The sequence below is a fragment of the Mauremys reevesii genome, linkage group 22 (assembly GCF_016161935.1).
Source record: "Mauremys reevesii isolate NIE-2019 linkage group 22, ASM1616193v1, whole genome shotgun sequence".
Lineage (NCBI taxonomy): Eukaryota > Metazoa > Chordata > Testudines > Geoemydidae > Mauremys > Mauremys reevesii.
In genome coordinates this window covers 584916-657004 of record NC_052644.1, presented here as the reverse complement: position 1 = coordinate 657004, position 72089 = coordinate 584916, and the positions used below count along the sequence as shown (strand labels likewise).

The 72089-nt window shown below is 49.2% G+C and overlaps 1 long non-coding RNA gene across 1 annotated transcript; it reads left to right on the top strand.

The window, feature by feature from the left end:
- The first annotated feature begins 22358 nt into the window (after positions 1 to 22358).
- LOC120388937 lies at positions 22359 to 71884 on the top strand. The gene is made up of 5 exons (XR_005590682.1): positions 22359 to 22412; positions 43626 to 43742; positions 50405 to 50613; positions 70309 to 70431; positions 71147 to 71884. It is a non-coding gene; the product is annotated as an uncharacterized LOC120388937 (long non-coding RNA).
- Positions 71885 to 72089: the final 205 nt, after the last annotated feature.

The following is a 72089-nucleotide window of genomic DNA, read 5'->3' as shown; positions in this document are numbered from 1 at the left end:
GGGAACTGCATGTGGCAAATAACCAATGGGAGGCAGCCTCCTCCTGAGGACCTCCAGCGAAGGAGTTTCCACAGCCTCCCTGCCCAGTCTGTTCCACTGTCCTATTGGTCCCACAGTTAGGAAGTTTTTCCTGAGTTTTTATCTAAATCGGCTGTGCTGTGGTTTGAACCCAGGCCCCTTCTCCTGCCCTCCGTGGCAAGAGCGAGAGAAACATTTCTCCATCTTTTTGTGGCACCTTTCAAGTATCTGAAGACCACTATCATGTCCCTGCTTAATCTCCTCTTTTCCAAACTAAACATGCCCAGTTCCTTCAGCTTTTGCTCACATGGCTTGTGTTCCATTCCTTTGATCATCTGTGTCACTTGCCTCTGGATCCTTTCCAGTTTCTCTACATCCTTTCTATACATTGGTGACCAAAACTGGACCCAGTACTCCAGCTGAGGCCTAACCAGCGCCAAGTAGAGTGGTACTAACACCTCCCGTGACTTGCATGCTTTGCCTCTGTTAATGCAACCTGAAATTGCATTAATAACTCCGCCAAGGTCACACAAGGACTCTGTGGCTGCATCAAGAGTTGAACTTGGATCCCGTGAGTCCCTGTCCACTGCTGTAACCACTAGACCATTCTCCCTACCCCAGACTGACTGCCCAAATCCTCTACATGACTTTGCACCTCTCAGCTCAAAGACTCCGTCAGCCAGTGATGACCGACTCTTCAGTCACATCCCCACCAGTCTCACTACCTGCAGCAATGTTTGTACATACTGTAGTAGTTTAGTTTTCGTGAGGGTTTTATCCCAGGGGAAAAAAAAATCTTTGAAAAGTCCCCTCTGCAAGTGTCTCAAATCAAAGACAAGTCCAGTAGATACAGCTGAATAATTAATGCAGAAAATGAATAACAAAGCAAGGCTAATGTTACATCCATTTTTTATGTTGCTCTTGTAGCAATGCACAGGTTGGGTTTAAATCACTCGGCAGGCTGGGTCATGGCCTGGAGCCAGTCATGGAAGAGAAAACTGCCACCTGGGGAGAAGGGTGGTGGAGCAGTGGGGCAGGGGTGAGGGCTGTGCATGCACACATTGTGGGGGAGAGAGCGCCCGAGTTCCCCACTGCCTTGTATGCTGTGCAGTCACAGCAGGGCAAAGGGAATGCGAATACAAAGCTCTGCAGAACGGCAGGGCATTGCTCTGGTGCAAGAGGCTGCATGAGGTGCAGACCACTGGGGAATCCAGCCTTTGCTCTCATGGGAGCAGGCAGCAGCAGACAAACACACAGAGAGGCTTCAATGGGTGGGGAACGGACAGGGGATCATAAAAGCTGGTGTGTAAAGCTCCTATTGACCTCAGTGGGGTCAGGATTTCACCGGAGTTCTAATCCAGCTGTGATGTTGGGCAAGCCCTTCCCCTTTCAGTGCTTCTCTTCTGCTCTCACCATCCCTGTCTTGTCTGTTTAAGTCGCATGCTCCTTGGAGCAGGGATTTTCTCCCCGAGTGTCTGTGCAGCCACCAGCCACTTGGGAACCCACTCTTGGTTTGAGGCAATGAACGTAAATGAGACTCAGCCACCTTTCTAATCTGTCATCTTCACCTGTCCCCGAGAAGCAAATGCAACCAGCAGCAGCTCTTTGTCGGCAATGGATAGCTTTCCATGTGCCACTCCTTCTTTTGTTATGGAGCTTTTCTCTACTGGGGACATTACCGAGCATGTTCCTCATCTGGCATCCTCCGAAGCAAGTTTGCTTGAAGTCAGGCTGTGGGCACTAATTTGCTGCCGGCTCTGTATTTCTTTAGGTGATGGAGAGGCACCAAAGTGACACTTCAGCAGGCGGATGTGCTGGCTGGTATTAGTTGTTCGTTTCCCTTCCCTATAATCCATCTGCTCAGTGTGAGGAGCCCCCCGGCTGCCTGACCTTTGCTCGAAGGGCTGTAATGAAGAGCTCCTGGGGCGGCCAGCCAGCAGGGAGCTGTGAGGACTGAGGAGTGAACCCAGAGCCAGAAGCTTAGAGGCTGTGCAATACTCCCACAGCAGCGGTGCCCGGCAGCCTTACCCTCGACCATGGCATTGAAACACGGCGAGAGGCATTCCCCGCTCTGGGGAGCTCACAATCCAAATGGACATGGTGGGAATGGAGGCACAGAGAAGGGAGGTGACCTTGACTGAGGTCATACAGCAGCTCAGGAGTAGAGCAGGCAACAGAGCCCAGGTCGCCCATGTCCCAGCCCTGTGCCCTGCCCATTGCATCTGCCTCGGCTCCTGAGAATCTGTCCTTCAAACTCCACACCAAACACACGCATTCGGCTGCTGCTGTTTCTCCTTCACCTCAGTGCTATGCCCTGGGGTTCTATTTGTGCTTGTGTCATTGCGAATTGTTAATCTAATAAAAACCACTCCTTGCCAACAGCAAAGCCTTTTCCTTCTCCCCTCTGGAATGGTGTTGCGTGCATCCCATAATTCTCTGCGCAGCTCCATCTTGATAAATTTATCAAAACGGTTTTGGGTGCTGGGATCCCCAAGGGACATGGTTGTAGCAACTGAGAGTTTGACAGGCAGCTGCATTTTTAGCTATTTCATGCCACGTCCTCTGGATGTGGCAGCATCGCTAGGTTCACACATTTGGAGAAGGCGTTAATAGCAGAAATTATTTTTCTGGTGATTTTCTTCCCTCCTCTTCCTTCCTCTCCTCCTCCCCGTCCGTCCATAATAACATTTCACAAAGAGCAGAAGGGAATTTTGCAGTCTGGTAAATCGCAGAGCATTAAGTTGAAGCAAGAGCACTCTGGAGTGTGAAATGCGTTTCTAGAGATGCACAGACCCACCCGCCTCCGTAGTGTGTCACAACGCACATCCTTGACACTTTGCTCTTCACTTACTTCCCGTTCGCACCTCAGCTCCAATCTGCTAATGACGTTTGGGTCAGACCTAGACCCCAGCCCACCTGCTGCCCCCAGTTGGCCGGGTTCTCATACAGTCAGGGCTCTTTACATCACTCTGGCAATGCAAAGGTGCCTCACAGTGGCATGAATTAAAATCTTGGCAGAGACAGGCAGTTGTGTATGTCTCCATTTCAAACCGGGGGTGTAATTCCCCCTTGAAGACACACGTTCCTGCTGCCTCTCATTGAGCTAGTGCGGTGAAAAGGGGACGGAGCCATGCCCGCGTGAGCGGCCAGCTGGCTGGTGTACATACCTTGCGTATCCATTGGGCAGATACTTGGGGCAGCTAACTGCTGCCACTGCTCTGTTTTTAGCACATGAGCTCGAGGACAGCTAGCACTAGCAGACTTCCTGTGTTCTCTTCCTAGCCATTGACTTGGGCCAATGGCTTCCCTTCTCTGTGGCCTTTTCCTTTCCAACAGCAGATTGCAACTAGAGGGCAAACATTCCTCTGACAGAAGAACTGCCTGCATTAGATTGCAAGCACTGAGTGTAGCGATGGTCTTTCACTCTCCCCTGCTCGTACAGCACGATGGGGCCTTGACCTCTGTTGGGGTCTCTTAGGTGCTACTGGAATTAAATCATAATCAGGTGCCATTTAACTCCGGTCATCCATCCCCAAGCAAACTAGACGAGAGGGTCTCCTGTATTGATCTCATAGGGCCAGATCCTCGGCTGGTGTCATCACAGCTGTGCTGCTGACCCCTGGCATATTGTATTTGCAGCCGTAGAAGTACCTGTGTGTGCAGCTAACTCATCCATGAGAACCAGCCTAAAAACCAAAGATGACTGCAGGGTCTTGGAAATTCAATGACATTTCACCTGCAAAATTATTGTCAAGCCCCGAAGGTTCTCTGATGGGTTTGCCTTGCTTTTCCTTGGAGCAGAGATGGGAGAGCTGCAGGGAGACTGGAGAGATTTACTGGACTTTCCTTAACTGCAAAAATTATCACCTCCCCGATTATGTAGAAAATCTCCTCCCCGCTAAGAGCTGGATCCCAGTGGCCTCGGAGGTGACTAGCGTCTGCTCGCTCCCGCTAGCGTGAAGTACATGGCATGTTCATTCACTTATTTGCTCCAGTGGTCTCAGTGCAAACATCTTCCCTAACATGCTCTGCTGCTGCTGGAAATCCCATTTCTTTAAGCACGTTCAATACTTGTCCTAGTTGCTCCTTGTGCAAATAAACAAGAGGACTGACGCTCCCAGAGGGCAGAGGTGGGGGAAAGGCCTGGAATCCAGACATTCTGAGTCCAGGTCTGACATTGACTCCATCGGTGGCTGTGAGGCAATACGCTGCCCTTTCGTGCCTCAGTTTCCACATTTGTAAATTGGGGCAGGGAAGAAAAGCGTATCTGACTGTGTATGGTGGGGAGGATGATGTGAGAATTAATTAGTGTCTACAAATTGTCTTGAGGCTGCAGAGCATTGCTGTGGTGTGAGGTGGTATTACTTTATCTGCACTATTGTTGTATACAAAATCTCTCTTCCAGCCTAGAAGTTATTTATTCTTTGTGTTACTGGAACACTGATCCTGCCCCAGGACTCTGTCGTGCTAAGCACTATAGACACACAGAACAAAAAGGTGGGTTGTGTCCTCTTCCCCTCAGCTTTCTGTTGTGTGAGGGCACGTTTCTGCTGACTGTTCGCTAGTGGGTAGTGCATTGGCCTGGGTTTGCAGTGACTTGGCTTATGCCCTGTCCTGCTGTGTGCACCTGATCAGGGGCAGCTCTAGATATTTCGCCGCCCCAAGCACAGCGTCATGCCGCGGGGGGCGCTCTGCCACTCACCGGTCCCGCGGCTCCGGTGGATCTCCTGCAGGCGTGCCTGCGGAGGGTCTGCTGGTCCCGCGGCTTCGGGTCCACCCACAGTCTGAGGGGATGGTCGTTAGGTTCAAGTGGGTGACTTGGAGCTGCTGCAGCCTTGGTCAAACATCGCTCTCTCTCCTCTGGGCCCCTGTTAGATTATGTAAGAGTGAACACAGCCTAGTCAGTTTAATCAGATAAAAACACAAGGTAGGTTCGTTTTGGAGCCAGCTGCGCCCAGCACATTTGGATGCAAACTCTCTGGTTTATATTCTCCCACTTCCAGTGTTGTAAAGTCTGACAGTGGCCCGGCATAATAATCACAATAGAAAAAAATGAGCGAGTTAGAGAGATCTCTGCGTCTGGGCTCAAAGTTGCTAAGAACAGACATACATTTTTCATCTCTTCAACATGCAAAATTAACTTTGCAAATCTGCAGAAACAAACCCCAGTGTCTCTGGGCTCTAGTGGAGGGGATAAAACGTTACTGAGCTTGCATAACAGAAAACAAAAAATAAAAATATCCAAGGTTTGCAGCAATAGGGGTGTGCGGGTGTTTATGCAGGTGATTAAATTAATTATCTTTATGATCTTAACTGGTGGATAGATCTTAGTGGGGCGTAAGTGGTATATGGGCCCTTGTTCGGGGGTGACTCTCACCTCGAAGGACAAATGTAACAGCTAACTAATTGCATTTGGTGCAGATGTCTTTTCTGATGGGAGATTTCATAGTGCAGTTGTATACAAGATGAAGTTGCCCTCTACAAATTATAAAACAAGACAGTCGGGAGGTGGAAATTGAGCTGGGAGAGGATATAAATAACATGACAAAAAACAAGCAAAGCAAAAGTCCTTCCTATCTTTATAGAATCTCAGGGTTGGAAATCATCTAGTCCAACCCCCTGCTCAAAGCAAGACCACTCCCCAACTAAACCCCAAATGCCCCCCTCAAGGATTGAACTCATGACCCTGTGTTTAAAAGGCCACTGCTCAAACCACTGAGCTGTCTCTCCCCGCAGCCCTGGTAGGGATGAGAGGAGCCGAGTTGTTATTACAATAGTGCTCAAGCCCTCACACCGCTGTGGACCCTTCCCCTGCATGCTGCACCACCTGTTCTGGAATGATGCTGGCATCTTATCCCGACAGCGCTTCTCTCGTTACTTCTTTAATTTAAAATAAAAGAGTCGGCACCAAATAGAAGGTGAGAGAAGCTGCTATCAAATCCCCATTCATGAGGTTCTGCAAGCATGCTCTGTGCTGGAGAGAAAGGAGCAGCACTGCTGCAGGACTGGAACTGGGAGCTTTCTTCTTATCCCAGAACAGATATGAGAGAGGCTGTGCCACACCCTGTCCCTCACCGGGGAGGGGGGGGGGGGGGGAGTCTTTAGCCTGACCATGGAGTCCCATGCTCCTCTGATAACTCAGAAACTCCACAGAATCTTAAACCACTCAATGGGGCCCTGATCCTGGCTGGGCTCTGGGGGGTGCCAGGCCCGACGGGGCCCCGATCCTGGCCGGGGTCTGGGCGGCGCCCGGCGCGATGGGGCCCTGATCTCGGTCGGGATCTGGGCAGCGCTCGGCGTGACGGGGCCCTGATCTCGGTCGGGGTCTGGGGGGCACCCGGCCCGACGGGGCCCCGATCCTAGCTGGGGTCTGGGCAGCGCCTGGCCTGACGGGGCCCTGATCTCGGTCGGGATCTGGGCAGCGCTCGGCGTGACGGGGCCCTGATCTCGGTTGGGGTCTGGGCAGCCCCCGGCCTGACGGGGCCCTGATCCTGGCCGGGGTCTGGGCGGCGCCCGGCGCGACGGGGCCCTGATCTCGGTTGGGGTCTGGGCAGCGCCTGGCCTGACAGGGCCCTGATCCTGGCCGGGGTCTGGGCAGCCCCCGGCCTGACGGGGCCCTGATCCTGGCCGGGGTCTGGGCAGCCCCCGGCCTGACGGGGCCCTGATCCTGGCCGGGGTCTGGGCAGCGCTTACAGTAACAAGGCCACAAGTAAGACCATTGTCCCACTGCACAGACCACTTACCCCTCCACCCATGTACACCCCATCACCCTCAGCACCCAGTGAGCTTTGCTGCTGAGCGTGTACAGTAAGAGCAAGGAGCCCATTAGCAATGCCCTGCAATCAACATGCTCCGGCTGCACTTACGCTGCTCCCCGTTTAGCACTTTAAAGCCTTCTGAAATTCATCCAATTTATGGGAGATGACCCAGGAAAACTAATATCCAGCCTCAGCGTCTAACAGTTTGCATGACAGAGTCAAACTTCTTCCTGGTAAAGCAATGAGGCAAACACTGAGTGGCTGATTAAATCTCCCAGCCTTTTCCATTAAAGGGAAAAGATTGAGTTCCCATAGTCTTTTCTAAATCCTGCTTCCTGACAGCCACCCCCTCCTGCCTGGATGCTAATGTGATGGGGATGGATATGAGGCAGCAATTTACTATCCGCCAGGATTAACGAGGGGGTGGTGTCGGTTCTTGCATGTCTCCTGGATGACTTTGGGGGCACGTTTTGAAAGGAGGTGCCAGGATTTTGCCTTCCACTCTATAGGTAGCAGCACAGCCACAAGCCTCTATGATGTTCTGGTATTTTACCTCCTAAATTCAAGTGTCGTTGCACTGTTGTTGTTAATTTGCTTTATAGTAGCAACCGGAGGCCTCAGCTAAGATCAGGGCCTCGTTGTGCTGGGTGTTGTGTGGACATGTCATAGGACAGCCCTGCCCTAAAGTGCTAACAATTTAAATAAACGAAGGATTATGAGCCCCATTTTCTCCTGGGGAGCCAAAGCCCAGTGAGCTGCAGTGACGGGTCAGGCAGGGATCTGTGCCAGGAAATGTGGCAGGTCCCCTGTCCAAAGCACTAACCACATCCTCTGTCCCGAACACAAGGGAAGACTTGTAAGTAAAGCCAGAGCTCCCTCTGCCCCAAGAGCGCATCACACAACCGCGAGCGGACTCATGCGAAAACGAGCCGTGCAGACGTTGCAGCCTGGGCAGCGAAGCCCCCGCCCCCACCGGCATCATAGCTTGAGCTCTGCTCCAGCCGCAGTGTCTCCATGGCTATTTTTCAGTGGGGTAGCACAAGGCTGTCTGCTGCCCCAGGCCCCGAGACTCGCGGCCACTCACTGTATAGATGTTCCCCCAAACTCCAAGGTCACTGCAAGCAAACCGGCTCCACCGCATTGCTGCTGCTGGCAGCGCTGCCTTGCAGCTTGTGAATTGCTTTGTTCAATGGAAGGAGACAGGGCATCATTAACCACCGTCCCCGTCACACAGCGTGAAAGAGGAAATATACGTCTCGACTTTGGCAGGCCGTAAGTTAGGTAGCATAGGTCTGTGAAACAGGGAGACGTGATATACAGCGCCTCTGCCAAAAATCATCAGTTACCCGTACCCAATGCATTTCCCTTTGTTAGGTGACCGAACAAGCAAAGACCGTGGGCTGATTCATGACTAGTTTACGCTTAAAGAGAGGTGCGTTTGTCCTGCTCCAGCAATGGAGCTTTATCAGATTAGGGTTTTGAGCTCTCTGCTGGCAAATCTGCAAACTCAGATTTACACCAGTTATGATTAAAATGTCCCCAGGCAAACAAAGAATGTCAGAAGTTTGGAAGGTCTATAAACCTTCCTGTTTCAAGGCATAAATCAGCCACTAACAGAGCTGGTAAGGGAGAAACTTCTCCTATAAGGCAATGCCCACTTAGCCTGTGGATCCCACTGCCACAAGATACTGAAGCCAAGTGTTTCGCAGTGTTCAAAAACAACAACTGGCCATTGATTTGGGCAATAAGAATATCCAGAATTACAGTAGCTAGAGTTAGGAACAAAGGATTGGGAGGGACCACTGGGGTCATCGAGACCCTGGTCTTGCAGGCCCCCCATCGTATAACTCTGTTCGTAAACGTATCGAGCTCCATCTTAAAGTGAGGTAGGTTGTTTGACCCCGTTGCTCCTAGTGCAAGGCTGAGCCAGAACATTGCTCCTCTGTGGGACAGAAACCTTCTAATTTCCAGTCTAAATTTGTTCCTGGCCAGTTGCTCCCCATTTGTACCTGTGCCAGCATTGCCCTAGTGCTCCTCCCTCTCTGGGCGTACCCAGTGGATGTATTTATCGAGACTGATCAGACCCCCTCTCAGCCTTCCCTTTGCTAGGCTAACCAAGCCAAGCTCTTTGAGTCTCCTCACATAAAATAGCCTCTCCGTGCCCCTGGTCATCACAACAGCCCTTCTCTGCGCCTGTTCCAGTCTCAATCTTTCCTGAACAGACAAACCCATGGTCTGGGATGGGATCAGGCCTTCTTGTGTCTTAGTTCAAACCAACCTCCAACTGACAAGGGTTGGGAAGAAATTTCCACCATGGGCAGATCAGCCCATAAACTGACCTTTGCAAGTTTCAGGCACATTCTTCTGAAGCAGCTGGTGCTGGTCGGTGTTACAGACGGGATACTAGGCTAGGGGCCCTTGGTCTGATCCAGTCTGGCAGTTCCTGGGATCCTACTCACCACATTTTGAAAACAGAAACTGGCTTTCTTACATCTATATAGAGCTGGTCAAACTGCTTTGACCTAAATTTTTTTCATCAAAAAAATGTTTTTTGTTTTCATTTCTAACCTATTGTGGTGTTATGGTAAAACCAAATGTAACCCTTCTGCCAGGCCGAATTGATAGCAGCAAGGGCTGGGTTCAATACATAGGGGTCCCTTCCCTACAACGTAATGCAAAACCAGCTCGAGCCCCCACCCAGTGACCTGGGAAAATCTTACACACACCCCTGGGCGCCTCGAAGAGGCAATATTTCCCCTCTCGCAAGCACAGAGTCTCGGTGTAGCAGAAAAGGTTTAATTAGATGAGATAAACAACAAGCATTAAACTGGGAAAACACCTCAACTAGAGTTCATAGACCAAACCGTGAGCAAAGACCCACCCCAGGAAATTGTGCTGTGTCCTTTTCCCTGGGATCTTGAGTCCAGCAACCCCCAAATCACCCCAAGATTCCAAAGTCCAAAACCCCAAATGTCCCTAGAGTCCAGCAACCCAAAGATCACCCACAGTCCCAAAAATCCTACAATCCAAAAGTCTCTGTCCCGGGTCAGTGCAGCCCCAGAGTTCGAGAGGCTATGCAGGGGTCCCCCTCCCCCAGCCTGGGTAGAAAGGGGCACCTTACGTGGTCCGGGGCCAACTGCCCTGCCTCTCCATGGGGTTCAGCTTCTGCCTTCTCCACGAACTGCTCCGCTCTACCAGCCACTCCACTCTGCTCCTCCAGCCGTCCTCACAAACTGCTCCGCTCCGCCAGCTGCTCTGCTCCACCAGCCGTCCCGTGAGCCGCTCCAGCCGTCCCCACAAACTGCTCCGCTCCGCTCGCTCCGTGGGCCACTCCACCCTTCCCAGAGCTGCTCTGCTCCACCAGTTGTCCCATGATCCGCTCCAGCCGTCCTCACAAACTGCTCGGCTCCACTCACTCCATGGCTCCACAAACTGCTCCACTCTGCTCTGCCAGCTGCTCTGCTCCACAGTACAGCTTCAAGCTCCCCCACTAGTTAGCACAGTACTCAGTGCCCTCATCTCAGCAATTCCAGCTCTTTAGTGATTTCAGCTCACAGTAGGGGAGCCCCAGTGCTAGTGCACCATTAGCCCAAAGTGAGTTCAGCTCAGTAACCTGTATCTAGATTCTTAAGGGAATCAAAAATCAACTCTGATATTCCACAATGGAGAGAGGAGTGGGTGGAACGGGTGCTTCTGGCTCACACAAGGCACCTACACCACCAGGTACAGATACCTGTCCCCAGCCCGCCTGCCTGCCTGCCTGCCTGCCCCTCTCTCTCTCTCAATTCACTGGGTTTTGGAACCCATGTCCCTTGTCTAGCAAGTGCTATTTAGTTGATAGTGAAACCCTTTATCATAAAACAGTTTCGTAGTTCCTCATTTACTTAATCAGGGTGACAACACTTTGTTCCTCCTGCCCCAATAACAAAGAAATTGGGATCCCACAGCTGTGAAAATAACCATCCCAGGCTGCCATGAACTATGCTAGGTGGGGTGGCTGTGCCAATGCAAATACCTGAAATTCCTTTCCACACTCCCCATAATTCACCACCAGATGTCAGGGTAGAGCTCATCCTGACTCTGCTTACACAAAGGTCAGCCAAGAACAGGGCCCCGTTGTACTAGGCAACGTTACCTATGTAGAATACGGACTTGTCTGTTTGGGGACACTCAGGAAAGTTAATCCAAATAACTAAAGGTGTGAATTTAAAGTTTAAACTAAACCAAATTAAGGCCACTTAATTCAGAATAAGAGTGATTACACACAGGGATTTAATGCAGTTTACCTAGGTTTGGAAGGATTAGATTTTTATCGGTAAATGTCGATAAACGTTGATTTCATCCACAATCTTGTCTTAAATCTACGACTGTACAATTTATGAGGCATTGACTTTCTTTTGTTATCTGTCTGTGCAGTGCACAGCACAACAGGGCCCCGACCTGGTTGTAGATTCTTGCTGTTACTGGAGAATAATAATGACAAAGTTCTTGCATCACAAATGTTATTTTACTCTTTCATGCAAACGTCTCCTCTCACAGGGAAGGCTGGAGCATGGAAAGGTCAGAACTGGACCCATTACGCTAGATTGTGAGTTTCTGCTTTCATATCTGTGAAAGAAATATCTTTCCCTTTCCCACTGAGATCCCTCAGGCACCCAAACATCTTAACCCAATTTCCACCACTGCTGCATGAAGATCTGAATAATATTAACAACTTCCCTTCCCTGCAAGCCTGTTTACCATGAAGGAACTTGTCTTGCACTATCCAGATCTAAGTAACTTTTATTAAAATTCTGCCACATGCAAGATTTATTTAATCAAATGTTGGTAGAGTTTCAGTTTTGAAAACCAACCCACAGGGAAGAGAACTGCTCCAGATATTTTTATTTCTCTGCATATCTCAAAATATTGTGAACCGGGGAGTCGTATGCTTCCCTAGGACAACATCAACTGAAGATATTGTGAGCAAACACATATGGTACTGAACCTCAGAATTACCTTCTCATCTCTGACTCCTACAGGTCAGTCAAATGACTTTCCCATGAATGCGTCTGTCCTCTCCTTAATTCTTATATCTCCTGCTACCAGAATGTTGAATGAAATTCACCCCTGTGCAAAGAGCCAGCCTAAAGCATCCCATTAAAGCCCTGAAAAGAGGATCTTTGAGCTGGGCTGAATTTCACCTGCGGGGAGCAATAATTTCAGCTGATAAAATGCTGTACTCACTCACTGGCTGTGATTGCCTGAGTCTGCCCCTGCCCTCCTATCATCATCTTTTAATGCATTTAATGGTTCTTTTCTTTTTTTAATTGAAGTTATTTAGCAATGCTATTTTCATTGTGCTGAACCACAGTTGACAAACCACTTGGCATTTCATTTACGTAAGCCTTTGTCAGGATAATATGCTACACTTGCCTAGCATCAGTCATGCCTAATGGCTCTCCAGGAATTGCCACGGAGATGCAGCCTCCTGTGGGCTAAAGCAGTTGTCTAAGAGCCGGGCAGTAACACTGCCAACAGGTTAGGGCAGAAAGGGGGACGTTTTTCAAGGTGCTGAGTCAAGGGGAGTTGGGCCTCTTAACTCCCATTTGCACCTTAGAAAACCATGCCCCAAGTGTCGAGGATGCCTGCGAGGGAATGCACTGGCTCAGCTGGGATTTTGACTAGAAACATGGGGATCATACTGCTAGGAGTGGGGAAAATGGTGGGTGATATTTACCAACAAAAAGCAGCCAGCTCAGTGCCCTGAGCACTAATTACTGAACCTCCAACTTCACCTCTCAGGAGCTCCGAGTGGTTTCTCAACCAGTCACCAACCTAGACTAACCCTGCTCAGCTCGCGTTGCCAGATGGGGAACACAGCACAAGGCTGCACAGCTGCAGCAGCCCACGCACGACTGCCAAGCACTGTCACGGCAGAGCAGGGAGGCGGGTGTCGCCTCTGCGGCATGTGCCCGGCATTCTGAGGTTGGCTTATTTCACCCTCTTATTACTAATGAATGAGCTTGCCATGGTGCCACTTGTCCTGTTCTTTTATCTGTGTGCGCATGGGGGGTTCCCCGGCTGCTACAGGCTGAACGTGGGCCTATAATTCAGGGCTGCCAGAGAACCTGAGAATGCAGCTCTGTTTGGCTTTCAAATTAAAAAATAAAATGTCAAGTTTCATAATAGCTGTCGTACCTAGTGCTTGTTACCCCATTACTCATCACAGGCACCGAGCCTCATGTCGTGATTGGCTCTGCTTTAGGGGAGGGTGCCTGGGATGGGGTCCTGCAAGAGCTGAATCCGGCCAGGTGGGCCTCATCAGCCAATTAGGCTGGAGGAAGCTGATGAGAGGGAAGTGCACCTGTGAGGAGCAGGCAGGGCTTCTCCACAGCCAAGGGGCTGCAGGGAAGTGGGCTGCAGCCCCTCCCTGGGAGAAGGGAGCTGTGTTTGGGCTGTGGCTTTGGTTGCTCTCTGAGAGGAGGGACCTGTGAGACTGGCAACCCTGGAGCCAGAAGGTAAGGGAAGGACTCAGGGAAACATAGTAGGGTTCAGGAGAGCTGGGAGCCACAGTGGAGCACAGACTCGGGTTCCCTTGCCAGTTGCCAGCCACTGAGGGAGTGGTACCATGGGGCAGGCAAAGGGGATACTGCTAGTGAGCAGGAACGTTGTTACATCCCCGTAAGGGGAACCCACGTAGTGACCTGGCTGCTGCCCAGGCCAGCCCCAATTGGGGCAGAGAGGGAGCGCCCCCCAACTGTGGCCCTGCCACCGGCCCTCGACTGCAGCCTGCTACAGTTCCGCTCCCCCGCCCCCCAAACAAAGTTAGCATGGTTAAGAGATGCCCTGTTCTGTCAGCCTAGCCGTGCCTACACTGCGGGCCGTGTCTGCACAGGGGCCGGGGGCACGATGCAGCTGTGCTGCTGTAACGTCTAAGTGTAGACCAGGCCTGAGATCTGACGTGTTTATAGTTCGCGTGCAAAAGGGATGTCGACTCGAGGTAGTAAATAACTGGACTTGGCATGCTGATTTCAAAACCTCTCACTTGTGCTGAAATTAATACAGACTTTATTGCTGTCTCAAGGTCCTGTGACCTTGCAGTACATAATGTTTTATGGAAATATGCTTATGCTGTGAATATGATGTAACTGGAATATGCTTCATGCAAAAGGTCTCTTGTAAGGTGGTACTACAAGCTTACAATCTACTGATGTGTTCATCCCATTTGTATGAATGTATCATTCTTGTATCTGAAACTAGGAATATGAAAAAAGAACAGGAGTACTTGTGGCACCTTAGAGACTATCTTGTTGTTTTTGTGGATACAGACTAACAGGGCTGCTACTCTGAAACCTCAGAATATGAAGTTAACTCTGAGTCCTGTTGTAACTATGCAAAATGGGGACCATTAATGGTGGCTTGGAAGCTTGATGGTTCCCATTGACTAGGACAATTGGTTGTAAAAGGTTTGTAAATTTGCAAACCTTCTGGGTGCCTGCAGGCCAGCCCTGGAAGAATGGAGGCTGGGGGGCTCACAGGACATGTGACCATGTCACATGATACTGGAATCCATCTTAAATCTGGTACTTTTTCATTTAGAAGGAGGGGTGGGGACCCAGCGACACAAAAGATTCCCGCCTTGTGCCAAAGCTATAAAAGAGGGTGGAACAGAACAGAGAGGACTTCCAGTCATGAGAAAACCCCTAGTTTCCACCTAAAATGTTTGCTGGAACTAACAAGGGCTGTACCGGGGAAAGGATTGGGCCCAGACTAGAAAGGCGTCTAGGCTGTGAAAGAAGCTGATTGGAACATCTCTGAGGGTGAGATTTTACCTGTAAACAGTTTCTTAACTTTTTAGGCTGAGACTTGCGTGTTTTGCTTTATTTTGCTGGTAACTTACTTTGTTCTGTCTGTTATTACTTGAAACCACTTAACTCCTACTGTTTATTCTTAATAAAATCACTTTTGTTTATTATTGAACCCAGAGTAAGGCTACGTCTATACTACCCGCCCGGGTCGGCGGGTAGCGTTCGACTTCTCGGAGTTTGATATATCGCATCTCATCTAGACGCGATATATCGAACTCCGAACGCGCTCCCGTCGACTCCGGAACTCCACCACCGCGAACGGCGGTGGCGGAGTCGACAGGGGAGCCGCAGACTTCGATCCCGCGGCGTCTGGACGGGTGAGTAGTTCAAACTAAGGTAGTTCGAGTTCAGCTGCGCTATTCGCGTAGCTGAACTTGCGTACCTTAGTTCGACCCCCCCCCCCCAGTGTAGACCAGGCCTAAGTGATTAGTACCGGGGGGGGGGGGAGGGAGCAAACAGCTGTGCATCTCTCTCGATCAGTGGTATAGAGGCTGGGCAATTTATGAGTTTACCCTGTCTAAGCTTTATACAGAGTAAAACAGATTTATTTGGGGTTTGGATCCCATTGGGAGCTGAGTGTCTGGGTGCTGGAGATAGGTGACCTGCTGAGCAGTTTTTGGTTAAAGTCTGCAGCTTGTGGGGGGCGTGATTCACACCTGGGTCTGTATTGCAGCAGGCTGGCGTGTCTGGCTCAACCAGGCAGGGGTCTGGAGTCCCAAGCTGGCAGGGAAAACAGGCTCAGAGGTAATTCCAGCATGTCAGGTGATAGCCCTAAGGGGGGGGGTCTCTGTGACTGAACCCATCACAGGTCCATCCCCCCACCTGTCCAAATTCATAGCCACTGAACCCTTCTGTATGTCAGCAGCTTGTGCAATCAACCTGCAGTTACAGCTGTTTCAAATTAAAACAGGCTGCAGCGCTCCAGCTCCTGCATGGAGATGTCAGGAGAAAATTCACTCTCCCAGAAACGGACTCTGTCGCCTGACAACACGGTCAAGGTTGCCCTTTCATACATCGAGGCTTTTTGTGCTTTCGACAATGTTTCCACCTTGGGAACAGCTGCCTATTTTCTAAATGCACGTAGGAGTCTCTCCTCCCCCCATCCCCACCATTACTACGTTCTACACAAACCCCTCAGTGACCCTTTCTCTGCCTGTAACAAGAAGTGAATGATCAATTCCACACAGAGAGAGTTGTGATCCCACCGTGTCCTTGAGAGGATATTCTCCCTGCCAGGACGTGAATGCAGGAAGCTGGCTACACTCCCAATGAACCTTTTTAGCTCATCTGCGTTAGAGACTTCAGCATTTTAAGCTGAGAGGTACTATTTGTTGAGGGCTATGGGATTTGCTAGCTATTATTCCAATTACATTCAGTCAAGAGCGTGACTTCCTCAGCAGTGCAGGCAGCGGGGAGGGTGCAGGGAAGTGTGTGATGGGGTAGGGCAGAGCAAAAGGGAGCAGCACTGGTAGCATGCAAATAAACTTTGTTAGACACTGCTCAGATACATCCACAGATGGTGCAAATCATGGTAGCGTTATTGTCAGCCCTGTTCCTACCAATGATGGTGCCCTACGCAGCGTAAGCACCTGACCCCTTCCACCCCCCCGCGGAGGGTCTGGGCTGTGCTCAAGGCCTGCGGTGGCAGGAGCTGTGGGAGGGCACTTGGCGGGGGCACAGGCTCAGAGCAGCCTAGGGGATTAGCAGGGGGCCTGGCGCCGGCAGCAGAAAGCAGAACAATCTGGCCCCAGCCCGCTCTGCTCCCCTCCGCCCCAGCTATGTTGCTCATGGGAGGGGGCTTGGGGGGGAAGGGGGTCCGTGCCCTCCCTTGCACTCACCAGTGGCAGGAAGTGGAACAACCCAGCCACAGCCTGCTCTGCTCCCCCCACCCCAGCCTTCTGGCTTTGGGGGGGAAGGGGTCCGCCCCTCCTCCCTGCACTCAGTGGCAGTGGGAAGTGGAGTGACACAGCGGGGAGCCAGTGAGCAAAGAAATCCCCATGGCATAATGAAAGGTGCTAGAAACACACTCGGCCTGAGACGCCATCATTTACATGCCTGCCAAGTGCTAACTGATCTGATTGACGGTGTTTTGCGTCACCTTGGGCTGGTGCTAATGACTGGGCAAGGAGCAGAAGAGGGAATCCAGCCCACTGGCTTTGATCACGAAGTTTTGCTGGACGCTGCCTGAACACTTTATTTGAGACACGTGGGCTTGTCTTCAGCAATGAGGGGATCCTATTACTGCTGGCCTCCAGCAGGTACATGTGCTCTCACGGTCTGCAGAAGGCATGTGAATTACACCTTGCCATTCAGGTTTTCCACTGCATCCAATCAGATGCTCGCTGCTTTTAATGCTGATGGATGGAGACAAGGTGGCAGGAATTTATCCTTGGAAGCACTGGTGGTGGGGACAGGCCAGGGGGCAGCTGAGCTGTAAATCAACAGCTCAGATAATGTCTTTGGGTTAAAACTGAACCAGTTTCAACCTGGGTTCAAACCTGTGTGGCAAGAAGGCAGGGGAACGGGCAGGAGCAGGTGGAGGGTGGCTGCTCTGGACAATAGAACGCAGGTCTTAGTATCATAGTCCATATGGTCTGAGTCTCATTTACAGTGTCTGACCATGCAAAGGGACTCAGAGTAAAAGAGAACCAGGCCCAGGAATATTAAAGTCAGAAGGATCCATTGTGGTCAACCTGTCCGATCTCCTGAATAGTGCAGGCCACAGAATTTCTCCCCGAGATTGCTGCATCCTGCCCAGCGACTTGGGCTTGAACGAGCAGTATCGTTCACAAAGAGATGCCCAACCTGGATTTAATGACTCCAACGGATGGAAAATCCACCACTGGCCTCTGGAACATGTTCCAATGGTTAATTCCCCCCATATGTACCTTGTCTGATGCTGATTTCAGCTTCCAACCATTAGATCTCATTCTCTTTTGTCTGCTCATATAAAGAGCCCTTTGCTCACAGAGATCTTCTCCCTGGGCCGGTGCTTATAGACTGTGATCATGGCAACTCTTGAGCTACCTGACTAGCAATTAGGTGAAAAGGATTTAAAGAGAGAAACCCCCCTTGCGAGTGTAACCGAGCGCTCTAGTCTAAACATGGGTGGGCGGTTTCTCACCTCCCTTCATTTCTAGTCCTACACAGAGTGTACTGTCTCCCCAGCTTCCCCAAAAGCAGAAGCCAAGAAAAATTGAGCTGCAGGGCTTTTAAATCTAGTGTTACTAAAGCCACAGCTGGTTAAAAACTGAACTGCCAGCGGGGACGGGTGTGCAGCCAGGGCATGTGTGTCTTTGGGAGTGTGCGTGTGTGTGTATGCAGTCACCTCTGTAGGTTTGGCTGTGGAACGGAAGTGTGCATGGCTGCATTGAGAAGTGTGTGTGTGGGCGTGCACAGATTTCTGTCTGGGTGTGTGTATGTACACAGCTCTGAGTTGTGTGTCTGGGGGGGGGGGAAGGGGGCGGTAGCCAGCAGACATACACCCCTCTATCTCCCTTGCATAACCTGGCGCCCCGCTCCAGGGTGACCAGCTAGCAGACCCTAGGTGGCACTGATTGTTTTCTTGCACAGCAGCTCGCAGCTGTCTAAAAGCACTGCATTCAGCTTGGAGCTGTGATTGCGTGGCAAGCACTGTCCCATTGCAGTAACCCTGCCATGTCTCAGCAATTATTTCTCTGCCTGCTCCTATTCCTCTCCTCCCTCCTACCATGAAGCCTTGGCCTGAACTGAGGCCATCCCAAGCGTTTTTGTGGCAACATGCTGCGTTTTTCATAAAGTGTAGGGTTATAAACCTTGCTGCAGCATCCGGAGGAGCCGGATTAGGTGGTTGCCATCAGCCCCAAACTGCGAATATCTCCCCTGCTAGCCAGGGAAATGCAGGGCAGGATTTCATGTTACGTTTTTCTCCATCTTGGCAAAGGGCTCTTGCCAAAGCAGGTTCTGTGAGGAAGTGAGATGCAGAGATGGAGACAGAGACAAAACTGACCTCAGAGCTTGTGACTAGAATGACTGAGTACCATTACCGACTGGGAGAGGGGACAAGTTTCATCTTACAGAGCTGTTCTTTTAATTGGCCCTTCTATAGCAGGACACTATTTTCCCTGCAGGTAGAGGCAGCCATTCCCTCTTTTCATTTACCAACCATGCAGGCTTCATTCATTAGTCTTTAACCAATTTCTTGGCTCTGAGCCCATTTCAGCTGCAGAGGGGACACTGTTAAATACACAGGGTGTGGGGAAGAGGAACACAATGAACATGGTTGCAGAACACAAGTCTGCAGACTCCAGTCCTGGGCTAGAAAATCCCTCATTAGATTTCTGCCGCCTCTTCCATGGCTGGAAACACAATTAGAAGCCCACTCAGTCTCTGGGACAGGCACTCTCCACCTGTTGTTTGTTTCAGTATGTGATCATTTTCTCATGTATTGCCAGGAACCCGACAACGGGCTGGATTGTTAATAGGCACGGCCGTCTGGGTGCAGCTGCCGTGTCAGTTCTCTGTGGAGCAGTCACTGACACCCCTGTAAAACGCTACTAAACCAGAGAGAGTTCCTGGTTTATGCTGCCCTGGCAGAGGTGGAGATGACTGCACCAGTCCGTGACTTAAAGATCTCAAGCTATTTAGTTTATCAAAAAGAAGACTTGACTGTGGTGTGTCAGCAATTTCACGGGGAGAAAATCCCGGGTACTAAAGGGCAAGGCAGAACAAGAACCAGGCTCTGTACACACAGCAGCTTAGGTTGTATAAGTTGTGTCAGTCAGGGGTGTGAATACAACCCCCCAGGAGCAACGTATGGTGTGGACAGTGCTATGTCGGTGAGAGATCTTCTCCGCCAACATAGCTATCGCCACTCACAGGGGCTGGAGTAGGTAAGTCAGCAGGAGAGCTCTCTCCCGCAGCTTAGAGCATCTGCACTAGCAGCGCTACAGTGGCGCAGCTGCATTGGTGTATGTATGTGCATAGGCATGCGCACGGGGTGTGCTGGCTGTGCCCGGGAACGCCCTAATGCCCGCGGGCTGGATCCGGCCCCTCAGGCCTTTGGATCTGGCCCACGGGATTGGCCCCCCGTGGTGCCGCAGGCCCCACGCCACTCTCAGAAGCGTCCGGCACCACATTCCTGGGGCCCCGAGGAGGGCAGAGGGCTCCGTGTGTTGCTCCAGGCACCACCCCCTGCAGCTCCCATTGGCGGGGAACGGGGAACTGCGGCCAATGGGAGCTTCGGGGGAGGTACCTGGAGGCGTGGCAAGGGCAGCACATGGAGCCCTGTGCCCCCCCACGCCTGCACCTCGCACCCCTCCTCTTCCCCAATCCCTTGCCCTGAGCCCCTTCCTGCACACCGCACCCCCAACCTTTATGATGTTCGCCTTTAAAAAAATAAAATAAAATAAAATTCCTGGGTGCATACGCCTCTGTATATGTGTGTGCATACAGCAGGTGCATGTAGCCTCAGACAAATTCAAATGAGAAATAAGGCACAACTTTTTACCAGCGAGGGTGATTAACCACAAGAACAAACTATCAACGGGCAGTGGTGGATTCTCCATCTTCTGATGTCTTCAAATCAAGACCAGATGCTTTTCTGGAAGCTGCTTTAGTCAAACAAGTTAGTGGGCTCAGCACATGGGTAACTGGGTGAAATTTTATGACCTGTTATACATGCGGTCAGACTATGTCATCTAATGGTCCCTTCGGGCTGTAAAATCTATGAATCTATGGACAAGATGCAGGTCAACAGAGAATTGGGCCCCATATGTACAGAGAGAGAGATTCACGCTGCTTTGCCCTAGGGGGTTTCACAGGAGCTGCAGCAAAATTTTGTAGCTTCTTGGTTTAGATTAATTGTTCTGTGAGTGTTCTGAAAAATCTCATTTGATGTTTGCATGATTTTATGACTTCTTCAGCGGATTGCTCACAGCTCAGCAATCCTGGGGCTGTTTTTAATTTGCCCTGATGCAATTTAACAATCTGGTGTCAGAAATCTTTGTTGCCTGTGTGCTGTGCAGAGAACAGGTTCATTCCGGTCAATGAATCTCACTTGTGGGGAGGAAGATGTGAAACATGAGAAGAAAAATAAAAGGCAACTTCCAATCGTGGGTTGGGTTGCTTTTTTTAAAGGGAGCCATGATTGCCCATTCCAGTCTAAAGGGAAAAGTGCTTCAGCTGCTTGCAAAGGAAACGTGTTCATGGATTGTTTGGTAAGCATCAATTCTGTGGAGGGAGTAAAGTACAAGGAACAATTCTGTCCTAGCCTTTCAGAGAGGACCAAGCTGATCTGCAAAACAGTAAGAAATCTCTCCAGGTTATGGTTAAAAATTGTCAGTGTTTAGCAAACTCAACTAAAAAACACTTAGACGCTGAGCTTTTGGGAGCATGGATGGCCTCTGACTCGGTCTGTGCAGAACCCAGCACAACAGGGCCTTGATCTCGGCTGGGGTCTGTGCAATGCGTGGCACCTTGGGGCCTCAGCCTTGCTTGGGGAAAGGAATTGCTGGAAAGCTCCTGGCAGAGGCCATATGTGAAAGATCTGGACCAGATTCCACAGTCCAGAGTTCTTTGGGTAAATTTCAGAGCAGTTTCCCAACAACTGGGTTCCTATCTGACCTGAGCCTCTAACATCATTTGCCCCATTTGTGTCTCTCCACTCTGGCTCCTGATAGCAAAGTGCCAAGGGGGTCTCGGAAGTTTTTTCTTAGCATCTGACACTGACTCCAAACCACGGCTGTGTGAAAAACAGACACGTCTGCCTTTCTGTGCTGGGGAATTTCTCAAACTGACAAGGAAAGTTGTAGGCAATCGAAGGCCATTAAGGAACAAGCCGACGTCAGGAAAACATTTTAATTCCCAAAAGCTGTTCCAAGCTGAGCCTTAGGGTTGCTTAGGGCCACCTGGCTCTTTGCAAGGGCTGGTTCCTGTCTGAACAGGGAAGTGGAAGATTCCCATTTGAACACTCCTGAATTTTAATTGTGTAAAAAAAACAACCAAGTGAAATTAGTTCATCCTGAATGATGGTGTCTGCTATTTAGAGTGGAGTAGGGGGTCTGGGAGCCTGTACTCCTGGGTGCTAGTCATAACTTGGGGAGGGGAGTGGGGTGCAGTGGTGGTAGCAGGGGGGCTGTGAGTCAGAATGCCTGGGTTCTAGGTATGGGAGGGGAATGGTGTCTCATGGCGAGAGGAGGAAGAGTCTGGCAGCCAGGACTCTTGGGTTTTATTCCAAGCCTGGAGCAGGGGCTAGTGGTGAGTGTGGGGATGCCGGGAATAAGGACTCCTGGGTTCTGTTCTCTGCTCTGAAAGAGGAGTAAGGTTTATGATTAGAGCAGGGGACCTTCAGATGAAAGTCACTTTGGAAGGGTAAAGTATTATCGGTTTGCCCTGATATGAAAAGTGACACGGCTCAACACTTTTGATTCTGCTGCTATTTAGGGATGACCTCATCCTGGCAAAGATGGTCCAAGAGCATCAGTGAAATTAACAATAAAGGATTATCATAATGGCCAGTGTATCATGGCTCCTTCAAGTCAGGCATTCCACCCACCTCCTTCTCTCCCTCCCCCCCTCCGCACTTATCCTGACATCAGTTCTGCTTTGCATTCCCTGTCACTGATCCACCATGATTTCTGGAACGACCATCCATCCCAAACAGAAGATGTTTAATAAAGAAAACAACTACAAAAAAGATATACAAAGAGGCTTCCACACAACTTGAGTGCTAACTTTGTCTCTCTTGTTTGCCAGGGACTGCACTACCTGCTTGGAACTCCAGAGAGGACACAGACAGCTAGTGACGGTAAGTGTATCAATATACTGGTCCAGCTCCTGGTCATTAGAGGTTTTTTCCCCCTCCACTTCCCCAATGATTCTTTAGTCTATTCTATATAGGTTCTTACACCACATTCAGCACCATATTGTTATCTCACCCACCTTTGCCTCCTGTCTCTGACTCGCTCCCAGTTCTAATTTATTCTTTAATTACAAACAGTGCAATATTCATGTAATGAGAATGCCCAGCAAAGTCAATGGAATGAAGCTGCCATTAACATGTGAAACAAATTAAATTCCCCTTTTCCCCTTTGGTAAGATGACAAAGAAGATTTGATAAAGGCAACACACGCCCACTTGGAAAGGGATAATCTCTGTGTGTGTGCGCGCGCGCGTGCATGCTCATAATGATTTAACGCAACAGCAACTTCACAGACTAACATCTAATGCTTCCAGATTTAGCCGTGTTCAAAGGCTTGCACAGATCTAACATTATACTCATCTGATCTCTGGAACCAATTTAGTTTCTGTGTGTGAAAGCCAGGTGATATATCAAAGTGGAGCTGGGATAATCCACTTCCCTTTCTGAATAAATAACTGAGCCCGTGCATTTGCTGGTGCTTTGGAGGGGAAAATACAAAGAAAAATCACATCCCAGAAATGAAAACTAGATGCGACCGTCAGGGTGTGTTCACAGCAGATTGGGTTTCATCAATATGGCCTAAGAGATTGTGAAAAATTTGATGCAGGCCCTTTTGGATTCATTACCTATTAGCAAAGTCCTTGTTGTTCATGAGAATTTGTTCAGTTGTGAGTTTAAAATGCACAGGAGTGAAAGACAAATCCTTGGTGCCCCTTTCAGATGAGAAGTGGAATGGATTACACAGGTCAGTGCAAAGTGGCCTGAGCGGAGACAGGACTCAGGGCCAGAACTCACATTGCAACTGAGCAAAGACCTTGCCACAAAACATTATTTAAAATACCCCAACCTGCGAATGTGTCGGAGCAGCTGGGACGCTAAAGGAATGTGGCTGAATTTACCTTCCCAGCCATGTCAAGCATCATCAGGAACAGCCTCACACCAAGGGTATGTCTACACAGCAAAAGTTGCGCGCAGAGTAGCCTGAATCCATCGAGTGCAGGCAACAGCAGGCAGCACAAGCCTGGCACAGACCCTGGGAAGGGGGTTGCTCTGAAGTGGCCCTTGCTGCTCTGTCTTCACTGCCATTGGTACCCACGCTAGCTTGGACCCAGCTTTTCCTACGTAGACATCCCCTCGGTGTCTGCACCGCAGCCAGCACAACAGGGCCCTGAGCTTGGCTGGTGCCTTCAGGCGCATGGGAACACAATTACATCATCAGGAAATCAACAGGAGAGAGAATAGGATCTTGCTCCTCTCTAGCCCCTTCCATCTAAGGATCTCCAAGTGCGTGGCAAGTACTAACCCAGCACTGCAACCCTTCCGGGAGCCAGGCCAGTGTTGTTCTACACAGACACACAAAGATTTAAGTGACTTAACAGAGATAACGCAGGCAGGACCAAAGCTGGGACTTGAGACCAGAAGTGCCTGGCTCTCGCTGCCAGAGCTGAGAAGGAACCCAGGCGTTCGGAGTCCCCTGCCCCACTGCTCTGACACTTTCTCCAGGAGCTAGGACTAAAGTGGTGCCGGCCTCTCCTCCTGGGGGTGAATTTCACCCAGTGAGATCTTCCCCGAGCTGCTGCTTTTGGATTTCAGAGACTTCACTGTCAGACATTGTCCCATGGTTGGCTGGCAGGAGGGGGAAAGGGACAGCAGTGGGTAGCAGAAGCGAAGCCCTGGTGTGCCATCCCCCAGTGGCTTTCATCAGGGACTTGGTTACTCCCCCCACTCCCAGATCCATTAGAGACAGAAGGATGGCTATGGAAGGGAGCGCTCCCCTCTGTGAAGAGCTCGGCACAGCAGGCAGTCTCAGGCTCTCTGTTTCAGTGCCCTGAAATGACACTGGCAGCTGCTGTTTCTGCAGCATGCAGGCCAGAAAGCGCCTCTCAGTAATTTCTGCAAATGGGGTGCAAATGCTGGCGCTCGGAATCGCTCCTGGTGCAGGGCAACAGAGAGCTGGACCTGGTGGTGTTACACGAACTGGCAGGATGTACACCATGTACTGGGCACCCCGGTCAAGGGAGAGCCTTGCTCCCAGGGACTGGAGCTCCAGTGCTCTCTCGTGAGACACTGGAGACAGCGAAGTGAAATACAAGTAACCAAGGAATTTCTCAGGAGCAACTCTGTGTGCCTGATTCCCACTGCCCTTACCCCTTGGGCAGTCATTTACACCAGTGCAAAAGATAGTGACCGGCTGTCACTTGTGTTTGCACCCACTCTGCACTGGTGTGATTGAGTCCACATGGTGTGGGCTCGTGAGAACCTGCAGGTGAAATGCTTTGCAAAAACCACACTACACGTGCTCCAAGCAAACCCTTGGAGACAAAGGTCCAAACCCAGAATTCAGTCTTAGATTTATAGTGTTTAAGGCCAGCAGATGATCCAGGCTGACCTCCGTAGATCGCAGGTCAGAGCATGTTGCCCAGTTACTCCTGTATGAAGCCCAGTAACTAGTGTTTCACTAACACATCTCTTCCAGAAAGGTGTCTGGCAAGTGATAGCACATCCACCACTGACTTTGGAAGTTTGTCCCAGGAGTTAGTCACAACTCTTGGTAAAAAAAATTGTGCATCTTATTTCTAATTTGAATTTGCCTGGCTTTAACTTCCAGCCCGTTGTTCTTGTTCTGCCTGTCTCTGCAAAGCTAGAGAGCCCTTTATTACGCAGGATAGTCACCCTAAGAGCCAGCACAGGGCATGTCAACACTGCAATCAGAGATGCGCCTGCAGCAGTGGAAATGTGTCTTTAAGGGTGACGGGCTGGAGGAAGATGTAACGAATGGGAAATATTGCTACCCTCAGCCCAACTTCTGCCCTGGTCCTCAGTAGTAGGGAGACAATGAGGGGAAGCAGGAAGTGAGCTTAACAAGAGCATGGAGATTCCTGTGGGGTAGCAGTTCGATGGGAGTCAGCAACCCCTAGGAAAATTACACATCAGGAAAATCTAAACCAATAAATCCAACTGCAGTGTGAGGGCTCCATTCACAACAGTAATAGGTTAGACAGCATGACAGAGAAAGTGACAGCACTAGGGCATGGACACAGACTCTGCTCACACCAACAGCTCAATACGCCCAGCGGAGACAGCTACGTTTTAGACTAAAAACTACAACGATTTTTTTCTCCCCTTGCCTGCCATTGTGTCTGTAACGTGTGTGCGTGTGTGTGTGCTCTCTGTGCATATGTGTGCGTGCACACACACAAAACTTAGAGTTTTTTTTTTTAAATCACACCAACAGAACACGGTTTCTTTCCACTGCAGTGGGAGGCAGCACAGGGGACTAGCTAGATATTTCCTGGTATCAGGAAGATGCTGCTTGCCTCAATTTGCTAAATTTGCTCCCCTGATCACCTGACCTTCAGACAGGCAGATTCAATAATAAATAAATAAAATAATAATAATAATATCTACTCTCCCCAGAAGCCTCCAGCACCCTTGAAGAGGGAGTCTGAGATCCCCTGCAGAAACGTCATGTATCTGCACTAAGACACAGCCCTGGCTTTCCTTAGCATGGCATTTTTCTAACCCCTGCCAAAGAGCAAACTTCCGCCAACGCCCCTCACTTACAAACAAATTTCCCCTTTTGAACACTGCTTCAAAAATGTAATTAATCTGTCTTGTCGCCCAATAATTCACCCAGTTAGCTTGTTTGTATCTTAAAGAAAATCATTTCTATCATTCCTTTAACTGCAGCTCATGCTTATTTGAAATATGACATTGCTATCTCTGCCACCCGATAATTTATAGCCCCTTGTTCGTTTAGCCAATCTTGTGTATTTTGTGACTTCAGAAGATAAACTGGAAATCTGCTTGAAATTAAAGATCAATGGCCAATTGAACTTTCTTTTCACTGCAGCTGGGGGAGAGGAGAGAAGCCATTTGTCGATACCCTCCCCTAAGTGGCCCAAAGTTTGCTCTCTTTTTAAAAAAAAAATAAAAACTAACTGTTTTTTGTGGCCCAGCCCTTCTGGGCAACTGGCACTGCTGCCGGAGGAAGGAGGGGGCAGCGTCTATTCTTGGGGCCTGAGCCAGAAGGCTCCTTGATGTCAGTCTTGCAGTGCACAGTCAGGGCTAGCTGGGATGAGAGAGGCTGGCAACCTGTGACTGAACTACAAGAATTGTCCATCTGGACAGCCGTGCTGCTGGGTTTCACTGGGATAAAGGCTGTGGCCTTGCATACTTCAGGATGCTGCGGCACCACAATCAGGGATGAATGTCTCCCTCCCACTTGTATGATTACACAGTGGCCCAACTGCATGGTTCTTTGCAGTGTTTGGGGGATTTGCCTTCCTCTAAAGTATCAGCAACATCCAGAGACAAGGACCTAATGCACCACGGGTCTGGCCCAAGGATTTGTGACCCACTCCTGGAAGCTCACAAACAGGAAATCGGCGGGGTGGGGTGTCACAACCATCTTGCATTTCCCATGTTGCTACATAGGGGGCGCAGCCCAGCTGCAAAACGGCAAACGTTTGAGTCACTTTTTGCTCAGCCACACTCTGCAGCGCCTGAGCCCTCCTGCAGCATGGTCTGAAAATAGCCTGGGGTGCTCGCGCCCATGCCCACCTGTCATGGCTCCAGGGGAATCTTTCCAGCTTAAAACCCAAACCCACCTGGGGATTTTTCTGAAAGCCTTCTACAGGCTCCATGCAGACTCAGGCAACCATCAGTTACACTCAGTTCATGTTTTCAAGGTTTTTTTTTGCCACCCATGAGGGCTACAGAGATAAATGGAAAAAACCGTAACTAGCCTCCTGTAACTACTGTTCGAGATGTGTTGCTCACGTCCATTCCATGCTAGGTGTGCACACATCACATGCACTCTTGGCAGAGTTTTTCCCCCCTAGTGGTATCCATAGGGGCCGGTTATAGCGTGCCCCGGGGTCCCACGCTTATAAACCGGTCTAAGGGATACCGCTGGCCCCATGCGCTCTGATAAAGGGGTAGGAGGGCAGGTCATGGAAGGGATATTGCAAAGAACAACAGTTACAGAAGGTTAATAACCCTTTTTTCTTTGAGTGCTTGCTCACGTCGATTCTATGGTAGGTGACTCACAAGCAGTATCCCTGGTGGTAGGCTCGGAGTTCACAGATATGTCGACTGCAACACTGCTCTCCCAAAACTGGCGTCATCACAGGCCTACTGGGTGATGGCGCAGTGGGACGCGAAGGTAGGAATTGATGACCACAGGGCGGCCCTGCAGATGTCCTGGATTGGAATCTGTGCAAGGAACACTGCTGATGAAGCCTGGGACACTGTGGAGTGGGCTGTGAAAATGTCCAGAGGTGGAACTTTCACCTGTTCATAGCACATCCTGATGCAGGAAGTTATCCAGGCCGAAATCCTCCGGACGATACTGGCACACCCTTTGTCCTGTCCGCCACCTCTATAAAGAGCTGCATTGACTTGCAAAAAGCATTTAGTCCTTTTGATGTAGACGGCCAGGGTCCACCAAAGTCTAAGTTATGTAGTTGACATTCCTCATCCGATCCATGAGACTTCAGAAAGAAAACAGAAAGAAGAATGTCCTGGTTGTTATGGAATTACGACAGCAGCTTTGGCAAGGACTGGTAGGGGGTGCAGTCAGACCTTGTGCTCGAGGAGCACCATATAAGGGGCTTCTGAAGTGAAGGCTCTGATTTCGGACACCCTTCTGGCTGACGCAATTGTCACTAGGAAGGCCACCTTCCATGAGTGGAGCAGCAGTGAACAAGATGCCAACGGCTCGAAGGGAGGCCCTGTGAGCCACGACAGCACCAGATTAAGTCCCATGGGAGAATCGGGTCACGGACCTGAGGGTAGAGTCTTTCCAAACCTTTAAGGAACCTGATTGTTCTCTCATGTGAGAAGACTGATTTACCTTGGACTGGAGGGGGGACGGCCAAGAGGGCCGCCAGGTGGACCTTGACCTGATAAGGCCGGACCCGGTGCTTCAGGTGGAATAAATAGTCCAAGGAGGACTGAGATGGGGAAAGACCCCCATCAGAGGTCTAAAATGTGAAGCGCTTCCACTTGGCCAAACAGGTCACCCTAGTAGAGGGTTTTCTGCTACCCAATAAGACTTACCGGATCTGCTCTGAGCAGGCCTACTCCACAGGGTCCAGCCATGCAGCAGGCAAGCCGTCAGAGGTAGGGATGTGAGGTTTGAATGACGCAACCAACCATGGTTCTGCAAGAGCAAGTCCGGGTGTAGTGGGAGCTCTAATAGGGCTGCCTGAAAGGTCCAGAAGCGTGACAAACCAACGCTGGCGTGGCCACACCAGGGCTATCAAGATAACCCTCGCCTTGTCTCTCTTGATTGTTAAGAGGACCCTGTGGACCAAGGGTGTCAGTGGGGAAGTCCCAGCTGCTCACAAGAGCAGGACGGCGTCGGACAGGGAGCCCTTGCATCGAACAAAACTACTGGCACTTCCTGTTCTGTCTGGAGGCGAACTGGCCCAACCAGGGAGTCCCCTTGCAATCGCAAGAGATGTTCTAGCAACCGTCATGGGCCGATTAGACGGGACTGAGAGGGCGTGGGGCCGGCAGGGCCTCTTATACTGGCTCATAAGTGTGGGGCTCCAGGGGGCACTAGGACCAGCCCCTATGACTACCTCTAGGGGAAATATCTCCAGCAACAGTGCATGTGGCACATGCACACCTAACATGGAATGGACAGAAGAAAGCACTCTAAGAGCTGAAATTCTGATCTCATTACATGCCTCCAGCCCAGGCGGCTACTGCCTTTGGGTTAATCTGGCACAATGGAGGCTGGCATAAGGGTTTTATTGGCACTTGTTTGGGGTGTCCTGCAGATGTCAGTCATAGCTTCACCATGCTGCAATGCAGCCATGGCAATTAAACCTTTTATACCACACCTTTTTGTATTATGTGTACACAAAAGTGTGTGTGTGTGTGTGTGGAAAAATCAATAAACATGAGGCTTCTGTGGAGAATGCACTCCTTCCACAGCATCCTTGTGTTCTCTCTGTGCCACATCTGACCCTCCTGCTGCTAGATTTAAAAAAAACCCACAGTGATTCAGGTTTCAGGGAGAATCTCCCAAGGTTTATTTTTCCTGTTTATTCTTTTCATGAATTTAAATATCCACAAAAGGTGCCCTGCTTCCATTCAGCTTCATAGTCCCAGCCCAGGCTCTCTGTTTGCGCTAACACTGATGTTTTGCTCATCTCCAGGTTATGGTGGCATTTTTTCTTTTTATGAGGAAAAAAAGAAAAGCAGTTGTGTGTGTGTGTGTTCCTTCCCTCTCCCGCCCTCTCCTTTGAAAACATGAAAAAAATCAACCAAAAGAAACAATTAAAAGAAAAAAAAATCCAAAACCCTCAACTGTAGGTGAAGCAAAGAGTGAGAGATGCCTCAGATTGTCATGGAAACAAGGGTTTTTGCTGTACAAGGTTACAAAGGCTTTTGTTTGGTTTCTTTGTCATTTGAAATTTATATTTCTTGGTAAAGGCCAGATGCCAACATCTGATGCACACCTGGAAAGAAAATCCATCACTGTAAACGTGTGTGTGTCTCTCTCTCTCTCTCTCATATACCCCCACACACCCACCCACCAGCAGTGCCTTGTCAAGCTGCAGAATTCAGCCTTCTGAGCTAGTTTTAGAAAGGAAGCCTTGTCTTGTTAAAGGATTGGAATGGGAAGCTGGGTTCAATTCCTGCTCAGTCTGGGAAAGTCACTGACTCTCGCTGGACCCTACTGCTCACATCTGTAAAAGGAGGCGAACAAAATTAATCTTTCCTCTGTCTGTTTGGCCTGTGAACTCTGCACCTCTCTATGAGGAGGGGCAGGGCAAAAAGGTGAAAAAAAAATCAAAATTTTTCATGGCATGGAAATTTCAAAAAAAATTCAGTTCTGAAATGTGAAAATATTTTGTTTTAGTTCAACATTAATCTGCTTCCCCCGAGCTGCTGTAGCGCCTCATGGGACTTGTAGTCTGAGTATCTCACACCTCCATTGTCCTGTATGGATCATGCTGCCCAGACAGACTGCATCTCCCATGATACACTATGGTAACATGACCTCCTCTCCATGAGGTGCCATGTTAGTTCAATTGCAGTGCATCATGGGAGATGCAATTCAAACAGATGGGGGCATTAGGTAACTGAACTACAACTCACACAATGCACTGGGGTAGCTCAGGGAACGCACATTAATGTTGACCTGTCCCACCCTGAACTGAACTATGTTCATTTTCCTGATGAAAAACAATCAAAAAAATTTCAGCAAAAATCTGTTTTTTTCCCATGGAGAATACTGATTTTGCAGAAAGTGCATCTTCCATCAAAACCCCACCCCCATTTAGACGGAAAATTCCCAAAATGCACTAGGGAACAGTACTCAGTTGGGCCATCCATCTGATTGGCTGCTTATCCCTCATTGCCAAATTTATAATTAAACTTAATTGCAACACACGTTCTGGAGGCTGCAGGGTTTTTTGGGCTCTGTCATATCTTCTGAGTTTAGCCGCAGCAATTAGCCACTTTCTGCCAGGGAGAAAGCAATGAACTTCTGAACCATAATTAGCATTTGTTCCCAGGGAGACAGATCACATTCTGTCAAGTATCTTTCCCAGGCTCTGCCACATGACAGTGAGTGGGAGCTTTGCCCGTTTCCCTTGCAGCCTTAGCAAATCCCATCCATTTTACCAATGTGCTGCCTGCAGACACCAGAGAGGTTTTCAGTCTTGGTTTCCCCTTTGCCTGAAATCCATAAGTCAGATCTGCTCTGCTCAGCATTGCAATGCCTAGCCCCTAGCTGACCTGCTGGAATCCTCAGCCCCAAGGTAGGTGCCCAGGTTCCCGTACAAGCACAGGGAGTGCCTGGTGTTTCACGAAGGGCTTTTCAGCCGCTGGCCAGCTGAGCAGAGCACTGCGAAGCTCGCCAGTAGGCACTGCTGGGGAGAGGGGCAGAAAGACGAAGCTTAGGCCTGAGTGGGTGACGGCCCAGCGACAGTGTAAGACTACAGGCCAACATTGGTCCTCAAGAAACAATGGTTGAGTTTAAATATTAGCATGAGTAACTGGCTCAAACTATGTGACCAAAAGAATCAGCTCACCCAAAAGAAGAGTTGTTTGTAGTGACCATGGAAGTACCAGTGTGATCGTATTGAAGGTCTGAGCTGACGTAACAGAAACATTGAGAACATGGTTAATTGGGCACCAGGTGCAGGGTTTAGCTAGAAAGCCTGCCATTTTTGTTTTTGCCTAAAGGCCAAGATCATCACTTGTCTGTGTTAGTGTATAAAAAACAAGGCTTTGAGAATGTTTTTTGTCAGAACTTTTTCCTTACTGCTTTGGAGAGACACCGGGATGGGAAAAATATCTCCCGGGCCTGCTTCTGTTGTGAGTATATTGGCCAATGCTTATAACTGTATCACAGATACAACAAAAACAACGAGGAGTCTGGTGGCACCTTAAAGACTAACAGATTTATTTGGGCATAAGCTTCCGTGGGTAAAAAACCACTTCAAACAAACTTTTACCCACAAAAGCTTATGCCCAAATAAATCTGTTAGTCTTTAAGGTGCCACCGGACTCCTTGTTGTTTTTGTGGATACAGATGAACACGGCTACCCCCTGATACTTGACAGATAACACAGAAGTTTGTACATCTGCCTGCATTGGTATTTTGGTGGCAATTAACATCAAGTGGCCTTTGGACGAGTAAAGGAATCCTGTGTGGAAACCAAGTCATGGTAAATCGTAATAAACTTAAATGAGAAATTATTTCCAACAGACAGGTGCCTCCCTCCACTTGGGAGTCAGCCATGAACCCTCTCTGGCCAGCCACTTAGCTAGGCCATGGCCTTGCCCCCAGACTGCTGCTCATGTTCACTCTACATTTCCATGTGTCTTCTCTGTGTGCATGCTGGGCTGTCCCTCTCCCGCCAGGGGCTGGCAGGTAACCAGGGTTAGGCAAGCTCTGAGCCAGGATCACACGGGCATTTCCTGGCTAGTTTGAGAATCCTGCTTCCGGACAGCTGGGGCTTCGGCCTGAGCTGCTTGTTAGCTGGGGGGTGCTGTCAGTGCTTGGGCAGCTTTACGAATGCCAAGGAAATGTAGGCCTTGGCTACACTGGCGCTTTACACTGCTGTGCTCAGGGGGGTGAAAAAACACCCCCCTGAGCACAGCAAGTTACAGCGCTGCAAAGCGCCAGTGTAAACAGGGCCCCAGCGCTGGGAGCTAATCCCCTCGGGGAGGTGCAGTACCTGCAGCGCTGGGAGAGCTCTCTCCCAGCGCTGGCGCTGCGACCACACACACTTCAAAGCGCTGCCGTGGGAGCGCTCCCGCAGCAGCGCTGTACACTTGCAAGTGTAGCCATACCCTTAGGCACTTAGCGGGTATAGGGACTCATAGGGCTGGCAGGCAGCTGAATGGAGGTTTTGAAAATGTTAGTGGCGCCTAAATGGTGGATTTAGGTGCCTAAAGAGACAGGTAGGGGCCTAAATACATTTAAGGAGCTGTGTCTAAATCATTTTTGAAAATGTGATTTAGGCTCCTAAGTCACTCTGGCACTTAAATTTTTTTTTGCTGTAACATGCCAAAGGTCTCACACAGTCTATGGCAGAGCAAGGAACAGAACCCAGAATCCTGGGGCCCAGTGCCGTCTCGCAACCCCAAACACCTGAAAAGAACAGAGTTGGACTCTTACAAGAATTTCCAAGACCAAATTCTAGCTGCTAAGGATGTAAATCAGGACAGAACTTTGAGGGTTTTGGCCTCCGGTTTTAGGCTCAAGCCAAAAAGGGGATCTGTGAATCGGCTGGGCACTGAAGAGCCCCTCACTTGTTCTGTGTCCTAAATGGCAAGAGAGTTTTGACTGCAGACACTGGACACACGAGCGCCATGAAAAGCACTGGGAGCTCCCAGCGACACGCTGAATGACTTGAGTTTGTGGGTGGCCAGCTCCATTGCTGGCTGCATGATAAGTTTGTGAACGCTTCCAGCCTACTGATTCCTCCTTCACACAGCTGTCATCCTTCCTCTGCTATGGAGTCCCCTTCACAGCTTGAAGCCACATTCGTGGCCCTGCCAGGAATTTATTCACCTTTGAAGGCAGAGTGACTCAGTGCCTGGTAAAGTCTGGAATCCATTTAGAGAGAGTGGGGCTCAGCCCTGTGACGCACACTAGCTTGAGGGATTGTGTGTCTGTTCAAGAAAAGGAAGCTTGGTTGAGAAGTAGCTACCTCCCCGTTTCACTTCATGCCAGGATGCTGAGATCTCTGCATGGAAGCAGCTGGCCAGCGGGTCTGGTGACAAAAGCCGTGCACCGGGCTGAGGGTGGCTAGAAGCAGAGGGTTATTTGGACACAGGATCAAGAAACATTTCCAAAGCATGAGATCCCTTAGCCTATGCAATAGGAAGTGCTGGAAGCCCCATCACCTGAGACTTTGCACACAAGACAGGTACAAAGTCCTGCTCAATGGTATAGGGCCTGACCCAAAGGCCCTTGAAGTCCAGGCGTCTTTCCATCGATAGACCTCAAAACACTTCATGAAGGGATGATAGCAGCACTATCACCATTTTACAGCCGGGGGACGGAGAAGGGAAGTGCTGCACCAGAGCTGGGCACAGAACCCAGGAGTCCTGACGCCCAGCCCCATACTCTGGTCACTAGACCCTCATTTTCCCTCCAGGAGCTGGGACCAGAACACAGGAGTCCTGACTCCCAACCCTGCTGTTCTAACCACGAGACCCCACTCCCTGCTAAAAGCTGGGATCAGAACCCAGGAATCCTGACTTTCAGACCCCCTCTGCGGGACCATGATGTCATCAGAGACTAGACTGTAGTGAACAATCCTGCATGGGTGCTGGAGGGACGTATGAGAAGGTGTTTGCCAGGTCTTCTCTGTCTTTATGCTGCCACGTACTGCTGCTTGCCTGCTTTCTACCAATATCACACCAGTCGAGTCAAAGTCATGGAGTTTCAGGCCAGAGGCCACCAGTTCCTCTGTTCTGACCTCCTGCATACCACAGCCCACCAACACCACTCAACAGCTGCACACGCGACCAAAATTACACCCAAATATTACAGCCCTTAGGAGACTAGACAGTTCTGTGACACAGGCAGAGAATAGGAAGGATCCAAGGTGCACCAGTGCTCAAGGCCCTGCAAGGGCAGGAAAATTATTAAGAGCAATAGACCCATATAATCCTAGCAAGTGAGAGAGAGAGAGTGTGTGTGTGTGCGCACACACACATGTATTATACCTCTCACCGCTGGGTGATTGCATGGCTGGCCCAGGAGCCATCATTACCTTTTGTGATGTTATTGTTTATCTGGTGTTTAACGCCGACTATAATAGAGGTTTTGAAATTAGAGAGTAAAAAGAAACCGATTCCCCGGGTCCTGCCAGATGAACGGCATTGTTCTCGACAGCTCAAGAGGCTGCTTAAGGGCCTTGGAAACTGTCACAAACCACCTGAGACTTATCAGCCCACGTTGTATGAAAAGCCTCGAAATTCTTTTCATAACAACAATCACCCTCCCCTCCATCAGTGGAACAATACAGTTAGACGCTGGGATTCTTGTGCCCTGGCCATTCCCCGTCTGTGCGAGGAGAACTTCGGGAAGAGGCATCAGGATCTTTCTGTAAGTAAAAGTAAAGTTTAAAAGAAAAAATGGAACGTTTTAAGGCAAATTGCACCGCTAAAGGCAATTCTTTTAGCCTTCCCTGTGTTGCCGCGCTGATTGCTGCTCCCTTAGGATCCTGTTTTGGAGACGTGTGGGTGGAGGACTGGCATGTGTTCAGGCAGTGGGGAGTATTTTCAAGTGTGTGTGCGCGCGCGCAGGCTGGGTGATAACATAAGTTACGTCCTGCTCACGCTCTGAGTATCCCAGGAACCCACCGGCGCCAGCATCACTCACTCTCACAGGTGGGCAGGAGACGTGGGGATCACGTCAAACAACAATTCTTCTCTTCCTGGCTCTGTCACCAGCCCAAAGCTAGGCTGAAATCCTGGCCCTACTGAACTCAACAGGAGTTTTATAACCGACATCAGCAGAGCCAGGGTTTCAGCCCCCTGCTGCAAATTATGGTGCCTACTCTTGGCATTTGCACCAGAGCATCTACATCAGCTGAAGCCTCCCTGCCCTTCAGCAGTTCTAGACTCGGACGAACAGCACTGCTTCGCCAGGGCGTCGTTTCTCCTGGCCGGGGGCCGCGCTGTGTGCGTGTGCGCTGTATGCCTCAACCTAGCCGAAGGGGATCACTGCCCTGCAATTGGAGGTGTGCTTGCAGCACGCGTAGCCCCCCGCAGCTGGCTGTAATCTAGTTACCACAAGTACCAACTGCAGCGATGCCGTGGCAGCATGGACGTCAGCATGGGCTCACTGCGCCTGGGAGAGGTGTGTACAGCCCACGCTGCTGCAGCATCACTGATTGGCAGCATGCTAGTGAACGCTGACTCAGATACGTCTACACATGTTGCAGTCATGGGGGAACCTTGTGTGAATCCCCCAGGACAGAGCAGAGCTTCCTGCACTATGGCTGCACGTTAGTGGTAGTGATGGGGCAGTACCGGGAAGGATTTTATTTAGCTGAGCTGAGACTGCAAATGTGCAAACAGAAACCTTTAAACCACGTTATCTTTGACACTTGGGTTTTTCAACAGGGAGCATTTAAAATGAATGCCTGGGGCTCGACTCTTCCATTTACACCATTGCAAAACCCTGCTACAGCTGAGCCAGGGTAGCGTTTCCCATACACTCTGCACTGGTGTAAATAGCTGCACTAGGTAAGGGGCCTGGAGAATCAGCCCTCACCCCACCCCGGTTCTAATCCCTGTTTCCACAACAGCACCCAGTGTGGACTTGGGTCAGTATTTTCAAAAGCGTGCAACCTCGTGCAGATCAGCAGCAGCTCACGCCCATTACACAGGAGGTTAGTATCCTTATCCCCATGTTACGCTGGGGACACTGACAAACAGCGAGGAAAAGTGACTTGTGCAAGGTCAGCCAGAGCTCGGAATAAAACCAACAGCTTCTGTGTCTCAGGCCAGCCCGCCAGGGGCTAAGTGCCTCACCGAAGACATCACGGGCCTGGTTTTCCCTCAGTGTTGCCGACCCCACACTGTAGTTTAAGTCAATGGGAGCAATGGGAGCTCAGTCCCTCTGAAAACCAGATGTGTCTAGCTGGGGAGACCCCAAACTCAGTGCCCGCTCCGGGTGCTCTGCTCACGCCCTACACACGGGGGTGCTACACGACATTCATGAATGGGTACATTGAGGGACAGCTTGTCTGATGCGCTCAGCCCCCCTGTAGGTGCCTATACCAGTGGCTCTTAACCAGATGTCCGGGGCCCCCTGCGGGGACATGAGCAGGTTTCAGGGACTCCGCTATACAGGGCCAGTATTATAGTCGCTGGGGCCCAGGGCAGAAAGCAGAAGCCCGGGGCCCTGAGCCCCACCACCGAAGTCTATGCAATGTAGGTTTGCAGGGTCCCTATGCAGTTGCCCTGCTTGCTACCTCCTAATGCTGCTCCAGGCTTTTATATGCAAAAAAACAGTTGTTGAGGCACAGGTGGGCCATGGAGTTTTTATAGCATGTTGGGGGGCAGGGGCTCACAAAGACAAAGGTTGAGAACCCCTGGCCTATATGAAGTGAGGGAGATGCTGGATGCTGAGCAGATATAAGCATTCAGCCCTATTGAAGGCTGCCTGCACTGGGACCCAAGAGACCTGGGGTCTATTCCTGCCTCTGCCACAGACTCTGTGGGTACGTCAGTTCAGTTCCCTGTCTGTAAAACGGAGCTAACCATTCCGTTCTCAGACCCTTGGCTGGTTAGACTGGGAACTGTGTGTGTCAGGGACCATGTCTGCGCAGTGCATGGCATAAAAGGGCCCCGAGCTCAGTTGGGATGTCTAAGTGGTACTGTAATTAACAGTACTCTGTATTACGGGCTCTCTGCTACCACTTGCAAGAACGTACCTTTAAATTCCAGCTTCCCTTTGCACTAAACAATCAGTGATCTCTTTTAGCGTTCACTGCGATTTAATGTTGCTAGCCAGGTTAATGTGGTTACATTAGAATAGCAAATGTTGCATTGCTTATTGAAATAACCTTGGGCAATTGATGCATTAAACATTAATTGCCAGAAAAAAACAAAAACAAAAACTGCAGAAAAGACAAGTCGCATTTTAATACTCAAAAAAAAATTGTCCAAAGTGTTTGCCAAAAGAGGGCCAGTGAGCGGGAGAATGGAAAAAGGTCTGGAGGTGATTGTTAAAAAGTCCCTAAACATTTTAAAAAAATGCAAAATTCCTTGCTGGATGGCTAACAGGGCCCCTGGATATCTGAAAAAAGGGACACCTTAGTCCAAGAAATCTAATTTGTGTTTGCAGAAGTTTTCACCATGACTAAGTCTCTTTTCCGGTCTTGCTTGAAGAGATTGTGCTGCCAGCTTCCTCGAAGCTCGCAGCCCCACCAACCATAGATGCTGACTCCGTGGGTGCTCTGGGGCTGGAGCACCCACGGGGGAAAATAGGTGGGTGCTCTGCACCCACCGGCAGCTCCCCGCCCACCCCCTGCCCCAGCTTGCCTCCGCTCCCCCTCCTCCCCCTCCCCTGAGCGCGCTGCCGCGTCCTGCTTCTCCCTCCCAGCTGTTTTGCGTGGCAAGCTTGGGGGGTGGGGCCGGGGCAGGGATTTGGGGAGGGGTCTAATAGGGTCAGGGAGGGGCAGAGTTAGGGCAGGGACTTTGGGGCAGGGGTGGAGTCAGGGCGGGGCCAGGCACGCAAGCACCCACCAGCGCAGAAAAAAGTTGGCGTCTGTGCCACCATCCAGCACTAACCTGGCAGCAGCAATGCTGTGCAACATTTCTGAATGGAGAAAGCAGGAAAGTCTAACATACAAGTCATTATGGGCCAGGGTCTCCACTGCTCTTAGCACCAAAGAGGACCTAAAATGGCACATAAATCTTTGATGAACTTCTGCATGGGAAGATTTATATCAGAGGCCTCAAATGAGATCAGACCCCCAGCTGTGCTGTTCACTTGAAAGACACAGTTTCTGCCTCAAAGAGCCTACAGTCTAAGCAGCCAAAGGAAAGATTATTGGCTCCATTTTACAGATGAGGCACTGAGACACAGAGACAGGACCAATGTGACCAAGAGGTCAGTGGCTCAGGCAAGAACTGAACTCAGATCCCCTGTCACGTGTCTAACTCAGGGGTCGGCAGCCTTTCAGAAGTGGTGTGCTGAGTCTTCATTTATTCACTCTGATTTAAGGTTTCGCATGCCAGCAATACATTAACGTTTTTAGAAGGTCTTTAGTTATATAATATAGACTTATAGAGAAGCTATTGTTGTATGTAAAGTAAACAAGGTTTTTAAAATGTTTAAGAAGCTTCATTTAAAATTAAATTAAAATGCAGATCTTATCAGTTTAGTGCAGTGGTTCTTAACCTGGGGTGCACACAGCCCCTGGGTTGTGAGATACCCTTTCTGGGGGTGCAAGACATGCAAGATTTTTTGTTTGTTTGTTTGTTTTTAGAAGCTGGGGGGTGGCTGCAGAGCCCTGGGCTGGTTGCCAGTATCCCAGGCCGGCAGCAGGGTGAGTGGGGCCGATGGCCGGCGGCCAGAACCCCAGACCGTCAGCAGGCTGAGTGGGGTGGCGGACAGAACCCCAGACCGGCAGCAGCTCAGCTGGGGTCCCAGCCGCCAGCCCCACTGCCGGCCCAGGGTTCTGTTCACCCAGGCAGGCAGCAGGCTGAGTGGGGCTGACAGCCGGAAGCCTGGCTGGCAGCAGCGTGCCAGTAAAACTCGGCATGCGTGCCACCAGTTGCCGACCCCTGTTCTAACTACAGGGCCAGCCCAGCTTCCTACACAGCTGTCAATACAGCCTTCCTTGGAAACGTAAACCTAAATGCCAAGCTGAAGGTTTGCAAAGGAGAAACCTGTGCATCAAGTGAAACACTTGGACAGAGAGAGCACTGAGTGGGCTGGCTGTAGAAAGCTCGCAGAGGTAAATTACTGGATGATGAACTGCACAGCACTGAGCAGTGAGAGCACAAGCAGCAATCTCAAGCCACCAGGCACTCTGACTGAAATCAATGTTTATTTATATTCAGGTTAATATTTCTGTGCATGCTCCAGAATTGATGCACATATAAATAAACTACCGCACTCACTGCATTGCAGGACAAAGCAATCCGCCTCTTTTGTCTCTGACAGCTATACCTGTCCTTTTGTTCCTAGGAGATCCATACTCCGTGGTCATCTAGTAATCCAGAGAGCTGTAGGGGCATGAGCAGCCCCTGCCCACATCTTTGATTTTGCCCTCCAGCTCTCTGAATTGAACAGTTATTTTGGAGTCGCCAGTCCTACTGCAAGCAGTGATATTAGATTTTATATTGTGATGTCATGCTCTTCTCTCTTATCTATAAAGTTCAAAGCACCTTACAGCATAAGCTCCAATATCATTGAGGTCAGAAGGTCTAGCAGTGTGTTAAACAAAAACCACTCCACCCTGCCAGTCACCATCTGTCTGTCATCTCCTTTGGTGCAGCTCTGTGACCTCCACCACATCCATATGTACCCCTCGATCCATATCAGTTCATCATCTCCATATATATCTCTTCATCCATCCATCTTTATTCATCTCCCCATGTAGATCTGTCTGTCTGTCATCTACATACATATCCCTCTATCTGTTGATCCAGCCCTATCCCATCACGGTTCTGATGCTGGCACCGATCCCCACGCTGTCTGAGCGCCACAAGCAATGCAGCCCCAGGAAATGATGAATTGTGCCCTTTCCGCACACACAGGTTTTATGCAGCTGCAGCAATAAGTTCCTACTCTGTCTAAACCTGGGGCTGATTAATCTCTGACTAAATTAAAACCTGAAGACAAATGAATAATCAACAGCCTGTTAATAAGCCTGTTGACTTCTCACTAGAGACTTTGTTTCTAAAAGGAGGGGAGGGGAGGGGAGGGGAGGCGCTAAAAACATCCGTGGCAGAGGCATCTTGCAGAGGCAGAGCCGTACTAGCACGGCCCACGTGGGAAGCTACCTGTTTCTCAAGGTAGTGAATGGATATTGGGTTTCATAGGCCTCTTGCTAGTCTGTGGTCAAAGTGACTGTGGGTTAAGTGCAAACTGGGAACTTGTCATTGAAATTTTGAACTTAAACAAAGAAGTGGCCTCAGAATGGGTGACATCGCAAATGAGCCATCCCCCGGGTGAGCACACCCAGGAACCCTGCCGCCATGGGGACCATGGCCCAGTGCTAACTGGGCTCCTGGGGCAGGGAATGCATTGCTTTTACACACATCGCTAAGTAGGGAGCAGGCTGGGGCAGGCACGGCAGGATAGAAAACGCTCTCTCATCAAATGGGAGGCGTTTTACACACACTTTGGCCCAGGGTAGGGGATACAGGTGGGGAGTATCAGCCCCCTGGTTTTCAAGGGAACATACAGAAAATGAAACGCAAACCATGTGGCTCCTTTAACTACTTTGCTACATTTTCTTTTCGGGTGGGCACTTCCTTGTTTGAACAGGGGAGCAGGAAATGTTCCTGAGCAGCCGGGGTCAGCACTGACCCTTCACGAGCGTGCTTTGCCTTTGAGACTTCTTGCCACTTGCCTTTCGCCTTGACCATGGAACGCAGCCACGGCAGCTAAACGAGGTTCACAGAAGAGTCAATGTTTGGTGTTAAAGGTAACCACAAGAGCTTTGCAGCAGCACAAAAGGTGGCAACGGGCAAGGATGTTCAATCAGCTGCGAGTCGTGAATTATATTTATGGCACAGTTAGAGCAGCCATGTGTAAAGGATTTAGCCACATTACACACCCAGTCACCTCCATGCCCCAGTACAAGCTGCCTAGCAGGTCGGGCTCCGAGATGGCGAAACCACGTGCACCAACAACAATGGTTCAAACAATCATTTGAACGGGGCAGTGTTGAAGCAAACTTCTCCTTCAATCTGCAGGCAAACTCTCCTGGAGCAGCCATTCATGCCTAACACTAGGGGTTAGGGTCACCAAAGGACTCAGGCACTGTAATGCTAGTGTAATCAATAGCTATTCATTTTATATGTGAGAGCTCCACTACTCTGGTGACAGGGAGCAGGAGAAAACCCGAAGACAGAGTGTTTGGAGCCAGGAGGGACTATCAGACCAGCTAGTCTGAGCTCCTGGAGCACACAGGCCAGAGAATTTCACCGTTACCCCTGTATTGAGCTCAATAGCTTGTGTTTGGCTAGAGCACCTCCTAGAAAGGCCTCCAGGCTCCATGTCACCAAGAGATGGAGAATCTGCCACTTTTCTTGAGAGTGATGAACCATTGGAACAAAACTCCCATTTTTCAAAAACGGTCTTCGCTTTGAACGTGTCTGATTTCAGCTTCCTGACATTGGTTCTTGTTCTGCCGGTTCCCACTAGGTTAAAAAGACCTTTAGTCCCTGGTATTTCCCCTCCCCATGAAGGGAGTTCTACCCCATCACCTCCTGACCTTCTTCTTGATAAGCTAAATAGATTGAGCTTTGAATTTCTCACTGAAAGGCATTTTCTCTAGCCCTCGAGTAAGTTTTGTGGCTCTTTTCTGTATCCTCACCAATTTTTCAATATCCTTTTCAAAATATGAGCACCAGAACTGGACTCCAGTTGGTCTCACCAATGCCACCTACAGAGGTAAAATCACCAGCCTGCTCCTATTCACCACCACCACTTTATATAGCCAAGGGTCGCACTAGTCCTTTGCCACTGCGTCACACAGGGATAAAGCATTTCAAAGGCACAGAGGAGAGTGAGGTGAAAGTCACTCGGAATTGGGTGCTGAACTCCCATTTGTCCCTTTGAAAATCTCCCTAGATACAGTTAGGGTGACCAGATGTCCCGATTTTATAGGGACAGTCCTGATTTTTGGATCTTTTCCTTATATGGGCTCCTATTACCCCCCACCCCCTATCTGGATTTTTCACACTTGCTGTCTGGTCACCCTAGATACAGTCAAAAGGGCTGGGAACCCACAAATCCCATTCAAGTCAGCACCAGCACCTTAGAAAAAACGCAGGCAGAAGGCAGGATTTTCAAAAATGCCAAACTGTTAACATTTTCAAAAGCCCCTAAAAGCCTCTTTTCCAAAAGTGAATGAGACTTAGGCTTTGATTACTGAGCACCCGTCACTCCTGTTGACTTTCACTGGAGTGGTGGCTGAAAAATCAGAGCTTTCAGCTCCTTAAGTGGCTGATCACTTTTGAAAAAGGGACATAAGGGCTGAAGCCACTTGGGCATATCTGAAAATGCTACTCTTTGGCAGTAAATCCCCATCTTAGTGGTAGGGGGGTGACTGCTTGGTGAGGGCAAGAAATTCATTGTGAAGGGACAGAATGAAGTTCAGAAACAAATTTTTAATAAAAAGTCAGTAGAGAGCGAAACTACAATTCCCTGCAGGAAACATTCAGTGACCTACAGCCTGTGAGCAGCACATGGTCCAGTCTGGCCTGAACGCCTGCACCGATAAAAGTGACTGGGTTTAGCTCTCCCCTGCCCTGCATTTCATGCAATCATTGACAGTAGTGCAAACCAGAATGGCATCATTCAGCACTCACTTTGCTCGAGTGTCAACAGAAGATCAGGCTCTGGATTGGCGTGTTTGTTGCATGTGTGAATGCACACTATGGGTGGGTGACATTTTATTTTTGTGCCAAGGGCCAGTCCAAGGACAAGGCACTCTTTCCAGGGATTAATCTCACTCTCTGTACCATATGTTATCTACACTGCGTGATGAATCTTTGCTGCATTAATACAGCTATATGCACTTTCTAGCCTACAATTCTCTGCATTCAGTGAATAAATTTGCACAGATATTCAACGCCTGTTTCGTAAACTGCGTATCTATTAAGGAACAAGAAGATCTGAAATAAGCTAGTCTTGGGAGCGAAGTAAGAGTCAGTATTTCTTGGTCCTCCTGGAAACTTTCCTTAAAAAAAAATAAATTCTTATTTCTAAAGGTTATGAAAGGTCTGATTTGAAAGCCCAGAAGGAATTGTACAGAAATCTAAGTTCATTGCTACAGAATGGGATTCTGCACAATTGCTCCCCTAAACCGGTCCATTTAATTTTCAATATCACGGGCCACTCTTTCTTCTGTTTGACAGGTTCAACAAGGAGACCTGCAGAGGTGGTTCGCAGGCATTTATACAAACCCTGTAGCAGCCTCTCACCCATGATTGTCCTTGTGCCGCTGCCAGTGTCAAAGAATCCTGCACTGTGTGGTACGGAATCTGTGCTCATGAGTACACATGTGTACGGTTTCTGAGAATTGTAACTCAGCTTTCTCTCCTCACAGCAACCAGAGAAGCTCCCAGTCGCATTTTCAGCCCTTCCTGAGCTCTGTGGGGACAGCAACATTTTGAAGCCACATTTGTTACTAGAAGGAGCTTGGAAACAAATACTTGGAGCCAAATTTAGCCCTTGCGTAAAGACTGTGGGTTTAATTCCACTGATGGCCCCAGGGTTCCACATCCTCAGCCCATGTAAATCAGCCAAGCGCTACGAAAGTTAATGGATTTAGGCAAATTTACAGCAGCTGAAGATTTGGACTACTGTCAGGGGAGTAAAACGTTCATTGCTGAACCTTGATACACATGAAACTTACCTGTTTTCATGCTGTGTTACAAATTCCAAACTTAGACCAGAGTCTTTCAATGTTCCACCGAGGTTCAGAAGCTTTCCAAAAGGAAATGAGGGCCTGGATCCCTGATTTATGGTTTCATCATGAAATCAAATGAAACTTGGCTGTGTTAGGCAGGGGATGCACACGCACTAGCCAGGCTCTACATATATGCTAGCATCTGTGTGTACGAGAATGTGCATGCCAACCAATGTGTGTGCACACCTGTCCATGCTAGCTAATGTGCTAGTGTGCAAATTGTGTGTGCACTAGTGCATGAATGTGTACATGCCAGCTTGTGTGCGTGCATGCACACCTGCATCTGTATCAGTGCAACAGGGTGCGTGGGCACACCAGCCTCATTGTATGCGTATAGCCTACACGTGAGCTACACACAATGCCTTAGCATGTGGGTCACAGCGGGGTGCTTCTCCCCTCACTGTCTCAGCACACGAGGCAGCTGCCTGGGCATCAGCCACACCGTAGCAGGAGACAAGAGCCACGTATGTGACCACTGCTCTGGGACTCCCCCTCCGCTTGTCTCCTTATCCCTGTCCGCTGCCTTTGTTCTGACCCGCCAGACGCAGTGCGGGAGAGTTACGTCTTGGCATGATCAACTGTGCTAAAGGAGTAATGAATCCTGATCAGCTACTGAACGCAGAATCAGCTGCTCCAGCCCCTGGCTCCATCTTTTGTTAGTAGCTACATAAATGTGACAAAGATGCACTGGTTGTGGGGCACCTAGCGCTGTGACTTCCCTTAATCAGTGCCTCATTAGGGGAGGTCGCCATAAGCCAGATCCATCTCGTGGCGGTGAAACATTTTCAAGTGACACAGGAGAAATGTTTAGCCAAACTCGTGTGTGCGCGCGTGAGAGAGAGAGAGAGAGAGAGAGAGAGAGATTCAGATTTGGTGGCACTGAAATGTTTTGCTAATTCATGCTGATCTCAGTGTTGGGAAAAAAAATATTCAGAAAAACTGGAAATGGTTTGTTTAAATTTTTTGGTTCAAAATGACTGTTTCAAAAGTTCCTTCACGTGTATTTTTAAAAAATTTGAACACATTACAAAACACACTCAAAATAAAAAATGGTGGGTTTTTTGACTTTTCAATTCGGTGAGAATTTTGGAAAACATTTATTTGTGGTTTAACCCAAAATTGTTTTTTGCCCAATTTTTAAGAACAGCCAGCGAACTGAACAATCGGTTATTTGCATAGCTCTGCCAGTGAGCCTAAGTCCCATTGACAATGGGATCTTGGAGCCTGTGACATTCAGGGGCCGTTGGAAATGTTACCCCTAGTTATTAAGGGCCCAATTCTGCTGATTTAAAGTCTTTCTGCAAACACTTCACAACCCCAAAAGTTCCAGGATGAATTTGTTCTCCATATACATTTTACACACAATCTCACACACACACACACACACACACACACAATGCAGACAGGGCGAGTTTCACCATTGCTCGGCGCCTTGCGTGGCCATTCACACCAGCACCAAGTGCGGGTAAATTGTCACACTTCTGACTTACTAAGCTTTCACAGCCATTTTGCACTGGTACAAATGTACAAGGTGCAGGGCCCTGAAGCATTCAGCCCATGAGCGTGTGTGTGCATGAGCAAATGTGTGACATGCAGGTATTTCCCTGAGACACACTCACTACCAGCAAGTAGGTTAAATATTACTGGGGGGGGGGGTGGGGTGGAAATAAGTAAATAAATAAATAAAACCTGTGCAGTTTGCTGTGGTTGGAGAAGAGTCAGAGAGCTGGCTTAGTCTCCTCTTTTAAGAAACAATCTCATGGAACCCACTGAGAAAGCTCCAGAGGGGAACATTTATTTTTGCCAGGAGAAATAATGAACTGTATAAAGGGGCGAGGTGGAACTGCACAGGTGCTGTTTCTTGGACAAGCAGAAAATCTTTGCATCTTGCAGACAACAACTTTTTCGGAGGCTGGAGGAGTCAGTACATGATGTGATTTGAGCTGTTGACGCCAGGTTCCAGCACTTGGGGAACTATGGACTCTCCAACTCTCTCATGCGTTCGATTCTTTCCTTTTACTGATCATATGAAAAAGATTCCCCCTCCCCCTTCCTCTTTCTTAAAAATTGTCTTTTAAATGCTTTATGACACATGTAATGGCCCATTTAGTTTATACGCAGCTGATAAGATATTTTGTCAGATGATAAAGGGCTTTTCACTCTAGAGATTGGGGCCTTGAAATGTCATAAAATTTTCCTTCACTGCAGCCATTAATTGGATTTTTCATTTCAAAGCTATGGTAAATCAGATAACTTATAACTGTCCAGAGAAACATCCTTCTCGTGCCACCCCGGTGCAGCCAGTGCCAATGACAGACTGCAGCTGCCGTCTTGGTCTAAGGAAGGGAAGAGTCTTTCCCTGTCTAGCTTTGGAAATGGTTACAGGGGATAACAGGGCGGGTACATTTATTATTTACTGAAAATCTTGCTAAATGGGACATGCTCTGCTAGCTGTTTGAGGGCCAGCTGGGTTTTCATCCTGGTGCGAAGCTAGGCAGCCTGAGAATTCAACTCTTTTCTTTGCACAAACAAAGCAGAGCATGTCTGAGCAGTGGTCGCCAACGCAGAGTCCGGTGAGAGGACACATTGGGCCTGATTCATCGTAGCACTGGTCAGCAGATGGTGAAAACTGGCACAGCACCATTGACTTGGATGGAGGTGGCTCTCTGATACCAGACAAAGACCTGGCCTGTAGCAGCGCAAGAAATGACCCTAAACCTCCTGTGACCAGGCTCTGGTTGGGGTGTCACTACCAGCTCCATCTAGAATGTAAAATACACACACACACCCCTCTCTCTTATTCAGCACTTTCCATCCTGTACATCTCAAAACACTTCACAAAAGGTGGGTCAGTATCAAGGACATGCCAAGGTGGTAAACCTAGGAATAGATCTCAGGTCTCTGAGTCCTAACCCAATGTGCTAGCCTGGGGACTTCTCTGATGAAAAATATGCATCTAGTTTCCAGCGTGACCTTTTTCTAAATTCAGCAGATTCCCCTCAGTCGCTCTGTGTACGTAGAGTCATAGAATCTCAGGGTTGGAAGGGACCTCAGGAGGTCATCTAGTCCAACCCCCTGCTCAAAGCAGGACCAAACCCAACTAAGGCCTGGTCTACACTGGGGGCGGGGGGTCGAACTAAGGTACGCAAGTTCAGCTACGCAAATAGCACAGCTGAACTCGAACTACCTTAGTTCGAACTACTCACCCGTCCAGACGCCGCGGGATCGAAGTCCGCGGCTCCCCCGTCGACTCCGCCACCGCCGTTCGCGGTGGTGGAGTTCCGGAGTCGACGGGAGCGCGTTCGGAGTTCGATAGATGAGACGCGATATATCGAACTCCGAGAAGTCGAACGCTACCCGCCGACCCGGGCGGGTAGTATAGACGTAGCCTAAGTCATCCCAGCCAGGGCTTTGTCAAGCCTGACCTTAAAAACCTCTAAGGAAGGAGATTCCACCACCTCCCTAGGTAACCCATTCCAGTTCTTCACCACCCTACTAGTGAAAAAGCTTTTCCTAATGTCCAACCTAAACCTCCCCCTCTGCAACTTGAGACCATTACTCCTTGTTCTGTCATTTTCTACCACTGAGAACAGTCTAGATCCATCCTCTTTGGAACCCCCTTTCAGGTAGTTGAAAGCAGCTATCAAATCCTCCCTCATTCTTCTCTTCTGCAGGCTAAACAATCCCAGTTCCCTCAGCCTCTCCTCATAAGTCATGTGCTCCAGCCCCCTAATCATGTTTGTTGCCCTCCGCTGGACTCTCTCCAATTTATCCACATCCTTCTTGTAGTGTGGGGCCCAAAACTGGACACAGTACTCCAAATGAGGCCTCACCAGTGCTGAATAGAGGGGAATGATCACATCCCTCGATCTGCTGGAAATGCCCCTACTTATACAACCCAAAATGCCATTAGCCTTCTTGGCAACAAGGGCACACTGTTGACTCATATTCAGCTTTTCATCCACCGTAACCCCTAGGTCCTTTTCTGCAGAACTGCTGCCCAGCCATTTGGTCCCTAGTCTGTAACAGTGCATGGGATTCTTCCGTCCTAAGTGCAGGACTCTGCACTTGTCCTTGTTGAATCTCATCATATTTCTTTTGGCCCAATCCTCTAATGTGTCTAGGTCCCTCTGTATCCTATCCCTACCCTCCAGCGTATCAACCACTCCTCCCAGTTTAGTGTCATCTGCAAACTTGCTAAGGGTGCAGTCCACACCATCCTCCAGATCGTTAATGAAGATATTGAATAAAACCGACCCTTGGGGCACCCCTCTTGATACCGGCTGCCAACTAGACATGGAACCATTGATCACTACCGTTGAGCCCGACCATCTAGCCAGTTTTCTATCCACCTTACCGTCCATTCATCCAGCCCATACTTCTTTAACTTGCTGGCAAGAATACTGTGGGAGACTGTATCAAAAGCTTTGCTAAAGTCCAGAAATAGCACATCCACTGCTTTCCCCTCATCCACAGAGCCGGTTATCTCATCATAGAAGGCAATTAGGTTAGTCAGGCATGACTTGCCCTTGGTGAATCCATGCTGACTGTTCCTGATCACTTTCCCCTCCTTTAAGTGGTTCAGAATTGAACCACACACACACACACACAGAACTAGCTGTAAATAAATCCGACTCTAATACTATTATGCTTTATCCCAGCACACGTCTCAGGCAGAGATCTCACATCAACTTCTGTAACAGGAATCAATAAATCCTCTCAATAGTGGGGAGAAGGAAAATTTCCCCAGCTTGCAAGTGATAATTACAGGGCTGGAGTCTCAAATGGCGTAAATTGATACCACTCCATTGAAGTCAGTTGGGCTCGGGCAATTTACACCAATTCAAGAGTTGGCCCATGCATTACAGGTGATGGGATGACGAAGGTGCAGCAGCTGTATGCTGATCAGAGAGGAAATATTTTTTCTCGCACTATCTCAGGAGGTCGCTTGGAAGCGTAACCAAGAGACCCCTCACATTTGAGGCAATTAAAGACAAAATCGTGCCTCTCAGGGAACGCAAGCCAATCACAGAAAGCCTTTGGCATAATAAAAAAAAAGATAAAAAGCTGCTACCAAAAGCTAAAACTCCTGCCCCTGTCGTTTCATGTACAGATTATCCATATGCACCATTGGGGGTGGGGAGGGGTGTCACACCAGGGACACATGGAGACTTCAGGGTGACTGCTCATGGCACAGACGTGTTTTTAGCTAAACACGGAGGTTGCCGGGCTGGAACATGGGCTTTATCAGGACGGACAAGAGATGTGATATGGTACTAACGTTCTGTTAGACAAGGTTAGATTTGACAGCTGGTATCAGATACTCTCGGCTGGAGTCAATGTTCAGCATGTGGCAGGTAGGCCTTTCTGTACAGCCACACAGACATTCATCATGTTATTATGACACGTTTGCTTCCCGTCTGCCCTGAGTGGCACCCAAAACAAAATGTCACAGAGTGCTGGCCAGACAGACATGCTAAGAAGAATCGGTTTAGCAGCTTCCGCCATGAAGGAGCTGCATAGTGTCTGGAGCCAAAAGAAGGTGAAATTATACACAAAAGTACAGAACTATCTGTGTATTTCTGATCCCCTTCTATGGATCTGAAACATGGATGATGCTTAAACAAGACTTCAGAAGGCATTTTTGTTGCACGGGTAGCAGCAGCTGCTGGGCATACGATGGTTTGATTTTTATCAGTACTAGTGAGGTTACAACTGGCAAATTGAGCTAAGAATCCATGTCCCCCCCAAATTCCTGCAGCTTCTAATTACACTGGGCTGAATTTTCCATGGCCCTGCCCTTTGTGGCTTCGCTGACACAAGTGCAAATGCTGCCAATTCAGAATGGCAGCGTTTTGCACAAGTGTAAATAGCCGTGTGGGGTGTAGTGGAGACTCAGGCCTATCAGACATGGAATTACATAAAAAGGTTCCCCACTCCAGCGTGCCTGGTGTTTTATAGAGGAATCTTTTTGTGCTTTATAGCTGAAATTGTTGTAAATTGTCGCTGCGAGGTAATGAAAGGGAGTAGGAGTTCTACCAATATATTAAAACACTTTATTGATATAACAACGGCCCGGGCCATTCGGAGAATATAACTTTTGTACCCCTGTCCCACTTTTACAGTTGCAGAGTTTATTAACTCTCTTTCCCAAGGTCTGTAATGATAAATAATGCTCAGTGAAATTTTTATGACCTCCACTGTCCTGGTTTATGCTTTTCACAGAGCACGATCATGCCTACTACAGCCGCCGTGGCTCCAGAGGATTGAAACGTCTGATAAGCCTCAGATGGAATCGCTGCCAGAAGGACTGAGAGGTGGGAAGGAAGCCGGGCTCTGTCTCACTGCCTCTGGAGACAGGTCAGAAGGCCACTTCCAAGCTGACAAAACGACACAGGTCGCATGTGACCAAATGCACGCGAAGCGGCTCTCAGGTAAGTCTATCCTGCAAACCGAGATGTAACTGCATCACATGCGGACACATCCGAGCTAGCTTTGATTTAACCACGGCCGCACGTGCAGCTGCCCAGACTATACCGCCCCCACCTGGTGCATCTCGCACAGCTGGGCCATGCTGCTGTAGCTTCACTGCGATCACTGTTCAAGCTCGCTCAGGTCTGTCTAGAAGTGTTGCAGTCACACTTCTGATCGCCATGGAGATATTCCCCTAGTTACTGTCATAACTTTTTTTTGGGGGGGGGGCAGTAAAGACATCTCTTATGTCAAATCCTAGTGGATACAAGGCACTGTGGTTTTTAACCTCATAGAATCTCAGGGTTGGAAGGGACCTCAGGAGGTATCTAGTCCAACCCCCTGCTCAGAGCAGGACCAAGCCCAACTAAACCATCCCAGCCAGGGCTTTGTCTATATAGGGTTGACCTCAGCTAGCTACATCAAAGTAAAAACTGCCTGAACCTTCTTTCCACTAATTTACACCCAGTTCGCTGTCTCAGAGGAAAGAGACCCAGTTTATGTAGTGAAGACACGCACAGTACAGGCTTCAACTCTACTAGCTTAACTCACATGCAAACACACATACCTGGTCTACGTAAGAGTTTTAGAATGCGTTAGGAAGCACCGTCCAACACCACCTAGTCCAAAACCTACTCTAGACAAAGGCAATGAAGTTAGAAGAATTACTACCTCACCAACCAGCTGGCAGAAAGTCTCCTGTCTGGCTGATTTCCATTTCATTCATTAAGGGTTTTCTCATTCCCTGGTTATTTGTATTGAATGGCTGTTTTGAAACAGGGGCAGCATGAGACTGAGGAATGCCCATGAACTGTACAGGAGGAGGAGGAGAATGTTCTTCTCATTTTAGGAACACAAAAGTGCCAGTGATTCTAGCAGTGATAACGTGCCTCCGTGATGTAGGACATAATGACACTACTGTAAATGGTGGAGCGGCCTGGGAGGGTTTTTTTGAAAACAAAGAGGTTGCTGCATCTAAATCTCCCGGGCTTCACTACTTAAGGAATAGAAATGAGAATGTGGAAGAGACTGTTCGGAAGAACAACTCTTAATGAGCAGTGTTACAAGATGATAAAGGGAAAAACCCTCTCAAGGTGTGTATTTAGCCAAGTATTCATAAATTGTAATTATCCTAATTTGGCACCATAATCCATAATGGAAAAGCTTCTTTATGAAATATGGGCATATGGGGAGCGAAAAGGAAAAAAACAAAAACAACCCAACAGCAGTGATTGATGCTCCTTGTCTGCCTGTGAAAACCCCATTGGATCAGTAACACGGTTTTGATTAACTTTTAAGGAACAGCGTTCCAATAAAATCACAGCAGTTTTACTTGGATATCAATCAGAACCTTTTGTGGTGGGATTAGTACTGGGGAAAGGGAGACAGCCGGGTGCATCTGAAAAGGGCTGCGCTAAAGGGTAGTACGGTGGGGCGAGCACACGGCTAGAACATGAAGTTGGAAGAACAGGGTTCCTGGAACCATCCCTGACCTGCCACGTGACACTTCCCAAATCGCTTCCTCTCCCGCCCTTGCTCTTGTCTATTCAGGCTGCTCCCTCCTTAGGGTACAGCGTGAGTTTCTCAGGATACAGCGACACTACAAACTAGGGTGTAACTGTAGCACAGGTAACAACAGGAGTGAAGATGCGGTGGCACAAACTTCAGCGCAGGGTAGCAATCCTGGTACATACCCAGGCTCTTGGGGGGTCTATGCTGGGAAGCTGGCCTGTTCTGAGGTCCAAGCTGCCGTATCTTCACTCCTGTTGTCGCCTACCTGCGCTACCGTTATGCCTTGATTTGTGGGGTAGATCTATTCTCACTCTGTGTCTGTGTGGTGCCCACCCCACGAGGCCCCACTCTCGTTTGCACCCTCCAGTAACGAGCAACTAAAAATACAGCATCACACGTGGTATGAAATAGTTTCTCCAAAATTCCAACTAGGAGAAAAACAGCCCACTCCTTCCAGCTCGGGCTAATGCTTCAACCTTCAACCATTAGCCAAGCTAAGGAGAAAACTACAGATGTAGTGACCCTCCTTTAGAGACAATCCAGCCAGTACCAGTGCTAACCCATTGGGGGCCCCAAGCAGGAATATTGGGGGGGGTTCCCACATATAACACATACTAATAATTAATAGGGGGGCCCTTGAGCTGCTCAGGGCCCTAAGCAATTGCTTAGTCTGCTTATGTCAAGTGCCAACTCTGAATCCATCTAGGTCATTCCTGTTCCCTAACCTCTGTTGTCCTTATGCTGTGAGCTGCTTGGGGCAAGGACTTGCCCTTTTTGCATGGCTGCCCAGCACTCTGCATGTCGTGGCCTTTATCATAAACAGACAGCAAATTAACATGCAAAACACTGTTGTGGTGGAGTTCTGGTTGCCATGGCTCAGCACTGCCCTGTGATCTCCCTGTGCCCACCAAGAACCAGAGAGATTCTCCACAACCAAAGGTGGCAGAACCAGGTAACGTGATGTTCAGGCTGAACAGGATGAGTCGCCTTAACTCTGACCCCCATTTGTTCCTGCCCTGAGGAGTCCCTCGGGGAAACAGCAGCACCTTCCCCCTCCCTCAGTCCCTGAACCCTGGCAGCTGGCAGCTGGCTAGCGGCCAGGGTTCAACAGTGATGCCCAGAGGAGCAGGGGGACTGTCTGCATGGGAGCCCCAATTTCGAGCTGTGATAGGCACCGGGAAAATGGCAGGAGGCTGGCAGGTTCTATTCAGGATGGGGAAGGTGCCGTGACATCCCCTGTGCCTCAAAGACACTTGGCAGGAGCTTCCCTGAGAGCCCAGGGGATGGCAGTCTTTGGGGATAAAGCAAGGACACTGCCCCAGCCTGCCATTCTGTTAGCTGCAGCCCAAACGTTCCCTTTTCTGCCCAAACACAGCGGCACTGAGGGACTATTGGGATGTCCACACTGCAGGTGAGGGCGTGATGGTAGCACAGGCAGGCCTACCTGTGCTAGCTGTTCTCTCTGCTACCTAGATTTCAATAGCCCCCCATCAACTCTCACTTGCAGCGCTGACATACCCTCAGCAGAAGGACGGTCCCCTGCCCTTCGGCCCATCGCCCCAGCACGTCCACTCTGCTGCTGTCACTGGTCAGGAGCCCTGTCTCATTAACAATGATGGGGATTGTCCATGGACCCATCCTGCAAAGACACTTCCCTCTCCACCCCCTGTTGCACAGCAGCCTCCTCCCCAGCAGCATCCCGCCTCCGTGCAGCCTTCAGAACGATTTCTAGCTGCAGCGACAAGCTGGGGGACTTCAGGGGGGAACATCTCCCAAACCCCTCACAGAGTTATTTTCTGGTATGATGACAATAATAAATCGCCTCTCCACTTCCACGCATGAAAAGCAGCTGCAAGAACAGAGAGTCACCCACACAGCAAAAGGTCTGTTGCTCTGACATGGTATCCAGGGGCCCATGGACCCTGCTCCAATGCTTCTGTGACAAGTAACGAGTAATTGCTTGTTATTCTGGAATTGTCTTAGCAACCACAGTGCAGGGATTTCGCACAGCTACAAACAGGGCCTGGATTCCAAGTTAACTCCAAGAATCTTGCACAGAGGATATTAAAGGGCTTGTCTACACTACTGCTTAAGTCAACATAACTTACGTTGCTCAAGGGTGTGAAAAAGCCACGCAAGTTACATCGACCTAAGCACTGTCCTCACCAGTGCGAAGTCAGTGGGAGACGCTCTCCCACCGGCTTCTGTCTCTCGCTGTGGTGGAGTAAGTGTGCCAAGGGGAAAGTGCTCTCCCATTGGCACAGAGCAGGGGTGGCCGAACCACGGCTCGCGAGCTGCATGCGGCTCTTTTGCAGTTTAACTGTGGCTCATGGAGCCTCCCATGCCCCCCCACCATTCTCTGGCTACCAAACTGGGGCGGGGGGAAGCTTGGGGCTTCTGCCCTGAGGCACGGTAGTGGGGGGAGGGGAGTCTCAAGGCTTTAGCAGGAGTGGAGCTGAAGCCCCGAGCCCCCCACCCCATAGGGCACAAGCGCTGAGCCCCAGCAGGCACACCTGGCTGTCGAACCTCTGAAGATTATCGTATGTGGCTCGGCAGCTCAGTAAGTTTGGCTGTGCAGATATATCACATCTATTGCGTGGGAGAGAGAGAACCTTGTTTACCTTTTAACTCCTGGGCTTAGAGCATCTTCACCAGATGCCCCACAGCGGTACAACTGCGCCGATGTAGCGCTGTCATGTAGACTAGCCCCGAGTACCACGACCGGCCGGCTTTGAGGGCACATCCTCCAAGCACCTTTGCTCTAGCTCTTCCTAGGCTGTGCTGGGACTCAGAAGGATGCTGTTTAGCTTATCAGAAAGAAGAGTGAGAGCTGACTTGAGTCTGGTGCATCAATTCCCTCCAGGGAGAAAAACCCCAGGCACGAAAGGGTTCTGTAATCTAGTGGAGAACGGCAGAACAAGAACGAGTGGCTGGAAGTTAAAGGCAGACAAATTCCAGTTAGAAATAAGGCACGGTTGTTCTTTTTAAACAGCAAGGGTGATTAACCACTGGAACAAACTACTATGGGAAGGGATGCGTTCACCACCTCCGAAGTCTTCAGGTCAAGACTGAAGGCCTTTGGGGAGGTCATGCTTTAGCCACACACATGCACTGGGAAGAGATGAAATTCTCTGGCCTATTATTCACAAGAGGTTAAACTAGAAGAGCCTTGTAAACAGCTCTGGCAGTATAAATGGAGCTTGAGGAAGGCATACATTTGTACCCCCTTCACCGGCCCTGTACACTGTCAGGATCCTTGGTATAAATCAGAATCAGGCCTGAAAATACCACTGAGGCATTCAGCACTCTCCAAAGTTTCAGAAGCCCAGGAGTTAAAAGGTAAACAAGATTCTCTCTCTCTCTCTCTCTCTCACACACACACACACACACACACACGTAATATATATGCATAGTTCAATTGTCAGGTGGAAAACTCATTATATTCGGATTTAATAGCAGATCTATTCATAACACGAGGCCTGACTGACTGCGGTGTTTGCTAGTCATAAAACGGCAGGTCACCGCCACATAGATACGGGGTTTCCGTTATTCATCACCATCCACAAGTGCTGCAATTTTACTTCCCCCGTGCAGTTTAAGACTGTTACAGTACCAGCTGCACAGATGGCTGGGAATTTGTCAGAACACTTTGCACTCACTCATCCGAGGAGTTCAAAATCAGGTTGCAACACTGAGTCACATGTTTACATACAACTCCAGAGACGCACCAATGCGCACAAAGACAATGGGCTTTTGTTTATGGTAACACTTTACCCGCTGCGGTTACTACACATAGTGCCAAGCTAAGAGGTTGCTGTATATAAACCCCTGGCATGACACCCTGGCTGCGTGGATGCCATTGGCAAAACCCCCTTTCTGGATAGGATTTCTCCCCAGGGTAGACAGCTGGGGATCAGATTTTTCAGAAGAGCTCAGCTCCTAACATGCACCCATAGTGCTCAGCTCTGTTGAGAATCTGGCCCACCGATCACTACCAGGAAAGAGAATCCTATAAGCCAGTAATCTGTTTAAAGGGTATGTGTTGGCTCCAATGGAAGTTGTAGGTTTGATATAGAAATCACTAGGTGCAATTCTCTGTCCTGGGTTATGCAGGAGGTCAGAGCAGATGATCATAATGGTTCCTGCTGGCCTTCAAGTCTATGAATCATGAGTGTGCTAGGCATTTAAGAGCCTAAATATCATTTTCAAGAGTGACTTTAGGCCCTTAAGAACTAGAGTTTCACTGGACGTCACTAGGACTTGGGCTCTTACATCATATCAGCACTTTTGAAAACTTCACCCTGAGGGAGATTTTCAAGTGTGTGCTGGTCTCCTGAAAACCAGGAGGCTCTTTAGAAAATCGACCCCTAAGACAGACACATGCCCTGCATAGGTCAGATAGAAAGATCTACTGCTTAAGACAGGAGTAAGGTTGCTTTTGTCTGGGTAGCACTGCTTCTCACGTTGTGCCAACTGCAAACTGGCCAAGCTCGCCATGGCTGAAACTCACCCCTCTGTCCGCACAAGGACTAGACACTACTTAAGCCCCATTGAAGACCTACAGGGGACACAAGCGATGCTTATGCTTGTGCTGGCTCCTGCACGCCTGATTTCTGAGGCGCTCACAAGGTATCTGATGTGTCCTTCCATTGGGAGTTGGACAACACCCTCTGCATAGCGTCTCCGTGCCCTGCAAGTTGCTCAGTCATTGACACCAAGGTTTATATCCATTCTGATCTGGCTAGGGTGACCAGATGTCCTGTTTTTAAAGGGACCGTGCCATTTTTGGGGACTTTCTTATATAGGCGCCTATTACCCCTCACCCATTGTCCTGTTTTTTCACAGTTGCTATCTGGTCACACTAGATCTGGCAGGGTTTTCACACCCACTTTATGCTGGCGTACATGACTGCATGAGGTGTGGGGCAACAGAGAATCATGTTTAAAGGCAACCTGATGTCACAATAAAAATATAAAGTTTAATGAAAATGACTGACTGAGTGCTTTCCCCAGTAGGGAGCATGAGTGCATGAAATATTCAACAACAAAAAGCAAACACTGCATAATAGATTCTCTGTGATGCAGACATATCCCCCGACTAAATCTACTGCCTTCAACCTGGCTGGGCCGTACCTTCCCCTGGTTTCCCTTTGCTAAATTAATAGGATGCACCTTCGCCTGGTTTCATGGAGCCACCTGGTCTCCTGCATTTTGGTGTTGCTAGAACATTTATAACAGAGATGATCAGGCCGAAATTCCTGCACACCTAAGGGCAGCAAGATTTTGGATTGAGGTTAATTCACTTAGCAATTTTAAGGCTTCTCGCTAAACCCTCTTCACACTGTGTAATCTCCTTCTCATACTTACACACCCCATCCCCCAGATGGATAGCTTTCTATGCAGTCCCCCATAACAGTCTGCAAGTGCCTTTCACACCAGGAGATTGGCCTATCCCAGACCAGGTGTCAGGGTGAGCTGGCCCTTTAAGAAGGGGGGGAGAATCTCAGCCTCACCTGTTCCAGGTGCAGCCCGCCTCCCCAGCTGAACAGAAAGAATGCAGGGGCCATGTGATAGGGGCCATGTGATTCAAAACCAGGCCCACTGGGAGTCTAAGTGCACTGGGGGAAGAGAACCAAAGACCCCAGGGATAGGGTTGATATGTTTGATTTATGCTGTGTGGTTTTTAACTGGAGAAATAAAACTCACCCCTGAAGAGATGGGACGGAAATCCTGGTGCTGCTGGCAGTGTTACTCAGTGCACTGGCTAGTGTGTGAGGCCAGTGGCTTAAAGCAAGCCGTTTATTATTTGAAAGCGGAAGGATACATGGTGCTTGGAAATTGTATTGAAGACAAAAGGGCCCAGACTTTTCCAAACTGACTCAAGATTTCAGGTGCCCAACCTGTGATAACTTAAGGAGACCCAATTTTCAGAGGCTGAAGTTTCAGCCCTTTCTGAAAAATCATCTGAGGAGGCTCAAGTTGGGGGCCTAAACATTTAGGTACCAAAAATCATTAGTCCCTTCTGAAATCTTTCCCAAGCTCCCTGACCCACAGCACTTATCTACTATAGACAGAGGAGATCAACCCTATGGAGCAGGGGACATGGTTGCTGGCGGTTCTGGAAGGGCTTGTCAAAGGCACTGTTTTAGAGACAGGAAGAATACGAGGTGGATTCACTAGTTGGAAATACTGGACCCAGTTCTGCACTAAGTTACAGCCACATCAAATGGGTGCATCTCTACTGACAAATTAGCATAGCAGAGAGGAGAATCGGGCCCTGAAAAATGTGCCTGCTGAATGTCTGCAAATTCTTGGCAAGAAAAAGGGGAAGTGGGGAAATGCATCCTGGAATGTTAGTCGCCTCCCTCCCTGACGCACTCAATGCTCCATCCAGATACTGCACTTGCAGACAAGGATCGGCTCCTTCCGGACAGGAGACGCTCTCAAGAACAATGCACACGCCCAATAAATGCAATATATTCTCATAGCCTCACTGCAGAGTAACAGTCTGAAGAGACAGAAGGGATGAGCAATCTGATAGCAGGCTGGGAAGAGCTCCCAGAAAGTCAGGAAAGAGACAAAGTGAACCAGCCACAAAATTAATCTACAAGTGCAGCGCAGTGTTCAGTAGCGATGGAGAAAATGCGAGAGACACCCTCAAGTTTATTAGGAGGAGGGAGTCAATCTTACAGAGCCTTTCATCTGCCAGCTCATGATGTGCATTCTTTAGTCACTGGCACACTCACTTGGCTTCCCAAACTTTGCCAGGCTGCCCTGATGTTTCTGAGGTGCTGAGCACCCCCAACTTCAGCCCCTCTGGAAAAATCAGACCCAAACGTGTCAATGCTGAACAACTAAAATGTGAGGTACCTGTGACACTTTCTCTGGCTGCCCAGGCCTATGCACCACCTTGCTCCCCTCCTGCCAGAAGATGATTTGCTTGTGCTTATCTGGGCCCAGCTGCCTGACACCCCCAGTCTGTTAGTTACCCCCACAGTCAATGCCAGGCCTCAGTATGCTTTGCAGCTTTACAGTAGGGCAGCCCAGTCCCCGAGCCCTTGTGATGTGTTCTCTGGGATATGGAGCCCTGGCCCTGCCTGCTTTCAGCCATACCTCATTTACTGTCTCTCAGGGGATACTGCACACACTGCTTGTTTGATTCAATGGAGGGTATGGCAGTGTTGCCAACTCTCATGATTTTGTCATGAGTCTTGTGATTATTATTGTTTTCCTTAAAGCCCCAGCTCCTGGAGTCAAGCAGAGATGTGATGATTTCAACCTTCATTCTTGATGTGCATACACCATTCCCTGTGTCTGCTTGGACTGTGTCTTGTCTCTTTGCAGCACCCAGATCTCAGCTGAGCCCTCTATCTACGACCAATGACAATAAAAAGGGGATAGAGAATAAGACTGAGAATATATTATTGCCCTTATATAAATCCATGGTACGCCCGCATCTCGAATACTGTGTACAGATGTGGTCTCCTCACCTCAAAAAAGATATTCTAGCACTAGAAAAGGTTCAGAAAAGAGCAACTAAAATGATTAGGGGGTTAGAGAAGGTCCCATATGAGGAAAGATTAAAGAGGCTAGGACTCTTCAGTTTGGAAAAGAGAAGACTAAGGGGGGACATGATAGAGGTATATAAAATCATGAGTGATGTTGAGAAAGTGGATAAGGAAAAGTTATTTACTTATTCACATAATACAAGAACTAGGGGTCACCAAATGAAATTAATAGGCAGCAGGTTTAAAACAAATAAAAGGAAGTTCTTCTTCACGCAGCGCACAGTCAACTTGTGGAACTCCTTACCTGAGGAGGTTGTGAAGGCTAGGACTATAACAATGTTTAAAAGGGGACTGGATAAATTCATGGTGGCTAAGTCCATAAATGGCTATTAGCCAGGATGGGTAAGAATGGTGTCCCTAGCCTCTGTTCGTCAGAGGATGGAGATGGATGGCAGGAGAGAGATCATTTGATCATTGCCTGTTAGGTTCACTCCCTCAGGGGCACCTGGCATTGGCCACTGTCGGTAGACAGATACTGGGCTAGATGGACCTTTGGTCTGACCCGGTACGGCCTTTCTTATGTTCTTATGTTGCTCAAGGTCATGCAGGAAGTCTGTGGCAGAATCAGGATTTGAACCCAAGTCTTCCAATGCCCAGGCTGATGGCTTAGCCCTGGGCCAGCCTTCCTCTCCGGCCTGATAAAGCTGTATGTATTGTTCAATAAACAATAAGACTCATTTGCTGAAGGAATAAAAGCGCACAAAGAGAAAGCAAGAGGGAAAAAGTTCTCCTTGTTCTCACAAGAAACAGCAAATGTGTTTCTATTCTTGAACTTGGAGCTTGTTGCTCTGTTGTGGAATTTCTCCTTTCAATATAAGAGATACTGAACTAACCTAAACAAGGGATGCAAGATATACAATCACCGAGCCGTGCCCTCCCCACAGCATGCAATGCGCTTATTTCACTTTTTTCATCCTGAGAAATACAAGTTGCATGATTTCCAGGTTATCTCCACTGATGTATTTTGATAAATACGACTCCATTTCCCGACAGGAAAGCAATTCTGCTATCGGCTACTGCATCAAGTTTATTACTGAAAGTGCCTTCTGAGAACACAGCTCTAGTCAGAAAGTTCAAATAGTAAAGAGACATCTTAGCATGAGCTGGCCAAATCCTTGAGTTTTTCCCATCAGCAAGAGCTTAGCTGTCATCCCAGCAAGAGACAGCTCAGAAAGATAGAGAACTCCCACTATTAAGGAAAATCAAGTAGCAGAAGTTAAACTTTGAGGAGCCTGCCCCGAGCTATAGCTAAAAAGTATCATGGGTGCCCAGGAAAGATTGAAGGCCTGATGCTGTGCTCACTTTCATTGCTTTTTCGCCCATGCAACTGCATTGACTGGAGTGGTGTCGCTCCTGACTCAGGGAAGGTCTACACTACAAACCTGCATCGGTGCAGCTGTGCCGCTGTAGTGCTTCTGGGGAAGATACTCTAAGCTGACCAGAGAGCTCTCCTGTCAGCTTAACTCCACCTCCACAAGAGGTGGTAGCTGTGTCGGTGGGAGAAGCTCTAAGCTGACATAACTCCCAGTGTAGACAGTGCTAAGGCTGGTTTAACTGCATCATGCAGGAGTGTGTATTTTTCACATCCCTGAGCGATGCAGTTATACCAAAGTAAGTGTATAGTGCAGACTGGCCTCAGGGTGGATTTAAACCAGTGCAGCTTCTGTGTATAGCTTAAATCCGTTTAGTTTAACTGAAACGTGTGTGTGCATGCTCTTATATCAGTTTAAAACTGGTTATATTGGTTTAGTTTGCACATACCCGTTTTTATACTGGTTTAATTATTTTGATTATATAGGGGTGTGATTTTTCTATGAAAGTAGTAAAAAAAACCAGGAAAACTCCTTGTGTAGATGCAGTTACATCGGTATAAAGGTGCCTTATACGGATATAACTTAGCCTGTGTCTGCACAAGCGAGCTTACAGTGGCACAAGCGTACCGACGCAGCTGCGCCACTGTACGATCTCTTGTGTAGCTGCTCTGTGCCGATGGGCGAGTGCTCTCCCACAGACATAGCACTGTGCACATTACCGCATGTGCCGGCGAAACGTGTCACTCCGGAGGGTGGAATATTCACATCCCTGAGCGACACATTTTGCCGACATAAGCGGTAGTGTAGACATGACCTTATTCCCCTCCCTACAGGATATATGGCCTTGTCTACACACCAAAGTTGTTCCATTTTAAACTATACCAGTGTAGTTCTATCAGTATAGCTATTCCTATACAGGAAGGGGAATAAGTTATATCAGTATAAAGCTTCATACTGGGATAACTGCATCCACACTAATATACTGATACTGTTGTATCAGTATAACTTTATTTCAGAAAAATAACAAAAAAAACCCCCACACACAACCCACAGCCCAATATAATGAAAATAGTTATATCGTTATAAAAATGCTGTGTAGAGCAGCCGTATGGCAGCTTTACACTGATATAACTGTGTCCACACGAGGGTGTTCGCTAAGCACAAATTTTGTGCCTCAACGAGGCCTAAATTTACAAGAAGCACAAGTGTAAAATGATCTAAGAGCGTCCACATACAAAGCTGGGCTGGTTTAATGCAACACAGCTAGTTATATCAGTGAGAGTGTGTGTGTGGCCCAGCCCTTGGAACTGATTTAAGCTAAACTGAAATAAGGGGTGTCCACACAAGGGGTTTGCACCTGTTTAATTAAATTGGTTTGGTGCAATTAAACTGGTGCAAATTTGCTTGTAGAGAAGGCATAAGTCAGATCTCCATAAAGGGCTTATCTACACTTGAAAGTGAATTCTGATTAAGTTAGAGTGTGAATTTAAAGTGCAGTCACTATTCCTGAATAACTCCATGTGTGGTTACTTTTATTCCAGTTTGGAACACAGCACAATTTACTCCAGACTCAGTGTGTCCACACATGGAGTTATGTGCAGACAAGCCCTCAGGGTGGTCTTATGCTGCTGATGCATCCCTCCCATGCCCCCAACCTGCAATGCAGAGTGTGGAGGGGGCCAGGCTGGGCCCCCTCTATTTAATAAGGAGCAGACTACCAATGCCCAGGACAACATGCTGGGAAGATTTTCAAATCATCATCTGGAAACAAAAGGATATTGCAGTTGTCCCCTAGCCCACGTCCTTTGCTGTCACTGGGGATTTTCATCTCCAGACATGGCCCCAGGAAAGCAAATTCCTTCACAAAGTGCCCTTATAGTCCAGTCCCAGTTTCCCCTTGGGATAGTTTTGACCTTTGTTTTACTGGTGCACATCCTAGCAGATGCCTCTCAGCTTTTCTCATTGGGGAATTTATAAATCAACCCTAATGGACATAAAGACTAATGAGCATTCACCTGGCTTCTCTTCCTTCACACTTAGAAGGCCAAGGTACTGGTCTAATGCTTATTGTCATTGGTCGTAGATAGAGGGCTCAGCTGAGATCTGGGTGCTGCAAAGAGACAAGACACAGTCCAAGCAGACGCAGGGAATGGTGTTCTCTCTGTGTCACAGATCAGGAACTGAGGTGGGCTCTTCTAAAGTACTCAGCATTGGTCTAACTTAAATTCCCAATGACTCAACCAGTAGCAGAGCTAGAATAATGCGGAGTGGTTCTGAAACCCTCATTCTAAGAAACTCATGCAGGTCCTACAGGGGGCACCAGGAACTGAACTCAGGACTGAGTCCCAGCCCACTGCTCTTTTCTCGACACACAGCTTGTGCGCCACTTGATCAGCTTAGAAACCACTCGAGTTTAAACAGACATTGCCCAAAGAGAAAAGTTATGCCACTTACCTCTACCCATCTCATTAGAGCTGTACACCCCTCGAAATGAGGGTGCATTTACACTGTTTTTTTAGCAGTACAGTTGTTTCTGTACAGAAAGAGAAATGCGGCACCTATATACCAATATTACTGTGTTCCCCACTAGGAGCTGTACTGGTATAGCTGTATCTGCAAGAAATCACACCCCTAATTGAAATAGTTGCACTGAAGCAAAAACTGTGCATAGACCAAGATTTACAGTAATAAGTTATAGCACTATTTGAAATCCACCTGTGCTGCCATTAATTCTTGGCTTCCTTCCTCACTCTACTACTTTCCCCAGTGGTTGAGTTCAAACTTTGTCTTAATCTTTGCTTTGCTAAGGTTATGCTAATAAATTGGCCTCTCCTAGATGAGGTGGATTCAGTTCATTAAACTGCATGTTAATCTCCCTCATTCCCACAATGAGACACACGATATTTTAGTTACAACGATAGGGTTCTGAAATACCCAATTATTAAAGTCCCACAATCCCAGTCTTGTCATCTCTACAAAACACCCATATATGTGGGATTTAACAAATCCGCTATAGGAGCAGGATGAAAGAGCCAGCACATTGTAGTCTGATTCTGTACAATTCATAATTCCAATTTCCCCACCCACACCCTCATGTGGGGCAATGCAAATGTGGAAATACGAAAATTCTCTCTCTGCAGCCTGGGCTGTGAGCTGAGTCTCACTGAAGGTACAAAACCTGGAGTCAACCTGTGTTTTTTAAGCCATGTATCTCTGAGTGCCCTGCTGGTCCCAAATTTGAGATGTGGAGATCGTGGATCAGTCAAGAAAAGACAGAGCGTGCCTCTCTAACGTTTAATAAATCCATGACAGGGGCATGGTCTAGTGATTAGACACAGATGTACCATGAGAACACCTAGATTCTATTCCCCGTTCTAAGAGGGGAGTGTGTTTTAGTGGTTAGAGCAGAGACTGGGAGCCAGGATTCCTGGTTTCTATCCCCAGTGACTGGAGCAGGCTGGCCGAGAGTCAGCACTCCTGGGTTCTGTTCCTTCTCTGCTTCATGACTTTGCATAAGTCATGCTGCCCCTGTAGTTTCCCCATCTGTAGAACAGGTGTGCTACCTAACTTACTCAAGGTGAGCTTCGAGGCTAAACACTACAGGTGCTGGGCACATGGGCCATACAGCTTGCTAATTCCAATGGCAAGAACCCAGCTTTGAAGAAGGAGATTGCACATTGGGCCTGGGTTTTGTAGCAACATAGAATGTTTGCATCCTTCTTCAGGTGCTACAGGAAAAAAAAAATCAAACACAAACACAGTAGCCTTCCCACTAGGCACCTACACCTTTAGAAATCTGGCCTTCGTGTTTCTCTTCCCCCACCTACCAAATGGGGATTGTTTTTGCAGGATTGGTGTCGCCATCTTGGCCCCAGGATGTTAGAGATAAAAGGTGGATGAGGTGATATCTTAGGTTGGACCAACTTCTGTTAGTGAACGAGACAAGCTTCTGAGCTGTCACAGAACTCTTCCTCGGGTCAGGCAATGACACCGTTTATAGTCTCTGCTACTGTGCAGCCTGGAAAAACTCTAGCCACGAGGGAGACACACACATGGGTCTCCACCCCAGAGAGATGACGCTGAGGAGCCAGGAACCTACGGTGGGTGCTGTTGCTGGATCACAGAAGGGAAATACAGGTGCAGTTGCCCTGAGCTGTGACAGAGGTGATACATCCCTACCTCATGCGGGTGCGGTGAGGAAATGTATTGAAGACTGAAGTACTGTGATAATTGGGGGGCTGTCTGAGTACCTGAAATAGATGTAAAGCAGTGGGAGTTGTGGGTCTCTAGCCATTCATAGACTCTCAGGGTTGGAAGAGCCCTCAGGAGGTATCTAGTCCAACCCCCTGCTCAAAGCAGGACCAAACCCAACTAAATCATCCCAGCCAGGGCTTTGTCGAGCCAGGCCTTAAACACCTCGAAGGAAGGATTTCATTTCGCTTTGACAAACCCTCAGCTTTAATATTATTAGCACAGGTGGTTCTTGCCCTCACGACAGAGAAACTCAGGACCTCAACAACGAGGAGCTAATGTCCAGAAACAACAGAGAGGCCACTGGTGACAATAAACTGTTAAGCCTGAGGAATGATGCCATTAAACAATACAGATAAGAACAAGAACCATGTTACCCAGTCCCTAGCCTTGACCGCAAATTACTGTAGAGACCGGCAACCTCTGATTTGATCAGCTGAGCAAGCAAAGATACACTCTCCTATTAGTGGAATCTAATAAACAACAGAGAAAACTCCCCTGCTCCAAGATACCCCATTAACTATTTTGTTCTGTACTACACGTTTATTTAATAACCGCAGCATTTTTCACAGAAACAGCATCCCGAGTGCTTCCTGGGACAAAGTAACACAACCTCAAAGAGGGTAAATTGAAGGTGAGAATCCATTTGGCTTTCAGTGGAGGAAAGATGGAATCTGAGCTGTGCTTTGGAGAGGAGGCCGCCCCTGGTGGAACAAAGTTGGGGAGGGGGTTGAGAGGAGCTGGCTTCCAGAGGTAACACTCATCTGCCATCCCAGCTGAGAGCCTGGAGTTCTCAGCAGGCGCTGTGAGGTGGGCTGGAAGCAAGTCCTTGAGGATATTTTAAAGGTCTCTGCACCTGCCCTGCTCCCAGTGCAGGGAGCAGATCAGGGGCATGACCGGAGAGCTCTGCACTGGGGCTAGTCACTGCTTCCTGAGCCACAGGGAGCTCTGACAGACACTGGGGGCCACGCAGGGCCCAGAAACAGGCATGTTTCCAAGGGGGGCTGAGCACCGCCTCTCCCCAGCCAGGTTTGGAGTCACTGAGAATCAGGCCCCTAGAGGGCAAGAATCCAGCTTGATCCAAAGAACTTGCTCTGTAATAATTCACTCTCCCCACCTTGGCCCAACCACTGAGCTGTATCAAGGATCTAGGACTCCTGATCCTAGAGTCAGACCACATTAAGCAGGAATCTCCTCCACTTCTTGGAAAGAATGACAGGCTGAATCACACCTGTCACATTGCCCCTCCAGCTCCCCTAGAAGCAACATCCTCCCAGCCCCAGCCAGCTGGTGCCCGCAACACAGACTTGCTTTCATGTCAGCAGAGGAATGTCTGCTGTATCTTGGATGACAGCATTGCTCAGTCGCATCAAAGTGGGGCCATGCATTTAAATTCTCAAGCAGGTATCATGGCCGAGTCTCTGCCACACGAGCGATTTAGTGTGGTGTTTGAGAGTGGGACCAGAGGTATTGTCACACTAGCGCCTGGCAAAGAGGTGTGTGCAAGGAATGAGCTAAGGCCAGAGGTGTTTATTATAGTGAAGCCTCCCTTGAGCAGTGTATTGCACATACAAATAGTGAGAGAATCTGTGCTCCAAAGAGCTCACAATCTGCATAAACCAAGTTTGAAGGGAAACTGAGGCATGGAGAGGGGACGGGACGTGCCCAAGCTCATACAGCAGGTCACAGCCAGGAAGATAATTCAGGTCCCCTAGGCCAGTGCCCCAACCACTACATTACGCTGCCTTTCGTTTTTCTGCACACTTCGCTGCCAGAATCCCCTGGGGGAATAAACTCATTCTACCAAGTTTCAGCCTTAGAGGAGACTTAATTTTTAAATTAAAAACAACTTTAATTTAAAAAATAATAAAATAAAATGAAATCCCATGCAGTAACTCAGCCATAGAATGATACAATTGCTACTATTATCTTGGCAACTATTAATGGGCATTTTCCCGCTCCCCCCAGAATCCACTTTAGAAGGAGGGGGGAATGCATGATGTTCAAATCTGCAGCAGATGCAATAAAATTAAACCCAGAGTATAGGAAGGTGAGAAGAGAAGACTCTGAAATAAGATTACACAGATAATTCTGTTAAAATTGTCCCTCTCATATCCAGACAGGGCTTGATGGGCAGCTTGAAAAATGACTTAATTATGATTTTAAACCTGTGCAGAATCAGACACTCACCGTACTGCTCCACTTATTAATGCTGGTAATAGACGAAAGGGACAAAAGGTTCTATAGCGTTTCTACTGCATTTCAGGGGAGGCAAGTGCTTTGGAATACACACGAATACACACACACACACACACACACACACAATTTCTGATAGCAGATGACTCTTTAAATGTACCAGACAAAGGCAGAATGGCTGGAAGCTGAAGCTAGATAAATTTAGTGTTTGTGTACATAGGGAAATTAATACAGATTAAGGTATGCTATGAATTTCAAGTGGAATAGTGATTCCTGGTTAACACCATGTGGAGGGATGCTCTTATTCTGGAATAAGAGTGTTTTACTCTGAATTAGTTTAGGGCCTAATCTACACTAAAAAAAAGTTCGGTCGACCCAGCTACATCACTCATGCGTGTGAAAAATCCACACTCCTGAGCTACGTAGTTAAGATAGCCTAATCCCAAGTGTAGACATCACTAGGTTGACAGAAGAACTTTTCCATTGACCTAGCTACTACCTCTCAGGGAGGAGGATTACGTACGCTGATGGGAAAAGCCCTCCCGTTGGTGTTGGTAGGTCTATAGTGGTGTAGCTGCAGCTGTGCCACTGAAAAACTTTTCAAGTGCGGACAAGTGCTAAGGCACTTTTATTCTGGAATGAGTGTCCACATAGGGAGCCAATCAGGAATCGCTATTCCAGAATAACTCTCCTAGGCTAGAAGTCAGGAGCAAGATTTTGACAGTGAGGGTGCCTAACCCTTGGAACGGATTACCTAAGATGTGGTAGTTTCTCCATCATGTGGAGAGTGAAAATCAAGACTGGATATCAGCTTCTAAAAAAAGATGTTCTAACTCAATAGCAAGATATGGAAAAGACAGTTACCTTTTCCGTAACTGGTGTTCTTCGAGATGTGCTGCTCACGTCCATATTAGGTGCGTGTGCTTGTCACATGCACCAGTGCTGGAAGTTTTTCCCTCAGCAGTATCCGTAGGGGACCGGCTCTGGTGGCCCCTGGAGTGGTGTCCACATGGCGCGGTATAAATGGTGCCGCCGGCTCCCCGCACCCTCTGTTCCTTCTTGCTGGAAACTGACAATAGGGAAGGAGGGCGGGCTGTGGCATGGACTTGAGCAACACATCTCGAAGAACACCCGTTACGGAAAAGGTAACTGTCTTTTCTTCTTCGAGTGCTTGCTCATGTCCATTCCATATTAGGTGCCTCCAAAGCAGCACCAACGGAGGCGGGTAGGAGTTCACAGATGTGCAGATTGCAACACAGCTCTGCCGAACCCAGTGTCATCCCTGACTTGCTGAGTGATGGCGTAATGAGACGTGAACATATGGACAGAGGACCACGTCGCAGCTCTACAGATGTCCTGGATAGGGATGTGCACCAGGAAGGCTGCCGAAGATGCCTGAGTTCTAGTCAAGTGGCCTCTGACAATCAGCGGCAGAAGGACCCCCACCAGGCTCCTCAAAATGAAGCAAGTAGTCTAAGACATCCTGTAAGGGAGAATGCAAGGGATAGATGCCACGCTCAGACGCCCAGTGGAAAAACCTGGTCCACTTGGCCAGGTAGTCAGTCTGGTGAGGGCTTCCTACTTCCCAGGACGACCTGTTGGACCTCCTCTGAACAGGTCTGCTCCTCTGGCTTCAGCCATGCAGCATCCACGCTGAGAGGTGAAGAGACACAAGGTTGGGGTGCAGGAGCTGATCGTGGTCCTGTGACAGCAGGTCCAGACTGTTGGGCAGGGGCCAGAGAGGGGCCACTGACAGGTTCATGAGCGTGCCGAACCAGTGCTGGTGAGGCCACGCTGGGATGATCACAACAACCTGTGCCTTGTCCCTCTTGATCTTTGCCCGGGCCCTGCTGATGAGCAGAATCGCATAGATCAGGCTCTCTGACCACAACAGGAAGAAGGCATCAGCGATAGAGCCCTTGCCCAGACCCTGTCAATAACAAAACTGGTGGCATTTCCTGTTCTGTCTGGTAGTGACCAGTTCCACTTGGGGAATTCCCCACCTTTGGAAGATCGTGCAGGCTACCTCTGGGTGGAGCGACCACTTGTGGTGAGAGGAGAAGTCCCTGCTGAGCTGGTCCGCCAGCATTTTCCTGATGCCAGGAGGGAGACATGCTTCCAGGTGGATTTTGTGGCTGATGTGGAAGTCCCATAGATGGAGCACCTCCTGACAGAAAAACGACGAGCGCGTGCCCCCTTGCCTGTTGATGTAGAACATTGAGGCTGCATTGTCTGTCAGGACTCGCGCCACCTTGCCCGACAGGTGGGGCTTGAAGACTCCCCAAGCCAGCCGGACCGGTCTGAGCTCCTTGACATTTATGTGCAATTTCACCTCCTCTGGGGACTACATCCCCTGAGTCTGGAGGTCGCCGAGATGCGCCCCCCAGCCAAGGTCCAAGGCATCTGACACCAACTCGATGGAGTTGGGGGGGGGGAGGGGAGGGGATGTCGAACAGATCCCCCTCCGGGACTGTCCTGTGGTCGGTCCACCAACACAGCAAGGTAAGTATCTCCTGTGGAATGGTAACCATCTTTTCCAGGGGCCCTGGGACTGGGAATAGACTGTCTCCAGCCATTGTTATGTGGGCTGCATCTGGAGCCTGGCATGGCAGACAATGTAAGTGCACGCTGCCATGTGACCCTGCCGGCACAGGCAGACCCTGGCTGCAGTTAGGGGAACGTGGAGACTTGATGAGGTCCATCAATGTCTGGAACCTTTCCAGTGGCAGGAACACCCTGGGGCAGGTCGAGTCGAGGACCACTCCGATGAACTCTGTCCTCTTCACTGGTACTAAAGTCGACTTTTTGTCATTTACTAGGAGGCCTGGAGAGGAGCATGTGACTTGAAGCACCACAACATCCCTTCAGACTTGAGACCCAGAGGTGCCCTTGACCAGCCAGTCATTGAGGTACGGGTAGATCAGGATACCCCGGCGCCTGAGGTAAGCAGCTACCACCGACATGAAGTTCGTACACACTCTGGGTGCTTCCGCCAGGCTGAACAGGAGGACCACAAACTGGTAGTGGTGGGGCCCCACAATAAACTGGAAGAAGCGTCTGCGCGCTTGAAAGATCGCTATGTGCAAGTAGGCGTCCTTCAAGTCTAGGGTGGCGTACCAGTCTCCCGGATCCAGGGAGGGGATGTTAAGCCAGGGAAACCATGTGGCACTTTAGCTTCTTTAGGTACTTGTTGAGGTCTCGCAGGTCCAGGATGGGCTGTAGACCGCCCTTGGCCTTTGGGATTAAAAAGTACCGGGAACAGAATCCCTTGTTCCTGTACTTGAGAGGAACTTCTTCCACCGCACCCAGCTGTAGTAACCCCCTTACCTCCTGCACAAGGAGATTCTCGTGAGGGGGTCCCTGAAGAGGGACGGGGAAGGCGGGTGGTGTAGAAAGGAACTGGAAGGTATAACCCTGCTCCACTGTGCTGAGGATGCAACGTTCCCAAGTTATAGCGTTCCAAGCAGGGAGGAAAAGGGAAAAGGCAGTTGGAGAACACTGGGACAGAGGGATGCGGGGAATAGTCTGGTAGGTTGCCCCCGGGCGCACCCTCAAAATGAGCATTTGGCCCCTTGCTTGGTACAGGTCGAGCCTGACTGGGCAGAGAGTGGAGATGGGTGGCCCAGGCAGTGATTATAACCCTTAACTCATTTGTAGGGCTGGTCCTGACGAGGCTGGCTCCCCGGCCCTGAGGCTGCTGCGGTTTGAGCCAGTCAGGGAACCTTGCTCGGTGCCAGAGCTATAAGTGGAGCGGGTAGTACCGGGCGACCAGGATCCGGTGGAGCAGTGGCTTTCGTCTGACTGGTGCCAGTCACTGCATCCTGGAGCTGACCTGTCCGAGTGGGACGGGCGTCTTGATTGGGGTCTCAGGACTGACGTTTGGCAGATCTGCATCGGACACCCGGCGATCCACGCCTCGCGCTACTCGACTGGTACCGGGACGTCGAATGAGACTGGGAGCTACTATGGGCCGGTTGCCGAGAGGATCTTCCTGAGTAGGGCGACCTACTTCTGGGAGACGAGCAATGACACTTCAGAGATCGGTAGTCTGTGGTCCACGGTCTGTCTCGTGATCGGTACTGGGCCCTTGGCGACGGTCAGGGCCAGTCCTGGAGTTTTTGCTGGGTGGCGTGTGCCTCAGAGGTACGCCTCGAGTCCCTCGATCAGTGCCCCGTGTGGGGATGGAAGAGGGCTGCACTAGGCCTGCCTCTCTAGTCCTGAGGTGTGACGGCTTCGGGTGGGCCAGCGATGGCGGGATGTCCCTCCCAATGGGGAATGGCAGTGCTGAGGTGAAAACACACACATAGGTCCCAATGCAGGTTTTCCCCGAGACCGGAGTTGCAGGTGAAGTGCGGGATGGGCTGCACCATTCGACTTGAGGTGAGGCCCAACTTCCCGAAGGGGGCATTGAGCTGCCTGGCACAGCTCTAGCCAAAGCTGCAGGCTTTCCAGCACCATCCTATTTGCATACAGCAGTCCTATCGGCTGGAATATGAATCAGACTAGTGGGGGAGGAGGCAGCTGGAGAAAGAAACTGGAAAGCAGGTGATTTAGGCCTTATAGATAAGGGTGGAGCAGGAGATGAACTGAGACTTCTGAC